Source organism: Vicia villosa, linkage group LG1 (assembly GCF_029867415.1).
Source record: "Vicia villosa cultivar HV-30 ecotype Madison, WI linkage group LG1, Vvil1.0, whole genome shotgun sequence".
In the NCBI taxonomy this organism is placed as follows: Eukaryota; Viridiplantae; Streptophyta; class Magnoliopsida; order Fabales; family Fabaceae; genus Vicia; species Vicia villosa.
Window position 1 is genome coordinate 168,855,144 of NC_081180.1, and position 72,089 is coordinate 168,927,232.

The window sequence follows — 72,089 nt, forward strand, 5'->3', positions numbered from 1 at the left end:
CCAATTGAAAGACTTCCTGTCCTCTTATGGTATGGATAGACCCTTTCGCCTGAAAAGCTAAAAGAACACTTTTTCAAAACTTAGGGTAGTTGCTATTAATTGCTTGCTCTTTTTCAAATTCAAATTTAAATTCAAACTCTTTTCCACCCTAATTTTCAAATTTCTATTCACACTCCACTTTTCAAACAATTCAAACATTTTTGAAAACAAAGTGAGCTAAGCAATTAAGAGCCCATGGATAACCATGGATGCAAAGGGTGCTTTACACCTTCCCTTTGTATAACTTACCCCCCGAACTCAAAATCTTTCAAAGGTCTTTTCCTGTTCTTTTTGCCTTTCTAAAAATTGGATAAAATAAAAGTCGGTGGCGACTCTTGCTATCCGCAACATTTTCAAAAAGTCAGTTCACCGTATTACAGAACTGGAGACTCTGTTTGGGATGCTTTCGATTAAAAAGAGGGGTTACCTTAAAGTTTAGGATTCACTTTAAAGTTGTTTGATTTGTTTGATTTATATTCTAAAGGTTGTTTTGGGTATTCCGCTGTGTGAAAGATCCTACACCCGGATCTAGTGTACCTTAGGTATGTGGCAATAGACCAAGGAGACTGTACGACATGTATTGTTATGGTTGAACTGGTGGCCACCGTTAGTGCGACACTTTGGTTTGTCCTGATGGCCCTTGAACATGATCGAGGAGACGTTTGGCTACCGCGTGGTGTCATAAGCACTAATTCGCCCTTAGAATCTTAGTTGAACTTTACCTTGGCCTATAAGAAGTAGCGAGATGGCTGGCTTTGGATTCCTGACTGAAGTCGGTTGATACTCGATGCTACACTCATTGAGATTGGACTCTAGGGATGCTTTTGGCTGGCCGATCGAGTGCCATGTTGAGAGAATGCTCGCGAGAAAGATCAGGGATATGAGCACCATAGAACCCGATCCTTATCTAGGACAGGTTGAACCAACTAAACGTCAGTGGGGAGGGTACTTACCTACGAACTTCAAACAAGCCTCCAAACCTAAGGACACTTGTGTGACTTGTTTGTGTGTGCTACTAACCCTTTCGTTTCCTTGCAGGTTTTTCTTGTGGGACTCACCCGTCCTTATTACCTTATGTTTTGCTTACTACATTACATCTGCACGACATCATGGCATCATGACATCATAACATTGCATGTTAACTAACCCTTTCAAGGATCTTAGGGATTTAGGGTGCACAATTTCAGGTACTCTTATCAAGGACTAAATTCCTATCAAGGGGCGAGAGGATTTATTTTCCTCTGACCACATACCTTCCAATTCAGAGACTCAGTACCTATCAAGGGGCAAGAGGATTTATTTTCCTCTAGCCACATACCTTCCAATTCAGAAGTATCCCGAATCAGAGGCGATGACCCACTCGATATGGTGAGCTTGATCCTCAAAGAAGGACATTCAAAGACGAAAGTCAGATTCTTCAGACGACGAAGCTGGGACCAATCATTTTCTAAAGTTGCTAACTAAATTCCTAAAGATCCTTGAAAATATTGCATTTGCATTCATAACATCGCATAACAGGTTTCTACCATAGGTCTCTCATCCTTCCTCGCTGTTTGTTTCAGCATTATGGATTTCGAGCAATCAGTCAAGAATCTTTAGGCTCAGAATATCCAGTCCCAAGTTTTGGTTCCGAACTTGGCCAAGGGGCAAGACGAGTTGAAAAAAAAACTTGTTAACCCAGAAGAAAAGGGATCAGCATAAGCGGCAAAGTTTACTCCATTGCACATGCCATTGTTTCAAATTCTCCAACAACTGCTCAATCAGAACTTGATAACTCTATTACCATTTACTACCAATTCCACTCCTGGGTATAAGTACCATGCGAGATGTGCTTATCGTTCGAATAGTCCTGGTCATGATACAGAGGATTGTGGACTATTAAAACATAAGATCCAAGATTTAATCGATGACAAGATCACTGATTTCAATTCACCTGAGGGACCTCATATGACTGATGTTGCGCATAACCAGAAAGGCTTTAATGAACGCAATCAATTCGTGGGGGCAGTTCTGATCGCTACACCAGTTTTACAACAATGACGAAAGCCAAACGTACCTAAGCGTCAACTCACCAAGATCAATATGTCATTGGCTCAAGCATTACAACATCTATTGAAGATCGAATTGATTACTCTGGGGGACCCTCCTAAGAATCCTGACACCTCCGCTCTTGGCTATAAACTCAATACAAAAAGCGCACACCATTCCGACAGTCCTAGACACGATACTAATAACTGTTGGACACTGAAGAATAAGATCCAAGACATGATCAATGCTGGTAAAGTTGAATTCAACCCTCTTGAAACTCATGCGATGATCACCGCTCCTATGCCTAGTCATGACAAGGCTGATTGACGTCTAGACGGACGAACTTTTGGATCATTAGATTTACTTTCATTTGCAAGTTTCTTTTCTGTTTGTTTAAACATTTGGATCATGATAGACATTATCTATTTTAATAATCATCATCAATGCATTGCATATGTTTGTCTTGAACAAATTATTTCGTTATCACTCATTTTAAATTATGTCTTTACTTTGCATATGTTTTGTGTTTACTTAACTCCCGCTAAAGCTGTGAACCTTTTAAGGGAAGATGACGAAAATGATACCGCAACCTCATACAGTATTCTTTTGAACAGACTATGATGACGATGTACAGGCATTGTTTCAATTCCTAAACAGTGAAGATATAAGGATGTTAATCCCTCGTCAACCCCTTTGAGCCTAAGGAGTAGAAGTTTTCTTTCTTGTACAATTTAAAACCCTTAATCATAAGCTGGGGCAGGGTAGTTACTCAGTTAACTCAATCATGCCAGTACGCTTTTACACAAATATTGATGGTTTCTCGTAACCGTTAAGACAGACAGTCAACATCTATCAAAAGAAAAAAGAACTGTTAAATCAAAACCTATGAAGGGGACTTATCTAAATCGAAACATCCCGTTGACTATAATCTCAAAAAAAGAAATTCAGGTAAAAGTTAGGGATAACAAAATCAAAGAAGAGGTCGCTACAAATCCTCGACAAAAGAAAACATTTCAAAAGAGGTCATTACAAATCCTCGACAAAGCAAAACGAATTACAAAGAAGGATGACTGACTGTCCCAATAAACTTCTAGTTCTTCAACCACCATCAAATATCAATATTAATACTTCAAAGCTTTGCTAAGACTTAAACGCAAAGTTAACTGAGCATAGGATCGAAGAATATTACGAAGATTGGGATGGGTACAAATAAACTTTGAGCCGTTATCCTTTGTTTCTAAAACCGTGAACTAAGCCACGTTACAACCCTTGAAAGTCCTAACTGAAGCATGGTTAGTCGAAAGCATATTGTCACCAAAAAGGTATCCAGACTCCTTAAGGTTTACCAAAAATGTTGAGTTGATATTTCATTTTTTACAAACATCACGTTTTTACGAATATCACTCTTTTACATCTCCTGTTTTAATGTTTTTAAAAAAACTCAAGACAGACGTATGCATTGCATCTCACGAATTCATTATTAAACATATTCTGCTACATAATTTCAAATGTTAGCAAAAGAAAGAATTTGCACAGGATATGACTAACGACTCCAAGTTACCCCGACCGACAAAGATTACTCCAAGAAGCAATGTCTCTTACGTATACAAGGGGCATGGCCCATTTTGCCCAATCAATTTGGGGAAATCAGGCCAAGATTCCAAGAATCTCTCAAATGCCAAACAGTCAAAGACATACATCCCAAGTGGGTTTCAAACTATTTCCCAATCAATCTGGAGCAATCAAGTCAAGATTCCAAGAATCTCTCAAGGATGCCAAAATAATCAGGGGCATGCATCCAAGTGGGTCAGAAGCCATCGCTCGATCAATCAGGGGCATCATCCTAAGTTTATGATTACTAGGGGCATGTCGCCCATAGTGCACATCTCATAAAGTCCTCGCAAGGCGAATCTTTCCAAGTTCCTAATAGCATGGGCAAATCGATGCAAGTCTAGTTTGACATCTTGATCAATATTCAGTGGCGTGTCCTAATCAAATCCAGGAATGGTAGTTACTATAATACTGGGGGCAACTTTCAAGACACCCATGTCTCCCCACAGAGTCGGGTTCGCAAGATCATTTCCCCACAGAGTAATCATTAAGAAGATATCTTCAATTGATCTCGTCCCGACAAAGACATGGCTTCCCAACAGAGTTTACATCTTCAACACTACCGGTTCCCCAACACTTTGCTATTCTCCGACATGGTTTACTAATATCTTTTATTCCTAGTCAGGGTACATCAAGTTGCTGATCATCCCCAAGCAGAAATCATAAATCCCTAATCGAGCAGTTCCAAGATAATATCAACAACAAAAAAGATCTATCCTCTCAATCAAGATGTTCCAAGAAACATAAAGCATACATCATAAATCATAAACATATTCATACATCGCATACATTACCGCATATGCACGTCCCTCATTTATTTTGAGGAACACATAGCTCACGCATCATAACATTGCATAAAAAACTGACAACATTTGACAGGTACATTACAAAGATTCGAATCTTATTCAAAGCAAAGCCTGACGCACGGCCTTCCAGACATCTACGGATGCAATTTGGATTAGTCTAACGCATGACTTATCCTTCAGCCTAACGCACGACTTTCCAAACATTTATCAAATGCAAATTGGATCCGGTCTAACGTACGACCCATCCTTCAGCCTAACGCATGGCTTTCCAGACATTTATCAAATGCAAATTGGATCCGGTCTAACGCACGACCCATCCTTCAGCCTAACGCACGACTTTCCAGACATCTACCGATGCAAATTGGATCCGGTCTAACGCACGACCCATCCTTCAGCCTAACGAACGGCTTTCCAGACATCTACTGATGCAATTGGATCCGGTCTAACGCACGACCTATCCTTCAGCCTAACGCACGGCTTTCCAGACATCTACCGATGCAAATTGGATTCAGTCTAACACACGACTCATCCTTCAGCCTAACGCACGGCTTTCCAGACATCTACCGATGCAAATTGGATCTGGTCTAACGCACGACCCATCCTCTAGTCTAACGTACGACTCATCCCAAGTATATCCTTCAGATACGATCTAACGTACGACGTATTCTGACTCTCAAGTCTATCAAGCTGGATGGCATCTTTAAGCCCATCTCCGATTATACTCTGCCTGGATGACGTCTCTAAGCCCTTCTCCGAAAAAGTCCCTTCACCATCAGCAAGGGCAAATTTCTTGGTATTCTAGTGTTCAATCCTCTCCCACCTTCAGATTCCGACAGGCACACAAGCCAATCTACATCCTCAAGTGTAAGAAGATTGAACAGGGGCAGCTGTCATACCCCAAAATTTACCCTCATATAATTACAAATGTCATTTTATCTCGAATAATTGACATAACACAATTGGTAAGGATTTGAGTGCAAAAAGGTACAAGAGCGAGAGGTCCCGGACTCGAAATTTACTGCTAACATTTCTCCTTTTTTATTTGTTTTCTAATATTAGTTCTAACTTTATTTCCATTTATTCAAAAATCATAAAAATAACATTTTTTTTACTATTTTAATTTAATTTTCGCACTAATTAAAAATACATTTTTTAAATAGTCAATTTTCACTTTTTATGCATTTTTTTAGTCAAAATCACCAAAAATCATAAAATATTCAAAAAAATCCAAAAAGGGAAAATTTTAATTCTAATTTTCATTTTAATTTATTTCTTAAATATGATTTTTCATTTGAATCACAATTTTATGCATTTTATAGTTCAAAAATCAAAAAAGGAAAGTTTTAATTTTAATTGGTTATTTCATGTATATTTGTCTTGGTGATAATAAAATAGGAAAAGATTAATTTAATTTGATTAATATAGTAAGAATCTAAAATCAAATTAATTTGATTTAAGGTTTTAATCATGTTGATTGAGGGAGTTAATTTTATTTTATTTTATTCTAACCTAATTTTTTTCTCTTATATAAACTAACAATGCTAACCATTATTCTCACACACTCTCTCTCTCTTCTCACAAACACAAAAATTATCTTCTCCTCCTTCTCTTTAAGATCAAACTTCACTTTCTTTCATGATTACCATAACAACTTCATAGCTTGTTGAAGAATATCAAGAACACTTTCAAAAAGAAACTCAAGAACTTACATCTTCCTCTCACCGTAGAACCGAGTGGTTCAACGCACATCTTTCCTCCACAAACCGCCATCGAAACCCTCAAGTGGTGTTGTTTATTTTTTTATTTTTGTTAGTTTTTTATTCGTTCAATTGATGGCCAATGATTTTATATGAGGCCTCCCTTTACAAAAGTTTTTCTCAATTTTAAATCTTTCAAAAGATTTTGGCCAATGATTTAACATGAGGCCCTTTTTCAAAAGTTTTTTCTAATCTTTTCAAAAACCTTGTTTTGACCAATGATGATACCTGAGGCCTGTTTTTTTTTTTAAAATCATTGCTTTGGTCATTGTTGCTTCATTTTAGTTTAAATTTATGTTTTTACGATCATAATCTTTTTTTAAACCCTTGGAAATTTTTGCCCTTTTAGCCATGATCTAACTTTCTGAACCTTTCTTTATTTTTTGGGAAATTTTAGATTATATGAGGCCAAACACATTTTATAATATTTTTTATTTTATTATTGTAACTATTATTACTAACTTTTTTTTATTATAATTATTATTATTATTACTAATCATTTTTGTTAATTACTTTTATTTTTATTATTATTATTATTATTATTATTATTATATTGTTATTATTACTATTATACTATTATTATTTTTATTACATTATTATTATTACTATTATTATTCTTATTTTTTTTTTGCAGGTACTTCCTTTGACTAAAGAGGAGCGGTGCAGGAACATGGATTTACCATTGTTAGGGCATAAAGCTTTTGCCTCTTCGAAAACCTCATCGGTACACCATGGACCTCCAGCCACACCATATCAGATCAAATCTTGGTACCTTCTTTGGCCAAAGGGGCCAAAGGGGAGCAGGTGTCAATTCTTCCTTACACTTATTTGTTTGCTTCATTGCCCTTGAAAACCTTGGTAAAATCTCTTTTTTTTTTAACCATTAACCCTAAAATATATATAATAGGTAGATGTTGTCCATTTTCATGAATTAGGGTTAGGAGTTTATCACATTATTTATTTTTAGGCTAATAATTATTTTTAGGCTAATTAATTTATTTTTAGGCTAATTAATTTATTTTTAGGCTAGTAATTATTTTTAGGCTAATTAATTTATTTTTAGGCTAATAATTATTTTTAGGCTAATTAATTTAATTTCAGGTTTATTAATTTAATTTTATGTTTATTAATTTTTAACCTCGTTTTCATTTTTAGGTTATAATTTATTTCGCCTTAAACTAATTTTAGGCTAGCCTTTAAGATTTAGGATTTATCACCATGAACACCTCATTTGCCTTCAAACATTGAATTTCTTTGCGATTCTCTTCTCACCTCATACTCCATTGATTGTCGCATGCCTTTAATTTTAATTATCTATTTTATTTAAATTTCATTTTTTATTTAAATTATTTGCCTTTATTTTAATTTATTTTATTTAAATTATCTGCCTTTATTTAATTTTTGCTTTTATTTAATTTCTTCCTTTATTTAATTTTTGCTTTTATTTAATTTCTACTTTAATTTTTGCCTTTATTTTATGCTATTTATTTAATTATTTATTTTTCTGCCATTTAAATTCTAGAAAATGTGTATAGGTTTGCAAAAGGTTTTTTTTTTTGTAATAGTTTGGTTTTATTTTCGCGCTCCATTCTTCCTCTGTAATTGCCTCCAAAGCCTTCTAATAGTTGTAGGTTTATTTTTTGCCTTTAAATTCCCGTATGATATAACTATTATTTAACTGCTTGGTTAGTAACCCTAGGGAGTGATAAATCATGAATTAAACATAGAATCACTAATTTACAAGATAAATGTCATCGAAATTAACCACGTGATTGTGCACCCACACACCTTTAGGGTAATCCCTCTTGCCGCTTGTTGCCTTATTACTTGCTGCCTTGTTGCCTTATTGTTGCCTTGTTGCCTTATTATTTTTGTTGCCTAAAAATAGTCAAGTCCCTCGATTCCGAGGATACCTAAAGCAAATGTTGCCTTCAAAGTTATTGAAACTCCCTCGATGTTGCCTTATAAAAATGATTGTCCCCAATTGCTAAGGTATCCTCGCATGATGCCTAAAAAGATTAATGACTATTTTATCCTTCCCTTAGACTACCTGCCCTCTATATGGTAGGGACAATCTTATGGCGAACGATACTTTTCTCGATGACCCTTCACATCCAATTGAAAGACTTCCTGTCCTCTTATGGTATGGATAGACCCTTTCGCCTGAAAAGCTAAAAGAACACTTTTTCAAAACTTAGGGTAGTTGCTATTAATTGCTTGCTCTTTTTCAAATTCAAATTCAAATTCAAACTCTTTTCCCCCTAATTTTCAAATACTTTTCAAAAAGACTACGCTTATTTACAAGCTAAAGTTCTTATTCAAATTTCTATTCACACTCCACTTTTCAAACAATTCAAACATTTTTGAAAACAAAGTGAGCTAAGCAATTAAGAGCCCATGGATAACCATGGATGCAAAGGGTGCTTTACACCTTCCCTTTGTATAACTTACCTCCGAACTCAAAATCTTTCAAAGGTTTTTTCCTGTTCTTTTTGCCTTTCTATAAATTGGATAAAATAAAAGTCGGTGGCGACTCTTGCTATCCGCAACATTTTCAAAAAGTCAGTTCACCGTATTACACTCGGAAAGCGTGCAAGTGAGGTCAAAGCACGCTGAAGAGGCCCGTGTGGGTTTGTGGGGTCAGTCAATCATTCCGAAAGCAGTCTGGGGCGTTACAAGTGACACCCTATGTGTGTGTTGTGGTTTAAATTCGTACTATTTATGCGTGGGATTCATAGGGTGTTACATCTTATGACACAAAAAGGATGGAGTATCCATCAATTAGATGTCAAATATGCCTTCCTCAACGGTATACTTGAAGAAGAGATCTATGTTGAACAACCACGGGGATTTGTGTCTAAAAGAGAAAAAAGAAAAGTGTTAAGACTAAGAAAAACACTCTATGGTCTGAAGCAAGCACATCGAGCATGGTATAGCATAATCAATTAATATTTCATGGATCGAGGATTCAGGGAGATGAAAAGCGAGCCTACATTATACATCATGTCTCAAGGTCAATACACTTGTATACTCTCTCTATATGTAGATGATTTTATCTACACGGGAAACAATACTAAGTTGGTGATGAAGTTCAAAGAACACATGATGAGACCTTTGAGATGACCGACCTTTGTTTGATGAGTTACTTCCTTGGTATAAAGGTAAGTCAGAGATGACAGGATATTCATCTTGCAAAATAAATACACATAAAGCTTACTTAATAAATTCAAGATGTACGGTTGCAAACCGGTCTCTACTACACTCGAAACAAATGAGAAATTACAGAAGGATGATGGAGCACCAGAAGCTGATGCATCTAAATACATAAGTCTAATTGGAAGCCTCGTATATTTGATAACTACACATCCAGACATAATGTATGCTACAAGTCTTTTTATCAATATCCATGCAAAACCCAAGTCAAATACATTTTGGAGCAGAAAAAAGAATTTTGAGATATCTATAAGGAACAAAAGAGTTCGGTATATGGTATACTACCGAAATTGACTCAAGATTACTTGGCTACACCGACAGTGATTAGGCATGTTTGGTAGATGACATGAAGAGCATCGTTGGCTATGCTTTCTCACTTGGATTAGGAATTTTCTCTTGGGTGTCGGAAAAAAGTTACGGTTGCACAGTCAACTGCAGAAGTAGAGTACCTGGCAATTATTAATGCAACGAGTCAAGTTATAGCTTCGTAGGATACTTGAAGACATGGGAAAAAATAAGATGGGCCTACTATAGTCCACTACGACAACAAATCAGCAATCACAATAGAATAAAACACCAAGCAATCAAGTATCACTTTATCAGAGAAGTTGAAGCAACTAAAGAGATTAAACTCGACTACTGCAGGACAGAAGATCAAATTGCAGACATATCCATAAAGGTGTTGTCGAGACCAAGATTTGAAGAGCTTCGCTTGAAGTCACTAAAATTTGGATCAAGGAGGAAGGCTGGAATTGCTACAAATTTCTAGAATTCTCTTAGTATAATGTGCATGGAAATGCTAGAAGAACCTAACACTATTATGATACTAATCTAGCATGAAACTTCTAGAAATAATTAAAATAATTTAGAAACATTCACCACCATTGAGAAGTTGGTGACTTGAGCTTATAAATAGGAAATTGCTACTTTGTAATTGATTATCCAAAAAAACCAATGTTATTTCTTTTTATAAGATTTTAAACAATTTTCCAAAACTATCTTGTATCAATTATTCAAATACTAATAGTATTTAACGAGATTTGAACATGGAGCCTTGAAAAGAACTCACTCTAAGTAAGAGTGGCCTTGCCCCACACCTACCCCGCCTTAAGCCCGCCAAAAAATGAGCGGGGCGGGCAAGTACGCCAAGTAAAATGGGCACCAAAATCATGCTCACCCCGCTAAGATGGCGGGTTGACGGGCAGCGGACTTACCCGCCTATTTTTTATTTATATATATTTTTTCATTTTTTTAATAGACTAATATTTTTTTTACCTTTTAATTAATTTTTTCATTTATTTTTTAAAACAATTTTTTGTAAAAACATCTTTTTAACAAATTTTGTTTTAAAAAATAATACATATATTTACAAATAAATTATAAAATAAAACCAACAAGAACTGAAATTACTATAATTAACTAAAAAAGAACGGACTGAACGAATGGCAAGACGGGTTTTGGCGGGGCAAACTTTGGCAGGCAGCGGATTTTAGCAGAAAGGACTTTGGTGGACGGGAGCCCAAAATCCTAACTCAACCCGCCAATTTTTTGCTGGCGCACGGGCCGACACGACAGACCACGACCTGTTTTACCACCGCTACTCTCAAGTCTCAAACCTTCACCATTAGACTAGACGATAGTTATGAGTAAATTTCCTACAATGAACTTTGCCACTTTGCACTAGAATATCATTTATATCATAAAATGAGTGTTTTATTAATGCTTTTATAAGATTTGGAATTTTCTATGATTTCTTATTTGGAGTTTTCAAATGAAAACTAGCTTGTAGGGCACATTATTAAAACGAATATTATATATTATATATTTAACTAAATTAAAACCAGTGGTAAGTTAAATGTTGTTGCACATTATTTGACTAATTTTGTATCGTAAATTATCAACTCATGTTTATGTGCATAGACCATAGTATACTTTTTATGTTTAATTTAGTGTGGCTTTCATTGTAAGTTGTTACAAAGTTCAACACTGTATGATACTTAGACTCAATGGAGTGCACCCCATACATCTATCAAACCATAAGCAGTATGATACTTAGACTCAATAAATCACATAACAACTGTTTGAATGAGCAGCAGCACTAACATATGTTTTGAAGGTTCTCTGATCAGCTCACCTATATCCAGCCCGTACAACATTTATCTCAGGTACATTATTTGGCGGTTTGACAGGTCGTCCGATCAACCCGCAATCGTCGAGTATAACATCGAGATCCACAATGGTAATAGTCCTGTTTATAATGATTTATCAGAAAGCCAAATGGTAAACCATCATCATCACCACAAACAATTTCCTTATTGTGAAAAAAACTCACCTCCGGTTTTGAATCACACTCACATAGAAATGAGTAACTTTAATAACCGACCATGTCTGCAACCTTCTGGTTCTAACCAACTCTGTCAAATTCTTTGGCAAGTTTACTGTATTAGCATATAATCCATCAGACAGCAAAAGACTGTTGATACTCATGAACAGAATTTGCAGCACCGGCCTAAACCCTTTATCACAAGAAAATTCGTCAATCAACATTGTCTCTATTGCCCCTTGCGTCAGATTCACCGGTGTCCATGTACTACCTGAGCGAAAATTCGAGCTTAAAACTCGAGGAATGAAAATAAATATAGAATAGGAAGGAAAATAATAAAATAAAACACACTAAATTTTTGAATCGCGTTTATTGACATAGGAATATTAGTCTCGGGTAGTAGGACAGGACTTCCGATCAGATCATATGTGTCTGGTAAAACATCATAGTCGAAGATGATGATAAACCTGTTTATAATAAGAAACATCAATGTTGAAGAATATATGATAATAATTTTAGTAACTAAAATAGACAAAACAAACTCACTTGTGGCCATCAAAATTTTTCAACATATAGTTAGTAAGTTTAACAATGGAGAAACTGTTGAGCCTTAGTGAAAGGACTAACTCTTGTTCCAAACCACTGGAGAGAATTTCAACATTATAGTACCGCAATTCTTCTGCTAAGTTACTGGGTGGCACTGCATAAATAGCATGGTTAGCATCAGAAAGACAGATATAGTTCTCTTTCGCGTCGAGGACTTGCAGCACCGGCTTAAAGTCATTATCACAAGAGAGAATGTTGCTGGCGCCGCTGCTGCAGATTATTTCTATGGCATTTTGCGTCAGATCTTTTCTCTCGTCAGATAATCGAAGGTCGGAGAACTGCAGGTCGGAGACATTAGGTTGGGAACTTGATGCATTTTTGGGTAGTGGGAGAGGTTGTCCTATAAGATCATATTTGTCTGGTGCAACTTCAAGGTCTAAGATGAAAATAATCCTGTTTATACAATCAGAACATGTCTGTTACTGCGAAAATGGCCGTGATAAAACGGTATCAGCATGTGTCGATACCCTAAACCCTAAACCTTGTCGATAATGATAATATTATTCACTGTTTTGTTTTTATGATAAATAAAACAAACTCACCTGTGTAAAGATTTGCTCAACGTGTAATTAGTGAGTTTAACAACTGAACCTTCATGCAACAATGTTGAAAATACCAAATTGAATAATTTACTGACGAGCATTCCGAGATTAGAATTTGTGCCATCAGAAAGCCATACACATCGATTTTTCACCTTAATTACTTGTAGAATCGGTTTAAACTCTCTATCAGGAGAGTAAACAGATTCGTTGCTGCAAATTCTAGCTATGGCTCCATGCGTCAGATTCACAGCCATACTGGATTTTGGAGGTTGGTGGAGACGGAACCCTAACGAGATCGACTTGATGAAGAGAATGAAAATTCAACATACCAAAGTTTATCAAAATTAACGTTACTTATGTTTATTAAATTTAACATTACTTGTTTTTTACGATAATATATATATATATATATATATATATATATATATATATATATATATATATATATATATATATATATATATATATATATATATATATATATATATATTTAAAATTTAACATTACTTAATATCATTAACTTGTTAATGAGATACATAAAAATTAACGTTTTACGAAAGTTTATCAAAACGATTAATTTTAATCAATATCTTTAACATACCAAATGATTTATATAATATTAGTTTTCAATCCAAGGTTGGTTTTGTTATATACGGATATGTGGTAAACACACTATTAAAAAATTCGTTTTTGGTGATTGATTTAGTAACTAAATTTTTTTGGTCATTCTAGGCTCTAGCCACCGAATTAGCTACAGAATCTAATATCCACAAGTAAACTTTTAGATGTCACTAAATAGGTCACAAATTAAAATCAGCCACTGATTTAGCGATTGAAATTTTGTGGCCGAAAATGCAGTCTCCAAAAACTATTTTTACATAAAAGTTATGAAAAAATCAATGACCAAAATTTTGGGATTAAACTTTGCCTTCAATCCAACCAAGAAATCGAAGATATGATCCTTCTCAATGACAATTGGAGGTACCCTTACTGCACACTATCTTATGATATTGATTCAATTTAAGGCAAAGACCACTGAGAACCTTAAAATAGTTATCGACCGATAGATATTTCTCTGCTTGGTGTTGAAGATTTTTTTTCTTTTTAAGCCATAACAAGAAGCCATGTCTTATTTCATAGAATAACTACGACAAAAGTGATCCAAAATCATTCGTGCGGTAGTGAGGAACATGCAATTTTTACTAATTTTTAGAGAGATGGAGCTCTAAAGCCAAGTAATAATAGCATAATCATCTCTATCCCAAAAAGAAAAATTAGTTATCGAAGGAGAATTGTCTTCAAGATGATTATGCATATCACAACCTTTAAGCGTCTGAATTAGGGGTGTTCAAAACTAAATCGGCCCAATAGAAAACTGTAAAATCGAGCCAAATCAAACCAAAACCGCAAAAACCGCATTTGATTCAGATGTGTTTGGGCCGTTTTTAACCAAACCACGCGGTTCGGTTCTGTTTGCGGTTTGTATTTTAAAAACTGAACCAAACCGCGTCATGTTAAAACTCTCAAACTTCAATTAACTTGTATCCATCCCAAACTCAAACCTATTATGTCTTAGCCATACGATTACAAATGATTTTCTTTTCCTCACACCTAAGATTTCAGTTTAAGTCTTCTCAAATCTCTCTTAGCGGTATTGTGCCTTCTTCTCATCTTTTTTTCGAAGTACATATCATCTATTCTTTTCTAGTCTTTCATCTCTTAAGATTTTTCTTTTTCATCTTATTATTCTTATTCTACTGTTCTCTCTTCCAATTACGTTTTTAACGTTCCTCTTCTTATCTAATCTCTCATCTCTTCTGCTCTTTCTTTTTCATCTTCTCTAATATTCCATCTCCTTTTTTTTTCTATTTCATTATAATGTTTTTGATATTATTTTATGCTAGTATTTTATGTTTTTTATTCCACTTTTATCTAATATTATTTTTGTATATTAAATGGAAAGTTGTTATCCAAATATCATAATTTTTGTTGTTATTTGATAACACATAAATGATTAAATACAAAGTTATGTTGTAATCTATATATGTATGTGTTCTGGACTGGGCCAAGGCTAGGCCCAACACCGCTTTCGGCCCAATAAGCCTCAGAGGCCCATGGCCCATGAATAGTTCATTGCCTCCCCGACACGCCTTGCTCGGCACTAACACCCTACCCGGAGCGGACGACCTTGCTCGGCGTTAACTCTCCCCCGGACATCATCCTTGCCGAGGACCCTGCTCCGCGCGGGGCTCCTTCATATCCAACCCTCCGAACAACTCGGATCTCACGTGGCTCCTAAAAGACCGCGTCTTCCCTTGGACTTCGGAGCGGTTAACCAGGACAGAGGGCGTACACGCACCTCCGATATTTCCGCTCAGGAAACCTGGCAGTCTCCTAGTTGGGCTTGGGAATCCAACCCAATAGCGAGATCATGGCCCAGCGCTGGGGGCTATATATACCCTCTTTGACTAGAGGGTCAGGTATTCAATTCTCTTCTAACCTTAGCTAGTACTTGCTCTCCTTTGCTCATCTACTCACTTTGGCATCGGAGTACCTTGCAGGTACACCCCCCCTCTCACTTTACGAAGACCAGCATCCGAGCAGGCCTTGACGATTCTTCTGATCAGGTACGATCAGTGGCGCCGTCTGTGGGAATCAAGCTTCCCCATCTTTAAAGAAACGAAGATCAAAGCTAATCCATCCTTCGATCGTCATGGCCGGTAACAACAACAACACTGTCCTCGTCCCGACCCCCGATCCTTTCCGTCTTACGGACATGATCGAGGAATCCAGCCAGGCTCTGCATCGACGGGGAGGTCGACGACACTCTGCTGAAAGGAATGGGAGGACAGGTCATGAGACCCCCCAATCCGTCAGAAGACCACCACCTCAACACGTCGAGCAGGCTCAGAATGATGAGGCCGAGCAGCTCCAGCCTCAGAACAACGGAGAGGACACAGCTCGGAACGATCGGAACGCCGAGTTGATCCAAACCCAGCCTGAACAACCGCTGACTCGCGTCCAACACGAGACTGACCACAGGGACGGGCAGACTGCCTCCTCCTCCACCCGTTCCCGTGAGAGACCGAGAACTCACCATCGGCAAACTCGGGATGCTACAGATGCCCGTGGGGAAACCGACCCCTCAGCCCTCGTCATCCTCAAAGAGCTGCAGCGGACCAACCGCCTCATCCGACTCCAGGGCGAACGGATTGAGAAACTGGAGAAGAGGCATCGTCACCGCTCTCCCCCACGGAGGCACCGTCGATCGCGTTCCTCCTCTTCGCGCTCCCCGCCTAGGAGGACTCGCCGACGCTCACCGTCCTCCTCTCGATCTCCACCGAAAAGATCCCGCCGCCAGAGGTCCTACTCGCGCTCCCCTCTGCGAAAGAGCAGGAAAAATCGGAGGCCTGAGCCCGCAGACGAGGAGAGCCCTTCTCCCGACAGAGAGGAAAGAAGGCTCGCCAGGAAAGGGAGGAAACCTCGCAAGGAAGAACCCGCCCGGCGCAACACACGCTCGATCTCTCCGAGTGCCAGCGACGAGGAGGAATTCCGCAGCCCCTTGTCCGAAAGCATTAGAAGGGCCCGCCTTCCCCGAGGAATGGAAAAACCCCCGACTTTGGATGCGTACGACGGGACTACAGATCCCGACGATCACATCAGAAACCTGGAGGCCGTCATGGAGTATCACGTCGTCCACGGCTCCATCAAATGCCGGATCTTCCCGACCACGCTCCGGAAGGGGGCAATGACCTGGTACAGGAATCTCCCTCCTAACTCCATCACGTCTTGGGCCGAGCTCAAGGAACTCTTTCTGAGTCACTTCACTGCTTCCCGCCGTCAACCGAAATCAGAGGCAAACCTCGAAGCTGTGGTCCAAGGGACCAACGAGCCTCTCCGAGACTACCTCGACAGATTCAACAAGGAGGCCGTCCAAGTGGAGACGACCGACTACATGAAAAGGTATCTCCTCGAGCGAGGGCTCCTCCCCGGCAGCGAATTCAGGAAAGCGATAAAGATCGAAAAAATGCGATCTATGAACGCCATCTTGAAAAGGGCGCAGGCTTTCATCTCCTTCGAGGAGGGCGAAGCGGCCGCAGTCAAAGCATCAAGGGGAAATGGCGTTACTCGGAGCTCGAGCCAAGACCCGTCCGCCGCGCCCCGAGCAAACGAGAGAAAGAGGGACGACAGGTCCCGCGACACAAAGGAGCGCAGAGGGCCAGCAGGGCGCTTCAACGACTATACCCCCTTGAAAGTTTCACGGGAGAAGATCCTGGCCGAGTGCATAAACGTCGAATTCAGAAACTCCAACATCAGGCCCCCGAAGCCGAATCCCTCCCGGCCGGGGACCGACAAGTCCAAATACTGCAAGTATCACAAGAGCCACGGGCACCTGACGGATGAGTGCATACACCTGAAGGACGCCATCGAGACACTGATCAAAGAGGGTCACCTTTCTAAGTACACAAAGAGAGGAGACCCTCCCAGAAGGAATGACCGTCGGAGCTCCGACGAGGGCAACTCCCCGAATGCCAGGCCGCTGCAGGTGGCGTTATCTGTCACCCGACCAGAAGACTTCATACCCTCGGTCGGAGTGACATCTGCCCTCAGCGTCTGGGAAGGGTTCCCGACAGCAATGCTGATATCCAACGGCGGGGACCCTGGCTCCCTCACAATCGGCTCAGTGAAAAGGAAGTTCGACGAGTTGATCAGCGCCACCACGGACCTGGCCCCAACCCTCAGGAAGTTTAAAGGGAGGTCAGAACCGATCACTTTCTACCTGGAGGAACTGCCCGGCGGAGCCCCGAACGCCACAATCCCGCTGCTCGTGCGAGCAAGGATGGCGAACTTCGACGTCCGTCGGATCTTGGTCGACGAGGGAAGCTCGGTCGACATCATGTATTCCCACCTCTTCCAAACCTTACAGCTGGACGACTCGCATCTCACTCCTTACGTGGGTTCCGACCTCCAAGGATTCAACGGAACGACCACAAAGCCGTGGGGTTACGTCGAACTGCTCGTCTCCTTCGGGGAGGGGGAAGCTTCCAGGCAAGTCAAGACACGGTTCTTGGTGATAAACTGTAAGACCCTCTACAACTGCATCATCGGGCGCCCCACTTTGGCCGAACTCACTGCCGTTCCCTCAACCGTTCATCTGAAAATGAAGTTCTATACGAAGAGGGGACGAGTAGTCACTGTCAATGCCGACATCGAAGCTGCTAGGAGGATATTCGACGCATCGGTAAAGGGACTGGAGCTAATCGCCCCACCCTCCAGCTCCAACAAAAAACCAAGGGCTGAAGATAAATCCCCTCCTGAAGATCGGCAGACGACCACAGACGTCAGCTCAGTCGACCTCGACGCTCGGTTCACAGAAGAAGAGCTAAAGAGCGGCGAAGAGCCACAGCCGAAGACAGCTCACCCTATCCGGCCCATTCCAGACGGGGATTTCGAGCTCATTCCTCTGGGTGACAACCCCGACAAGGCTGTGAAGATCGGCAAGAACATCCCGGATACACCGAGGAAGCAGCTCATAGCTTGCCTGAGGAACAACGCCGACTTGTTCGCCTGGAGCGCAGCAGAGATGCCCGGACTCGACCCTGAGGTCGCCTGCCACACGCTCTCCATCAATCCGACCGCAAAAGCAGTAGTTCAACGTAGGCGTCGGCAGTCTCCCGAAAAAGCGGAGGCTGCCGAGAAAGCTGTAAAAGACCTCCTAGAGGCAAATTTTATTTCCGAGGCCAAGTATTCAACTTGGCTCTCAAACGTTGTACTAGTCAAAAAATCTAATGGAAAATGGAGAATGTGTGTTGATTATACTGATGTTAACCGGGCATGCCCCAAAGATGCGTATCCTTTACCTAATATCGATAGACTGGTCGACAACTCGGCCGGTTACAAATTGTTATCGTTCATGGATGCTTATTCAGGTTACAACCAAATTCCCATGGCGAGATGCGACAAGCAGTGCACGGCATTCATGACCGAGTCAGGCAACTATTACTATAACGTAATGCCGTTCGGACTCAAGAACGCCGGGGCTACGTACCAGCGAATGATGAACAAGGTTTTCCGAGAAGAAATCGGCGACACCCTCGAGGTATACATGGACGACATGATCGTCAAATCTCGAGAAGACGTCGATCACACGGCACACCTGGAACGAGTATTCAAACAAGCTCGATCCTGCAAGATGCGTTTCAACCCTGAGAAATGCACCTTCGGGGTACGGGCGGGCAAGTTCCTCGGTTTCTACCTGACCGAGCGAGGAATAGAAGCCAACCCCGATATGTGCCGAGCATTCTCGGAACTCCCTACCCCCGTCAATAAAAAATCCATCCAAGTACTAAACGGAATGCTAACAGCACTATCCCGCTTCGTCGCAAAATCCGCTCAACATGCTCTCCCGTTCTTTAAGTTACTTCGGAAAGAAGCGACCTTTGAATGGTCCGAGGAATGCGAGCAAGCGCTGTCCCACCTCAAACAAGTGCTCTCCAAGCCACCCGTCCTCTCCCGACCAGATACCAACGAGATTCTGTATCTCTACCTGGCCGTCTCGAACGAAGCGGCCAGCGCGGCCTTGATCCGAGAATCTGAAGACGGGCAGAAACCAGTGTACTTCACGAGCAAAGCCCTACAAGGGCCTGAGGTGCGGTATCAGCAAATAGAGAAAGTCGCCCTGGCCCTAATAACAGCTGCTAGGAGGCTCAGATACTACTTCCTCGCCCACACCATCGTCGTCCGGACCGACCAACCCATCAAGCAACTACTCAGCCGACCAGATATGGCCGGAAGAATGCTGAGATGGTCCCTCGAGCTGTCCGAATTCGACATACAATACGAGGGCAGGAAGGCACTAAAAGCCCAAGCACTCGCTGATTTCGTGGCCGAGATGACCGCTATTTCCAGCTCCCAAACCCCAACTGGAAACAAATGGACCATCTACGTGGACGGCGCTTCGAGCTCCTCAGGAAGTGGAGCCGGCATTATCCTGGAAAATGACGAGGGACTCATCATCGAAGTATCCTTGGTCTTATCCTTTACCACGTCGAACAACCAGGCCGAATACGAAGCTCTCTTAGCAGGCCTACGTCTGGCCGAGGATGTAGGAGCCCGAGAGGTCATGATTTACACCGACTCCCAGCTCGTCGCCTCCCAAGTCAGCGGCGATTACCAAGCAAAAAACGACACACTGGCCGAGTATCTCACTCTCGTCAGAGAGAAGATGAAAAAATTCTCTAAGGTCAACGTCGAGCATATTCCCCGGGAGAACAACTCGCGTGCCGACATACTGTCCAAACTTGCGAGTACGAGAAAGAAGGGCGGAAACAAGTCGGTGATCCAAGAAATCTTGCCCAAACCGAGCATAAGCGAGAATTCCCAAGCCCTACAGGTACTCGCCATCGGGGACGACCATTGCTGGATGACCCCGGTGTACAACTACCTCACCAAGGACGAATTACCGGCCGACGCCAAGGAAGCTTCAATCATCAGAAGACGAGCCTGTTCGTACACAGTCATCGAGAACAAACTGTACCGACGGGGTTTCTCCATCCCTCTCCTTAAATGCGTTGACACATCACAGGCGTCCGAGATACTCCATGAGCTCCACGAGGGGATCAACGGCCATCACCTCGGCGGCCGATCACTAGCAAGGAAAGCCCTCAGAGCTGGCTACTACTGGCCGACCATGCAACAAGATGCCAAAGAACATGTCCGTAAATGCGACAAGTGCCAGCGTCACGCCGACATGCACTTGGCTCCCCCAAACGAGCTCAAGTCCCTATCGTCACCTTGGCCTTTCTCCACCTGGGGAATGGACCTCCTCGGACCATTCCCGGTCGGCTCATACCAAAACAAGTATCTCGTGGTTGCCGTCGATTACTTCACGAAGTGGATTGAAGCCGAGGCACTCGCCAAGATCACGTCTCAAAACGTGCTCCGTTTCTACAAACGAAATATACTCGCCCGGTTCGGGGTCCCTCAGGCCATAATCACCGACAATGGCACCCAGTTCACCGACAGAAAATTCCAAGAGTTTGTAGCCAAGCTCGGCACGAAGCAACACTTCACTTCTGTCGAGCACCCTCAGACTAACGGGCAAGCCGAAGCAGCTAACAGAGTCATTCTCCGAGGGCTAAAGCGAAGACTCGGCGAAGCCAAAAAAGCCTGGGTCGAGGAGCTGCATAGTGTGCTTTGGGCATACAGAACGACCCCCCACTCGAGCACGGGCGAAACTCCATTTAGACTAACCTACGGCACCGAGGCCGTAATTCCAGTAGAAATCCGAGAGCCTTCTCGGCGCACCGAATCCCCCCTCGACGAAGAGCTCAACGACGAAGCAATGAGGGAGGAGCTCGACATGGTCGAGGAGATCCGCACAGGATCTTCCCTCCGAGAAGCAAAACTGAAACAACAAATAGCTCTCCGCTATAACACCAAAGTCATCAAGCGCGAATTCGAAGTCGGCGCCCTAGTGCTCCGCAGGAACATGAAGGATTCACGCGAAGGCAAACTAGCCCCAAACTGGGAAGACCCATACCGAGTTTATGACAAAACCGAGAATGGCGCCTACTACCTCGAGGATCTCCTCGGAGTAAAACTTGCTCGGCCTTGGAACGCTGAAAAGCTCAGACGTTATTACAGTTAGACCCGACCTAACACCCCCGGACATCCGTATCCATCACAGGTGCTAACCGGGCATGGAGCCGCGTCATCGGTACGAACGCGGGAACTCCACGACAGCAACGGTCGGATCCAACCACCAGATGGGAGAACCGACCACACGGAAGAATCTACACCTAGACCATCCGTGGAAGTACCTGCACGGCAGAACCCCAGCTCGCGATGGGATCGTTCACGCCGCGAGAACTTGGCCATGATCATGGTCTCGTACTCGCTAACAGCGCACACCTGCTCTGCGCACCCGGACCGTAGTCAACACGCCCGGACAATCATTCTTAGCCGAGCATAGTTCACAAAAACGAAAATGGCCTAAGTGTGGAGGTAACTCCTCGGAGCATACAAATATATACCAGCAGTTACCTAACACAAAAACCTCCCCGGCATACCCGAGCGTAGCCGGATGCAAACGAAAAATATCCTAAGTATGGAGGAAACACCTCGGCTTCCGAGCACTGCAGAAATGTTATCAAATACGAGCAGGCAACGATAGTACTTTAAGGATGCGAATAAACGAATATAAGCAGACAAAGCTATAAAACATTAAAGATGCCGACCAGATCGGCCGACGATATCCAAAAGTTACAAACAAATGACGGGCACGCAGGCCCCCAAAAGATAATCCGGGCATTACCCAACAAAAGAGAAAGTGGCGCGCAGGCCGAAGAATACAGGCACGCAGACCCGGGATCACCCTATCTACTCGTCACTCTCAGGGGACTCGGGCACCAGCACACCGTCCACAATCTTCGAAGAAAGGCCGATGTTGTCCTCCTTCAGGCCGGGGTTCAGAAGCCTCAACTGATGAACGGCGCGTTCGAACCCAACTTCAGCCATGTCGGCCAAGCTTATCTTCAGGCCGTCCACTTTCTCCACAAACTCAGCCCTGGATTGCAGAGCAGCCACATCCGGCGACTCATCTGCCGAAGAAGCCCACTTAAGCTCAGAGTCGGCAAGCTTTTTCTTCAACTCCGCAATCTCCCCGTCCCTCTGCTTCAGAGCCAAGTCGATCTTCTTCTTCAGCTCCTTGCGGTCCGTCTCCATGACTTTCATCTTCTCCTCGGCAACCTTCTTAGCCGCTTCTGCCTTCTTCACGGCCTCGGCCGAGCCCGAACCACCAGCGGCTAACACCTGAGCCATTCCCAAAACCCTCATCACGGCGGCACTGTCGCACGCCAGCTGCTTCTGAAGTGACGGGGAGTCCATTTCACCAATCCGACGAGCTTCGTCCGGAGCGATGGCTAGGGGGAACTTCTCAAAGTAGCCTCCATCCTTATAGCAGGGAGGCAATACAAAGGCCCGCTCGGGACCCAGATGTGACGGCTCGTGGCGTCCTCTCTTGGGAGACGGCTCATCTACGTTCACCCGAGGAGAACCTGCCGAGGCAGAATGCTCCCCGGCACCAGCACTCCGACCCTTCTTCTTTTGATTCTTCTTCGCATCCAGAGCCATCTTCAGGATCGCCTCATCCTTCTCCGGCATAGCATCTGCGAAGAAAAAGTAAAACAAGTTAGCAAAAACACAGGGCAGAAGAAGAAATGCAGAGCGAAGGGACACGACCTAACAACGCCCGAGTCTCCTCGGGAGTCCGACAAGACAACAAAGCCTTAGTATTAATGGACCGCTGCTCCGCGACCTGCACACCGTTCTCGTCCAATACGGGAGCCCCGGTCTTCGTCACCCACTGGGATATAGTGAAGCTCTCTACATACTTACACAAGACCGAATAAGACTCCGTATCTTGCTCATCCAGGTCCCCGTCCTCCCAAACATAATGTTTAGGAGGAGAAGAGAAATGACCCTTCCACCAGAAAAACGGGAACCTTGTGCAGAATTCCCTCGCCACCTGTCCATCCTCGCCCCTTAGCACCTCCCCGTCTTCATCGCGCATGACCACGAGATCCGATACCTCCGAGTAGGCCAGTCGGCTGATCGGCTGGACGATAAAATACCGATCCTTGAAGCCTTTCACGGAGTCAGTGTACGTCCCGAAGAGTTTTCGCTCGGCGTTTCTGAATGAGACCCAGCTATATCGGCCGTTTGCCGCCTGCCTTTGGACGCGGAAACACCGGCCGAACAATGCGGTCGTAGCACCAATCCCCAAATAGTTACAAACAATCTCGAACGCTCGCATGAAAGCAAAGGCATTCGGATGCAGTTGGGACGGCGCCAAATTTAGAAATGCCATCACCGATTTCTGAAAGTCGGAGAAGGGTAATCGGAAGCCGAGTTCCTTGAACACGTATTCATACATTGCAAAGCCATCCACGTTAAATCGAGAGCATATGCGCTCGTCTTGGGACGGGCGAACCACTCGGTAATTCGGCGCTTCACCCTCCCCCAAGGTCTCAATTTCTCTGAACGCCCCATCCAAAGACTCAGTATACCGAGAAGCGACCGTCAAGGCTTCGTCGGCTATCCAGTCGAGCGCAACCGTACACTCGTAGCTAAACAAAGGCATGGGGGAAACCCCTCCCTCGGCATCCGGACCCGGGGAATCCACATGGTCAGGGTCTGCCGGAGAGGACGCGTTTTGATCCTCGATGATCTCGACCTCGGAGCTAGTGGCCGTCGAATCGTCCGACCCACTCCTCCACGAGTCAGATTCCGAGCCAGATTCCGAACTAGCGCTCGAATCAGATCCACCTGCAGGCAGAAGGGAAAAAGTGAATTCGACAGTCATCAAATCCACCCTTCCACCGCGATACGAGCGAAAGGGTAGAGCAGGAGCAGCGGAGCCCCCGGCTAAACCCCCATCGAGGAACAACGCTCGTCAGCCGAGGACTCACAGATGACACGACAACGGGAAAGCTTATCTAAAGCAGTTTAACGCCAACGTACTCCGGCCTGCCAACCCACGCTAACCCCCGGGCATCGCTTAGATAACCCGGGGAAGATGGTGATGACGAAGACCTCGAAAGCGAAACACACAAATCCTATGAAAAATAGTAAAGCAACGACAGGCTAAACGAACTTACTTGCAGACATAATGATGATGGCCGAGGAGAATCCTTCGCTAGGCGACGACCTTGATATGATGAACGAGCTAGGAAACTATTCCCCGAGGAACCCTTGATCGGAGCCGAGTAGACAAACAGAGAGAGGAAAACTTCCAAATGAGAGAATTCGCCCCCTTTTATAGGGAAAAGGCTCGGAAGGCGAAGCGTCGCCTCTCCTGACAGGCGCCGCCTCCTAGACCCTAGGCCATCATTGCCTATGCCACGTCAGCGCGTGTTTCCCACGCGCGACGTTTCGCCCACCACTGGATTTTCCTCCGAGCGCGTCTGTGTAACGAGGATCGATTCACCGAGCAACCACGAGGATAGGGGTCCGAGCATAGAAGCAAAGTCACAGCTTCTTAACCAGAAAACTCCGACTTGGGGGGCTCCTGTTCTGGACTGGGCCAAGGCTAGGCCCAACACCGCTTTCGGCCCAATAAGCCTCAGAGGCCCATGGCCCATGAATAGTTCATTGCCTCCCCGACACGCCTTGCTCGGCACTAACACCCTACCCGGAGCGGACGACCTTGCTCGGCGTTAACTCTCCCCCGGACGTCATCCTTGCCGAGGACCCTGCTCCGCGCGGGGCTCCTTCATATCCAACCCTCCGAACAACTCGGATCCCACGTGGCTCCTAAAAGACCGCGTCTTCCCTTGGACTTCGGAGCGGTTAACCAGGACAGAGGGCGTACACGCACCTCCGATATTTCCGCTCAGGAAACCTGGCAGTCTCCTAGTTGGGCTTGGGAATCCAACCCAATAGCGAGATCATGGCCCAGCGCTGGGGGCTATATATACCCTCTTTGACTAGAGGGTCAGGTATTCAATTCTCTTCTAACCTTAGCTAGTACTTGCTCTCCTTTGCTCATCTACTCACTTTGGCATCGGAGTACCTTGCAGGTACACCCCCCCTCTCACTTTACGAAGACCAGCATCCGAGCAGGCCTTGACGATTCTTCTGATCAGGTACGATCAGTATGTATGACTCAATAAATTTTTTAAAAAAACCGAACCAATCTAAACCACATTGATTTGATTTGGTTTGGTTTTATTTATAAAAGTCAACCGAACCACACACTTTTTTCTCTTGAAATTTGAATGATTTTTTAAGTCAAAACCGCACCACAAATACCCATCAACAGAGACAATTGGAAATAATTTTTTTCATTGAGCCAATAACCTTTTTGAATGACTAAATACTTAGCATTGAAGGAAACCGGTGAAAATTTTATAGGCGGTTGAGGTGGTAAAGGAGGCAGTGTGGTACCTTCATTAAAAACTTCTGCCATTGCCATTGAATAAACGAGAGCGAAGAATGTGATAAACAATTAATTGATCATCAAATAGTGATGATTTGAAAAAGTTTATAAAAAAAATCAAGAATCCTCAATAAAGGAGGAAAAAAATTGGTGACGGCTGCTGCTAAACGTTCATGCCCCCAAATGATCTCTCATGACATGAAATTTATTCAATAGTGTGGCGTTCTCCAAGTACGGATGTAATTGAAGAGAAATATAAAATACAAGCTTAATTATGTTACTATAGCAAAATTCTCATCAGCAACTCACTTCTTGACTAAATAATTCTGATTTTGTGTATTATGTGTCAATGCACATGATGCGTGTAGTTAGGGGCCAACCGATCCAGGTCCGTGCCGTAAAAATCTGGAAAAAACCAGGAGGAACACAGTTGAAAGCTTAAATCTAAAATTTTAACTCTTTCCACAATAAAATAGAAACAAGACAGAGAAAGGACTCGCAGACACTACATCTCTAAAAAAAAAAAAAACAGAATAGAAATACACATTAGAGAATACATATCTAAAACTTTGACCCGTTCTAAAAAAGTACGGACAAAACAGACATATACTCGAATGACCATGCCCACTTTATCACCCCTAATTGCAGCAGCACTAATAGAAACACTTACCACTAAATTTAGACCAACTACATTGAGTTATTAATTTTCTCTGATTTTTGGGATTGTATTTAAGACATTCTTATCAATAAACATAAGATTAATCAGAATATTAACAAACTACTTCACAATATTTACTTCATTTTCATCTACTTGCTACTACCTTCTAATTTATATACATTAAGTTAGCATTACAAAAGAAATAAAACACATCATTTGCATACATTATATTTCACAATTACTTCTAATAAACTTTATCATATCATTGTTATATGTACATTGACAGAGGTTCATTCACAAGGTGGAAAATCTCATGACAGCAACCATGTATTGATCACTCCCATCCCATCAACATCTTCCAAACTCCCTCCTCAATCTTGTTCCGCGGAACACACAATCCCTCCCCTTCGTCGAGCAAGATTCTATAAACTTCCCACTCTCGGTCTCCGATCACGTGTCTCGCTATCTCAGCCTGTTGAAACAATTCATCAGAATATTAACATTACGTCTGCTGAAAAACTATTTCGGAAATTTAAAGGACTAAACGATTCGACCTTTACAAATTTTGATAACAGATCAGTAATTACCGAAAAGATGCAAATTTCGAGCATTTTGAGAGCGAGAGTAATATCGTAAAAAACTAGAGGCCGTCCTTCGCCAGACAACTCGACAGGGTTTGCAACCAGAAGCTCGGTATCAGGGCCTCGGCTCACAACAGCTACTCTTAGTGGACGATATAGTTCCGTTCTAAGGCGCGACAACAAAGAACTCTGCTTGTTAGGGTCAACTATCTTCTTTCCATCTGCTTGCATGATGAACAAGTCCATCTCACATTTTCGTCGAGGCTTTGTAGTGAAACGCCCGAACGAAATCTGATTAAGCGACAAATAGCATTGGCACATATTCAATTGATAACAGCATAAGATTAGCATAAAACAATATCTATTCATGATGATTTTGAATGAACATACCTTAATGTTGTAGTCTTTGAGAGTTCTCATTATGTCGTAAAGAAGACCTTTGTGGTCTTGGCACGTAATTTGGACAAGGGAATGAGCCGGACTAAGCGTGTTGTCCACCGTGATAGAAGTATAATCTGATCGGAGAGTTCCGGTTTGAACTGAATCAGGCAATTCCAAACTATAATCATTTTCAGTGATGGCAGCTGGAAGGAATGAAGATGCCTGCGAACAAGCAGAAATTTCCGGACCAACCAATTCGATGTCCATAGTAAGTACAGAATCCTCCAAAACACCTTTTATATGTTCCATTGTATCATCCTTTCTTGTCTTTGTATGTAGAAGATCTCTGTCATCAAAGGCGCATTAAGTAAAACGATAAAGAAGTTTTGGTAGAAACGAAGTAGCATTATAGAGTAGCAAATAGAATATGTAAAAACCTGGTATCTATGATAAAAAACAGATCCAAGACTTTTCCATCGGGTGTAGTGGAAACCTTGACTTTGATAATAGAAAGCTCTAGTTCACAAAGAACCGCAGTAACATCTGTCACAGATATAAAAACATTAGGTTAATTGGTTGTGTCTACCGATTTCACACAAAACCGGATTCGCAAAGTAAAAGACGATCTTATAAAAATAAGATATGGCATAACATAACTCCAAATTGGAATGCATTCAAGAATATGACATCAATGGCTTTCATAACAATCGAACCAAACCCTGCAGCCCTTTTACTACTCCGCCGAACTAATGAGAATGAAGGTGGATCGTTGTGACCAAAGATCGATGAATTAAGAGTTGCAAATTATGCAGAAATGAAAACAAAAGTACCAAGGTCTTGGACTAATCCGTAACTAATAGTGTTGAAATTCTATCGACAACAGCAACATAAAATACATGCAGTGTTCGATTATCGTAGAGTCAAATTTGATTCCAGTGGCGTAGAATTGATTACGAGAAGTTGGGATGCTCTTTGAGTAGAATTGATTTTGCATCCAAAAATGATTCCAACTTAAAGCACTTTTAACCAAAATCAACTTTACATAACCAATTCATTCAAAATCAATTTTCGTCGATCCAGAACCAACCACACACACAGGAAGACTTGGATTTCCAAGTAAAGCTTCGAAAATTACCGTGTAATAGTCCTTTCCGATCATGGCAGCAGAATTTCAACAGGAAAACATCAGGAGGCTTAGTTGGCTGCAAATCCGAACAGTAATAAGAGATTCCAGAAGCTGAGGAACAAGAAGGACAAGCTTCAACCATCCTCTTCTTCAACAAACTCCATCTTGTCTTCTGTTTCCCAACCACCCAGAAAACTATATAGCACCACTTTCCATCCGTTGACACATCTACATCACCACACCGAAAACAAAAACAAAAAAAAAAACTGTTATTCTTAATCTCAAATTCAAGAAATCCACTTCAGCATCAAACAAACACAGAAACCAAAGCAAACCCATCTCTGAAATTCAGTAAACTCACATACCCATATCTCAAATTCAAACAAAAATGAAAATTTCATGACAAAAATTTGATTTTTAAACGAATTCCAATCTCAGAAACTATGAAAGTTTTGATTTTTAGTGTTGGTAAAGTTACCTCCTCTAACAATGTTTAGACCAAAGAAGAGTATGATACGACACAAGTCACAACCAAGACCGGTTTTGTCGGGGCAATTCACAGTAACCATAGTTGGGTCACCTTCTTTTTCTGGCGGCTTGATAATCACTACATCATCGTATAGTATTCCCATGGTTTCTTATTATTGTTGCTGGTTTGGTTTTGATTCAAAGGAACAGCTTTTTGAAGTTTGTGTCTTGTTACAATAGTGGTTTGTTCTTTAACTTTACAGGTTGCTGTTGTTGAATCCTTGTCGAGAGAGAGAGAGAGAGAGAGAGAGAGAGAGAGAGAGAGAGAGAGAGAGAGATGAGTAAGTAGTAAGTAGTGAAACTGGTGTTGGTGGTTGTTGTGGGTTGACTATAGTCTAAATTTTATGGGCAGATGTAAAGTTTAAGGTTGAAGGATACTATTATTACTTTATTAGAGTGAATCATTTTAGGTTACAAGTTTTTTCTCTCTCTCCTAAAAATAGATGAGTCAAGAAAGTTATTCTAAGAAAAACATGTTTTTCTTCAAGTTATATAGTGTTACAAAATGACCATTAATATTCCCTATATTCTTAAATAAAAACATTCATTTCAGAAAAGATGTATCTTTAAATATATGTCTCTTTCTAAATATAAAATACTATTGTTTCTTTTTTTTAAAGGAAATGCTAAGCAGTGTCTTTTTTTTAGGTACTCTTTAAGTGATTAAAATGGTAAATTTTTATTAAAATGTGTGTATTCAATGCATTAAAAGTGTATTGGAAATTGAAATGTTAACTTTTATAAAGAATATTTTTTTATTTAGTATGCTTAAAGAGTACTATGAGGGCACTGGTTAACAAGACCCCTTTTTTAAATATGTTTTTAAATAATAGTGCTAACTAAGTATTTTGAAATATAAACAATTAAAATTAATTATTTTTTCGGACGGTCAACAAATGGTTCAATACAATTCGAAGTCAAATTCGAAAATTTGCTTGTTTAAAAAGACAAACAAGTAAATACTCCCCAAGAATATTGTGTTCGTCATAGTTGTTGGATTCAATACAACAATCTACCATACAATGTGTTGTGTTTCCTAAGGCAATTTTAATTGTTGTATGTATATAAACATGATCATGTGTCATAAACTAGTATAATTAATTCAACCTTGCAAGTTACGACTCTCTGACCTCACTGATTTGGACATTTGAGTGCTAACTTTACAAGTAGACCTCTTTCCTCCACCTAATAGAGGCCTTCATTGTCATATTGAAGAGCTTCTACAACAACTTTTATCTGCACACCATCAATCTCATGTTCCATACAAGAATAGTGGCGCTGTTTGTGGAATGTTTTATGATTCTCACATAATTCTACATCAAATTCATTAGGTTTTCGTTGTGCCTCGCAAACGTTTTTGTTAATTGATCTAATTATTTTCTGTTGCATAATTATCGAAAATTGTATCTTCTAAAGAGACTCAACCATTTGTTCACCATGACACAAACACACCAATTTCAACTTCTTTCACTTCGCAACATCCTTTTATCTCCTTAAGTACAGGAGGATTATCCGGACTGAAAGACTCGTTAAAGAAATCCATGAAAAGAAGATCCTCAAGATTGGAGACGAAGGAGTAAAAGGAAAAAATTGAAGGATTAAAGACTCAATCTAGGGTTTTGAGATAGCGAAAAGGTGGATTGTGTCACCAATAAAGTGCTTTTATTGGTGATAACTGAAATTCTGGTGTAACAGACCCAGATGTCTTAAAAGATGTCGTGACATCTGATCTGTCAAGAAACATTAGCATGATATATACACAGATTTATGCCAAACTGAAAGATAAATGACACCAGTAATTGTTGACCCAGTTCGGTGACAAACACACCTACTCTGAGGGCATACCAAGCCAGAAATGAAGTCCACTATCAGCAGTATTAATTCAGAGCTAAACTCCCCGTTTACAACCCTTCACTTAATCCATGCCCAATGACCCTTCTACCTATATGCTCTCTAGATATGGAATATCCTCATCCCACTTCCTATCACCACAGTGATGTTGTACAGTTCTCCAGTCCCAAGAGCTGTAACAACGACCTAATCACCAACATTCTAATTACACAAACAAACAGTTTGGAAGACACATTTCCATGACAATCCCTAGCCAAGAATCTTGACTATGAACACTAACTTGGAGTTACTTAAAAGCTTCCTCCAAGAACAATACACCTCTTACTTACAGGCTTCGAGGTTCACATGGTAACCTTCCCACAATCCGGGAGGTTTACCTCGACAAACCCTAATGATTACATCTTTTCTATTCTCGGTTGTTTTATTTTTATTAGGTTACAATGCTTCTATTTATAGCCTATTCCCAACTGGATTTGGGTCTTTAATCACAACATATTTGCTGTTACAAATCGTAGTAACTTCTGCTACAAACAAGGTCTTCAATCTTTTAGTTTCCGAGAATATCTCTATATTTAGAAACTATATAATCTTCAAATATTCTGATTTGATTCTTCTTATTGATTCCTCAAATCTTCTTATTGATTCTTTATACTTGTTAAGAATATATGCATTTATTTGATTTGCATAATATCCAGGAATATTCTGCACTCTTTTGTAGTAGTTAAATCATAACTGATTTAACTAAAACTCTTCACTTCAGCTTAGGCATGATGTCGTGACATCCCATGTGACATGTTGTTCCAGATGTTAAATAACTTCAACCTAACGTGTTTCATTATCTTTTGTAGCTGTTTTTATACAGATATTCTATACTTCATTCTTGCAGCTAGTATTTATTTTACAAAAATTAATGCCAACTCTAGAAATACAAAACTTACAATCTCCCCTTTGGCATATTTTTGGCTAAAACAAATAAAAAAATTACATTTAAAACCCCAGGGAATATAGTAATAGCCCAACCAAGATGTTGCCGAAACATCTTGTTCGACATCTTGAACAACATTCTCTCAGCTCCATTTGCTCCAGATCTTGAACACCAAGGAACAACAACCTCAAGATTGTTAGACAGAAAGTCCTAAAGTCATTTGGTGTACATGAGGAAAAAGATGTACAACTCTCCCCCGTAATTGTAGAACTACCTGCATGATATGTCATATTGGGTACACAAATGGTGTAACTCAGATCATAAGTCACAACAATTCATAACTCAGAACACAAGTCACAAACCAACACCATACATCCTTATGATAGAACATTGTTTCTGACATGTTTGGATATCAGATGTGAGTAAAAACTCCTGGCTGAGCATATGAGAAATACACCCTTTCTCCTCATTTTTGGCCAAAAATTGACAAATAAGGCCATCACAAAACCAAGCCCGAGTACAACTTACCCATACCCGCATGAACCTTATAATGATCAGCACTTTCAAACTGTGAAACGATGAATAGCATAAGGCTCTATAAATAAGCTGATAGGAGACTTAGGAAATAACGATCCTTGAAAATATGACAAATTGATTAGTCAAGGAAAATATTATTTGAGGAAAAAACCACCACAAACCAATGTGTACCGTCCAATATCTTTGAATGCCTTTAATAATGTTGGACTGTTTCCATTGAGCAGGTAGAACATACATGTGCGTAGTCAAACAAAAAAAATTCCAATTCCAAGATTGCCTTTTGACTACCTTTTCTTGCTGTGGACCAATTCTTCTGGAAGAACCAATTTTCTAAGATAGCGCATGCATAGTCATGGACAAAATTTTCTGACTAAGCTTTGATGTTATCCTCCAAGATGTTTCTTTGCTAGCTTTAAATAAACATATATTTTCACAACATGTCCTGACATCTGGTCAGACATTTCCTCTCATGCCCTAGTAGCACAGAAACACATAACACTTTAGAAAAAAAAGGTCCTTGCTATCTTCTTATTCAGAATCCTCCATTGCTTAAACAGTCATCAGCTCCTTTTCTTCTACTTTTGAGATTACTGCCTTTTCTTCAACCAGCTCCAACTATGACATTATAAATGATATTATACTCAAATACAACCATCACTAGTTGTGATCAAAGATGGAGATAACCATCAGTAGTCATCTTAAGATTTCATAATAATCAACCAGATAATGTCAGAGTTCATTTTTTTCCAGTTTGTGATTAGAGACTCAGATACACCACACTCCCCCTGAAAGCTACCTAATGAATCAACCAACCACAATCCTACACAAGGAAAGAATGTCAGAACATTCTTTAGAACATCCTTGCAAAACAACTGCAAGGACAGACTCAAGACTCTCATGTCAACAATATGTTAACACAAAACTAGACTCAACAGCATTCTTTTCTCCCCCTCTTTAGTCTAAACTTGACAAAAGGTAATAAGAAAAAAACTCAAAAAAACTTAAAATAAGAACAAGCAAACCCTAAGAAACAAAGAGTAAGTCTAAGTTTCTCCCAAAAAGAAAATCACCCCAGGAAACTAAGAGTAAGTCTGGGTTTCCAAAAACAAAAAGAATCTAACAAGAAGAAAACATACCAAAAAAATATATGCATAATTACCTCAACACCAGATACACTTGATTAGGAATTTCTCACATATTCTAGAACAAATGTTCCCAGCTAACTTGCTACACAAGATCCAGACTGCCACTATCTGTAACTTAGAGTAGAAGAACCCCTTCTTCATCAGCCATTTTGCTATTGCATTTACTATGATAACACTCATGTTTTGCCAGCATGTTACTATAACTAAGATCATATACAACTCCATACTATCAAAACTACCACTTCTGACACTATTGCTCAGTGCCAAGATCTTCTTTTACATCCCAGACAACTGATAAACTTCATAGATAGAACTAAACTCTCAGAGATCAGCATGACCATAACAATTTCTGAATCATGATATTCAGATTACATGGACAAATACAAAGTCTCCCGTCAATGTATTCACCATGCATGGATAGACTAACTGTCATACCCCAATTTTTGACCCTAAGATCCTATATCATTCATATCCCAATCACTAATCAAGAGCTTCACTTGGAAGTTTTGTTTATGGTGTTGCACTCACCTCATCAATAAGAGGGACCATCAAGCACCAATGATTGTTTATCTTGTATGCATATTATACTAACCCAAATACCAAAAATATTGCTTTGTTTCTTTGTAGGCTTTTGTTTTGTAGGTACCAAGCCAAGACATGCAATAAACAAGGCATTTTTCAAATTTTTGACTGATGAAATCGATTTCCCTACTGGGTAAATCGATTTCCCTGCAGCAATCTTCAACAAAATCACATTCTGGACAACATGAAATCGATTTCCCTCCTGGGTAAATCGATTTCCCTAGTGTATTTTGCGCCAAATTCTCTTCTGGAACAGAGTGAAATCGATTTCACTCCTGGGGAAATCGATTTCCTTAAGGCGAAATTCAAAAAAAATAGAGAGGGAAGCTTGATTTGATTTTGGCACCTATTTTCTTTGACCATTTTTGTCATTTTACCAATTTTCCACCTCATCAAAATAATTCTCTTCATTAAACCCACTTAAACCCCATTTTACCACTTTTTACCATTTAATTGCCACTTTAATCACCAATTAAACACAAGCTAATTACCAAATGCAAAAAGACCAAACTACCACTACTCTTGCTCTCATCCTATAAATAGAGCCCACTACTCTCTCATTTCTCAAGCTTGGAGAGCCAAAAAATTGCTTGCAAATTCATTTCTCACCCTTTCCAAAACCCTCACCCAAAGTTCATTTTCATAAGATTAGTGAGATTCACATTGAATCTTGCTAATTTTGAACTAAGCCTCCTACATTTCACTCTTTTCTTTGTTTGATCATCTCCAAATTTGAAGGATCTACACACCTTGTGCTTGCTCTTGAAGCTACTCCAAAATCTTTGTTCAAGAAGTGGTAATTTGCTAGATCCATGATGTAGATCTTTATTGCTTGTGTTCAATGCATCTTTGATGCTATATTGATGATATTTGCTGGTTTTGTGATGGAAATTTCGTGCTCAAGTTGATGTGTGATCATAAGGTGTTTGTATATTTGTTCAAATCAAGTTTCATGCCTTTAAATGCTGTTTTTGCTGAAATTTACACTGAGGAAATCGATTTCCTTAAGGCTGAAATCGATTTCCTGCTGAACGTAACTTGTTTTTTTTGAAAACTGCACTATGGAAATCGATTTCCCCTTGCATGAAATCGATTTCCAGCAGGCAGAATGTGGTTTTTTGCCTTTTTTGTGCTTGTTTTGGCTTCCTTCTTCCTACACTTCATTAATATCATTGGATCTAGGGTGTTGATAGGTTTGAAATGACCTAATCCACCAAAATGGATGAATGATATTAATGATAGTGTGAGTTGATTATCTTTTGTGTTTTCATTCTTATTTTCATCTTATTTTTCTTTTGATCGATGAAAGTCTTAATATCTTGAGAATTCTATGGATTCTTGATAAAGACTAGATCAATTTGTTTTCATTCTTATCTTTTCATCTTATTTCCTTTTGATCGATGAAAGTCTTAATATCTTGAGAATTCTATGGATTCTTGATAAAGACTGGATCAATTTGTTTTCATTCTTATCTTTTTTCATCTTATTTTCTCTTGATCGATGAAAGTCTTGATATCTTGAGAATTCTATGGATTCTTGATAAAGGCTAGATCATTTCTTCTTCTCCTTCTTATTTCTTTGATTGATGATCTTGATACATGGAGAGTTCTCCTACATTTGTCCCGACTCGATAAAAGATCAAATATGGAAGAGAATTGTATGCGGTTGATTTATGACTTATGGAAATTTATCGTGTAGTCGCTATGATTTTATCAAGTTTCTGATAAGTTTCCATTGACCTTAAATCCGAGTACATCATTCACTCACCATCGATCTTCATTACTAACTTTGATAACATACTTGACAAGTTTCAAGATGGTTATCTTTAACATCTAACAACTAACTTTAATTTCCGCCATTTACTATACCGCTCTTTATATTTCTCGCTTTATCGCTTTATTTTATCATTTCATCATATTTACATTCCGCCATTTTCTCTTTGTCCATTTGGACGTTTATAATTCCGCTATTTTCTCTTTGTCCACTTGGACATATGTTTATGCTTCCGTTATTTTCCTTTTGTCCACTTGGACCATACTTTACTTTTATGCTAAAACACTAATAAACAACCAAAATCTAAAAAACACATAAGGCTCTCTTTGGACTATTGGTTACTATCCCTAGCATTTTGGAGATTCGGACTTATGGACCTAGTGCCTCTGGACTCTTATTCTGTTATTACTCTGCTGTTATTCTGTCTGTCTGGCATTGGATTGTTGTCTGTTTGTGTGTGCAGGTATTTCCTTGAAAGCCCTTGATGGTTAATTCCAAGGCATTGAGATAAGGATTTTACCCGAAAACAGCCGTTACTCTGCCCGATTTTCGTCAGAATTTTAATGTGCTTAATGTAAAATGGTGCTAAGATAATAAGTTCATCTGGATCCCCAAGTGATAATTTTGGTTTAGTATTGATATTCCAAAGGAAGGGAAATCTACCTTGACTCACAATGTCAAGTGTTGGCTTCTTATTTCGGTTAGACCGTTTCTTTTCCTTAGCTTTTATTTTACGCAATAGGATAGCCTCTTCATCTCCTCCCCTTCTTAAATTTTCAAAATCTTCTCCCTTTTTCAAAAACCTTCTTATGTTTGCAATCATTTTCAAAACCTCTTTCTTTAAAAAATCTTTTGCCCTTATTGGCCTTTTTCTTCAAAGTTTAGACACCGTTAATTGTCGAAACGAGTGGTTATACCCCACGATTTTGAAATTGATTGATATAATGAGATCTTTTCCGCGTGAGAGAGCTAGTGGCATACTCGTCGATTTTATCCGAGTTGGAGCCCTTCTTTCATTAGCGATGCAAAGAACTCGTTTGTTCTCATGCTCAAGATCAATGGCTGAGTATTTCTCTCCGACGACGATAAAGTGTTTATTCGTTTTTAAAAATGTTTTTCCCAAAAAAGCGGAACTACATTAGCTCTGACTTCTCCATTGCACCGAGGAGGTATGTAGGCCCGAAGCTTAACGCTTTGCCGAGCTTATTTTAAAAATAAAACAAACCCTTTTTTTAGCACACACACAACACAGATTTTCAAAAAGGTTCCCGTGGAATACCACGGATATGAGGGGTGCTTTAAACCTTCCCCTCATATAATCAACACCCGTACCTGAGATCTCTTTCTTGTTTTAAAAACAAAACTTTGGGTTTTACGTTCTTTTCCCTTTTCCTTTGAAAAAATAAAGCGCGGTGGCGATTTCAAACGAAATATTGATTCGAGTCAATTTCATGGCTTCGATATCAGATTTTCCCCGCTACAGAAAAAATGGCGACTTCACTGGGGATCCAGTTTTAAGTGTGTTAAGCCTATTTTTGTTTGTCTGTGTGTTTTTATTTGTATATATTGTTGTGTGCTTTGTTTGTTTATTTTCTTTTTTTTCTTTTTGGTGCTCGATGGTTCCTCTGTGATGAGATAAAGTTCTAACCCGAACTTTGGTGAGTAACTTGAGATAGGAGGTGGTAAGACCAATAGTCGCATGTCAGGAGCAATCCTTACCATGAGCGTCATATGGTGGAACCCCAATCAGTGGAGGCCTCATGGAAGGTAGTAGAGGTTGTTACGAACCATCGTGATAACGCTATTACTTTCAATAGTGAGTGTCCGTAGAAGCTGAATGGCCTAGAACCTTTTTAACCAATCTAAGCCTTTTTAGGATGTAGTGCAGAAACAAGATCAAGTACCAATTTGAGCTTGTTGTCATGCGATACTACGCTCAGACGAGGTCTTTTTAGGCATATTATTGGCGCCCATGAGCAATTGTGCGTGCCGGTAATATCCGATAGAAGATTGAAAACTCTGGGAACCTTTGTAGAACCCGATTGGCAGGTACAAAATTCCCTAGAACACACCTTGTGGGATGGGTAGACCCATGGCTCCATGCTCGTGACGTCGAACCTAAGAACCTGGACTGTGTGATTTTGTGTGATTTGATGTGATCTTGTGTGCTCTTGATTGTGGTTGATGCATAAACCATGCATTCATGCATTCATAAAAATAACATTCACAAATGGTTTTCAAGGAACTTAGAGACATTTTTTGTAAACATCACAGGTACCATGGATCAAAAGAGAAGCATCAAGAAGTACACTTTCCGGAATTCAAGTGCAAAGGAATTGAAAGAGCTAGCAACTTTGGTTCCTAATCTTGACAACTTCAAAAACCGTTATGGGAAATTGATCTCTATCTTGAAGACCAAAGTGGAAAAAGGGATTCTTGAGACTCTTGTGCAGTTTTATGACCCGGTTTATCATTGTTTCACCTTTCCTGATTATCAGCTTATGCCCACTTTGGAGGAGTATTCTTATTGGATTGGTTTGCCAGTTACGAATGATATACCGTTTAGTGGTCTGGAGAAAGAGCCTCAGGTTGATGAGATAGCAGAGCTTCTTCATTTGAAAATATCAGATGTGAAAGCAAACATGACTAAAAAAGGAGGAATTTGGGGGTTGACTTCCAAGTTCTTGATTGGAAAGGCTTCTATGTTGGCTAGTAAAGGAAGTATGATTGCTTTTGAGACATTTCTGGCCTTGCTCATCTATGGTTTGATACTCTTTCCCAACATTGACAACTTTGTCGATGTTAATGCTATTCGGATTTTCATGATTGGGAATCCTGTGCCTACTTTGCTTGGGGATACTTATCATTCCATTCACCATAGGAATGATAAGAAAGGTGGACTTATCAACTGTTGCACTCCGTTGCTCTATAAGTGGTTTATTTCGCACTTACCTCAAGCTAAGAGTTTCTTGAACAATCCTGATGGTCTCTCATGGTCTCAGAAGATCATGCCTCTTACTAATGGGAATATCCATTGGTACAATCCTGCTTATGACATTGGTGAGATTATTGATAGTTGTGGAGAATTCCCTAATGTACCTCTTCTTGGTATACAAGGAGGAATTACCTACAACCCCATTCTTGCAAGGCGTCAATTTTGCTATCCCATGAAGGAGAGACCCGCTAATATTCTTGTGTCAGGAATCTTTTATCTTAATCAAGATGGAAATTCGGATATGAGAAATCGGTTTGTGCGTGCTTGGCACCATGTTGATAGGAAGAGACATTTGGGAACGAAACAATGTGTTGCTCTCAAAGACTACACTGATTGGGTTCAAGCTAGAGCTCATACTTTTCAGATGCCTTATTTACTCGAGGAGCCTTCTCTACTCGTTACTCCACCATTGTCTTCCACTACTCCTGTTGAAAGTAGTGAAGAACATCTAGAGCTCGTGGCTAAGTTGAGAGCGGAAAGAGATGCTTTGGAGTTTGAGAACAAAGAGTTGAAGATACACTTGAAAGAAAAGGATGAAATGCTTGATATCCAAGATGGTTGGTTGATGGAAAAGGATGATCAGATTCGTCATCAAGAAGAGTTACTTCAACAACATGGTGAAAAGCGAAAGAGACAACAAGAAGATTCAGTGGCATGGAAAGAGGTTGCTGATAAGCTGATAGTCGAGAATGCTCATTTGAAGGCCTTTTATGAAGATGAATTGGAGAAGCTCCGTAGGAAGCTGCAGAGAGGAGATGGATCTTCGTCAGAAGTGTTCCCTTCTAGTTTTTAGCTTTTCCTTTGTTTTGTAATTTTGGATCTTTGAATCCTTTTGTATGCTTTTCCATTACTAATGAAAGAATATTGTTATGTTTTATGATGTTTTTTTGCTAATGTTTACAATTAATGTCTTAAAAGTTCCTTGAAAACCAAAAATAAAAATCATTTGCATTGCATTTCATGCATCATTCTGCATTTTGGTCTTGCTTCCGAGAGTATTCCCGAGGTCTTATTCAGTGTTCTTCATACAGAATCAAGCTGTCTCACCGGTATAACACTCGAGCTAACTGCAAGAAGAAGATGGAAGGTCTTGAACAAGAGAATCGTGAGCTACGTGAAGAGGTTGTTACTTTGAGATCTGGTGTGGATCGTCTCACTGCTCTGGTTGAGACATTGATGGCTGCTCAGTCAGAATCAAAATCAGAATCAAGTTCCTCCTCCCAATGCCCAAGCTCAGGGTCAGACCACTGTGATTTCTGAAATTGCTGCTACAACAATTCCTGCTGTTCCTGCTGGTGCTACTCAGCAACGTATGCCTAATGGATATCCCTGGGGCATGCCTGAAGGTTATTTGTCTGTTCCTGAGATGACTCGTCCGTTGACTCCTGTTATGGTCAACACATCTCCTATTGTTCATACTGGTCCTTTTGTCCCAGAGCCCATTTATGATGCTGCTCCAAGTGAAATTCATGACAGAATGGATGGTTTCCAAGATCAGTTTGAAGAATTGCAGAAAGAGATGAAAGCCTTGCGTGGGAAAGAACTGTTTGGAAAGAATGTGCATGATCTTTGCCTTGTTCCCAATGTGAAAGTACCTGCTAAGTTCAAACTGCCTGAATTTGAGAAGTATAAGGGAAATTCCTGTCCTCAGGCACACCTGGTGATGTATGTGAGAAAGATGTCTACTCACACTGATGATCAACGTCTGTTGATTCACTATTTCCAAGACAGTTTGACTGGAGCTGCTTCTAAGTGGTATATGGGCCTTGATAGCACCCATATTCGCACTTTCAATGACTTAGCTGAGGCGTTCGTGAAACAATACAAGTATAATGTGGACATGGCTCCTGATAGGGATCAATTGCGAGCTATGATGCAGAAAGAGAAAGAATCCTTCAAGGAGTATGCTCAGAGATGGCGTGAGGTTGCCGCCCAAGTGATTCCTCCGATGGAAGAAAAAGAGATGACTAAGATTTTTCTGAAGACTCTTGGTCCGTTTTACTATGAAAAGATGATTGCAAGTGCTCCTGTAGACTTCACCGAAATGGTGGGTATGGGTGTCAGATTGGAAGAAGCTGTGCGAGAAGGTCGTTTGGTTCGAAATGACAATTCATCTGGTGGTGCGAAGAAGTATGGTTCTTCACTCCAGAAGAAGAAAGAATCAGATGCTAATGCTGTTTCTCATGGGAGGAATAGTCGATTCAGAAATCAATCTCAACAAGTGGCGTCAGTAACTCCTGTCGTGAATTCAGTGCCTGTAGCTCCTGTTAATCAACAACCAGCAAGGCGAAATCCGTATCCTCGGGTTAATATTGATCCTATCCCTATGACGTACACTGAACTGTATCCTGCTCTAATTCATAAGAAGTTGGTTCAACCAAGGTCACCACCTCCTGTGCCAGAGAAACTCCCTTGGTGGTATAAGGCTGATGCCACTTGTGCTTATCATCAGAATGCTTCTGGGCATGATTTGGAAAACTGTTGGGCCCTGAAGAATGAAGTCCAGAGATTGGTTCGTTCTGGTATGCTTTCTTTCCGTGATATTGGTCCAAATGTGCAGAACAACCCACTGCCGACTCATGAAGCGTCTGCTGTGAATATGGTGCATGGATGCCCTGGGAAGTATAAGATTTATCGTGTGGAACACATCAGAGGATCGTTGGTAGAGATGCATGCCACTCTGTGTGAGTACAGTCATTATGAGCATAATCATGCTGCTTGTAGGATTTGTTCAGTCAATCCTCGAGGATGTTACATTGTGAGAAGAGATTTACAAGAGATGATAGATCAAAGGCTCATTGAGATTCTGAGGGACAGAGATGAAGATGATGTCAATGTGATTGAACCATGCTTTGAAATCCCGGAATGTGTAGAGATTGGTTATTATGGCAAAGCTGCTGTGGAACCTCTTGTGATATGTTTGCCTGGATCTGTACCTTATAACTCTGATAAAGCTGTACCTTACAGATACAATGCCACCATGATGGAAGCTGGAAAAGAAGTCGAGATTAAGCCTCTGTCTTCTGTTGGGAATATAGCAGATGTTAGTAGAGTGACTAGAAGCGGACGAGTTTTTACTCAGCCCCAAACAGTTGTGGATGTCCAGAGGAATCCAACTCAAGTGCCTGTGAACAATAATGATGCGACAAAAGTGAATGCTGAGTCATCTTCAGGAAAGGAAATGGATGAGATTTTGAAGCTTATTAAGATGAGTGATTATAAGATTGTGGATCAGTTGCATCGTACTCCGTACAAGATCTCTATAATGGAGCTGCTGACGAGTTCTCCTGCTCATAGGGATTCTTTGATGAAAATACTCGATCAAGCCTTTGTGGATCATGATGTGACGCTGGATCAGTTTAATGGGGTTGTGAGTAATATCACTGCATGTAACAATCTGAGCTTCAGTGATGAAGATTTGCCTGAGGAAGGAAGGAATCATAATTTGGCTTTGCACATCTCTGTCAGTTGCAAAGAGGACTCAATGTCCAATGTGTTGATCGATACTGGATCATCTCTGAATGTCATGCCAAAATCCACTCTTGCTAAGCTGTCTTATGGTGGCACACCAATGAGATTTAGCAATGTGATCGTCAAGGCTTTTGATGGATCGAAGAAATCAGTGGTCGGAGAGGTTGATTTGCCTATTGGTATTGGACCATTTGTCTTCAAGATTACTTTTCAAGTGATGGACATTTTCCCTGCATACAGTTGCTTATTGGGACGCCCATGGATCCATGAGGCTGGGGCAGTTACGTCAACTCTTCACCAAAAGTTGAAATTTGTGAAAGATGGAAAGATGGTTGTTGTGAATGGAGAACAAGCTTTGCTGATTAGTCATCTCTCTTCGTTCCGTACCATAGAAGCTGATGAGGTAGTCATTGGAACTGCATTCCAAGCCCTGTCTGTTAATGATGAAATCAAAAAGGATGAAGCTTCCATTGCCTCCTTCAAAGACGCTCAGCTGGTGGTTCAGAATGGACATTCAGGAGTCTGGGGACAAGTGGTGAGTCTACAAGAGAACAAGAATAGAGCTGGTCTGGGATTTTCTGCCTCAGACAAGTCTGTGATGAAGTCTGAATCTGCTTTTCGTCCCTATCAAGAAATGTTTCATAGTGCTGGGTTTCTACATCCGACTCTTCCAGAGGTGGACGCTATTGTTGAAGGTGAATCAGAGCCAGAAGTGCCAAACTTTGTGACCAATGGAAAGATGATTAAGAACTGGATCACCATTGACATTCCTGAGTGTACTCATGTCTCAAAGTAATTTGCTTTTATGTTTTTCAAAATCCTTTCATTCTGCCCAAGATGAAAGTGAAGTTGTTGGGGCTGTTTTCTGTTCGTTTTAAACATTAAAATCATCAATAAAAGTCATTTTGTTTCTGCATATACATGCTTTTTATCTTTTTGCTTTTTCTGGAAAGTGGTAACACAAAAAACCTTAAAAAATGTTTTCATTTTTTCCATAATCTGCACGATTACATGTTTGCATATATCTTTCCTTTTCCTGAAATAATAATCATTTGTGCAGATTAATCAATAAAACCGTTGAAAGTAATGACCCTGCGCCCTCTCCTAACTTCGAGTGTCCTGTGTATGAGGCGGAAGAAGAGAGTGATGAATGTATTCCTGATGAGATTTCCCGACTGCTTGAGCACGAGGAAGACACCATTCAGCCATATAAAGAGCCGTTAGAAGTCATCAACTTGGGTTCTGAAGAAGATAAAAAAGAAGTCAAGATTGGGGCACTGCTTGGTCAAGATGTTAAGAAGAGGATGGTAGAGCTTCTTAAAGAGTATGTTGACATTTTTGCGTGGTCCTACCAAGATATGCCTGGGTTGGACACAGATATTGTGGAGCACCGTTTGCCGTTGAAACCAGAATGTCCTCCTGTCAAGCAAAAGTTAAGAAGGAGTCATCCTGATATGGCAGAAAAGATTAAGAATGAGGTCTTGAAGCAGATTGACGCAGGTTTCCTTGTCACTTCTGTATATCCTCAATGGATTGCCAATATTGTGCCTGTTCCGAAGAAAGACGGAAAAGTTCGCATGTGTGTGGATTATAGAGATTTGAACAAAGCCAGTCCGAAAGATGATTTTCCTCTACCTCACATTGATATGTTGGTAGATAGCACGGCCAAGTTTGAGGTTTTCTCCTTTATGGATGGTTTTTCAGGATACAACCAGATTAAGATGGCACCTGAAGACATGGAAAAGACAACCTTTATCACACCCTGGGGGACATTCTGTTACAAAGTGATGCCATTTGGGTTAAAGAATGCTGGTGCGACATATCAGAGGGCCATGACTACTCTTTTCCATGATATGATGCACAAAGAAATTGAGGTTTATGTGGATGATATGATTGCCAAGTCCCAGTCAGAGGAAGGGCACATGGAGGATCTTTTAAAGTTGTTTCAGCGTTTGAGAAAGTATCGTCTCCGCTTAAATCCAAACAAATGCACTTTTGGTGTCCGTTCCGGAAAATTATTGGGTTTCGTTGTCAGTCAGAGAGGAATTGAAGTGGATCCTGATAAAGTTAAAGCAATTCAGGAAATGCCAGCACCTAAGACTGAGAAACAAGTGAGAGGTTTCCTCGGACGTTTGAATTATATCTCCAGGTTCATTTCCAATATGACTGCTACCTGTGAGCCAATCTTCAAGTTGTTAAAGAAAAATCAGGGATGTGTGTGGAATGAAGATTGTCAGAAAGCTTTTGACAACATCAAAGAATATCTGCTTGAACCTCCCATTTTGCTCCCTCCGGCTGAGGGAAGGCCTTTGATTATGTACCTCACAGTACTTGAAAATTCAATGGGATGTGTGTTGGGTCAGCATGACGAGTCTGGTCGAAAAGAGTATGCAATATACTACCTTAGCAAAAAGTTTACCGAGTGCGAAACAAGATACTCGCTGCTTGAGAAAACTTGTTGTGCTTTGGTGTGGGCTGCTCGCCGACTGAGACAGTATATGTTGAACCACACCACCCTATTGATTTCCAAAATGGATCCAATTAAGTATGTATTTGAGAAACCTGCATTAACCGGAAGGATTGCTCGCTGGCAAATGTTATTATCAGAATATGATATTGAATATCGAGCTCAGAAAGCTGTGAAAGGAAGTGTGTTGGCAGAGTACCTCGCTCACCAACCAATTGACGATCATCAATCTATCAGAATGGACTTCCCAGATGAAGATATAATGTATTTGAGATCTCAAGATTGGGATGAACCATTGCCAGAAGAAGGGCCAGATCCTGAATCCAAGTGGGGTTTAATTTTTGATGGAGCTTCTAATGTTCATGGCCATGGAATTGGCGCCATTATCATCACTCCACATGGATCACATGTACCTTTCACTGCAAGGATATGTTTTGACTGCACAAACAATATTGCTGAGTATGAAGCTTGCATCATGGGACTTGAAGAGGCCATTAATCTGAGAATTAAGATTCTTGATGTTTATGGAGATTCTGCGCTTGTGATTAATCAGATTAAAGGAGAATGGGAAACTCGTCATCCTGGTTTAATTCCTTATAAAGATTACGCCAGAAGACTATTGACATTCTTCAACAAAGTTGAATTCCACCACATCCCTCGAGATGAGAATCATATGGCTGATGCTTTAGCCACATTGTCTTCCATGTACAAAGTGAATTTCCATAATGAGGAACCTCAGATAACAATCAGGCGTCTTGATAGACCTGCTCATGTATTTGCAGTTGAGGAAGCAACAGATGAAAAGCCTTGGTATTTCGATATTAAGCACTTCCTTCAGACCCAAGAGTACCCACTTGGGGCATCAAATAAAGATAAGAAAACTTTGAGGAGATTGGCTGGCAGTTTCTTCATCAATGCTGATGTTTTGTATAAAAGGAATTATGACATGGTTTTGCTCAGATGCGTGGATAGACACGAAGCAGACATGTTGATGCATGAAATCCATGAAGGTTCTTTTGGTACCCATTCCAATGGACATTCGATGGCTAAAAAGATGCTTAGAGCAGGTTACTATTGGCTGACAATGGAATCTGATTGCTACAAATTTGTAAAGAAGTGTCACAAGTGTCAGGTGTATGCTGACAAGATTCATGTGCCTCCGACACTTCTCAATGTTATTTCTTCCCCATGGCCTTTCTCTATGTGGGGTATTGATATGATTGGCATGATTGAACCCAAGGCTTCGAACGGACATCGATTCATCCTGGTAGCAATCGATTACTTTACCAAGTGGGTAGAAGCTGCTTCATATGCTAATGTGACAAAGCAAGTTGTGGTTAGATTTATCAAGAACAACATCATTTGCAGATATGGTGTACCGAGCAAGATCATCACTGATAATGGCTCGAACCTGAATAACAGCATGATGAGAGAACTGTGTGAAAGCTTCAAGATTGAACATCACAACTCTTCGCCTTATAGGCCAAAGATGAATGGAGCTGTTGAAGCAGCAAATAAGAATATTAAGAAGATTGTGCAAAAGATGGTTGTTACGTACAAGGACTGGCATGAGATGCTCCCATTTGCTTTGCATGGGTACCGTACATCTGTTCGTACTTCAACAGGGGCAACTCCCTTTTCTTTGGTTTATGGTATGGAAGCAGTGCTCCCTATTGAGGTTGAGATTCCATCATTGAGAGTTTTAATGGAAACCAAGTTATCTGAGGCTGAGTGGTGTCAAAGCAGGTTTGATCAATTGAATTTGATAGAAGAAAAGAGGATGACGGCTTTATGCCATGGTCAGTTGTACCAGAAAAGAATGAAGAAAGCGTTCGATAAGAAGGTTCGACCTCGTGTATTCAGAGAAGGCGACCTCGTGCTCAAAAGAATCTTGTCTTTTACCTCCGATTCAAGGGGCAAATGGACTCCTAATTTTGAAGGACCATATGTTGTTAAGAAAGCCTTCTCTGGCGGTGCATTAATTCTTACAACTATGGATGGAGAGGAGCTCCCCCGTCCCGTGAATGCTGATGTAGTCAAGAAATACTTTGCCTAAAAATAATAAAAGAACAGCTCGCTAAGTTGAAAACCCGAAAGGGCGGCTTAGGCAAAAAAGAGCGTCTCGGTGGATTGAAAACCCGAAAGGGCGGTCCAGGCAAAAATTAGAGACATAAACAGAATAAAATACCCGGTGGACTGAAAACCCGAAAGGGCGGTCCAGGCAAAAGTTAGGGATTCATGGCAAGTAACTACATCAGACAAGACTTGATCATCAGCAGTCATCTGTTTATCATGAAGAAGTTCAACACATTTCAACGGAAGCCTTTGCTCAGGAATTCCAAGTTGAGAGAGAGGATGGGGTCATTACATTTCAATGTACCTTTTCCACAAAATTACCACTTTCCAAATTTTGTAATAATCCATGGGGTCTTGCCTTTTGCAGGCTACCATTCTATTAAAAAAGTTTGAGCATTTACCCTTTATTGGCAATCTCATTTCTTCCATATCTCTCAAAATGTCATTTATTGTTGATAGTAATTTTTGAAACAAAAAGAAAATTGATTTCAACAAAATCCTTTTGAAAATTATAAAAGAAGTTTTACTTTGATTCATGAGTGCATTACAAGGAATGGATATGTTGATGTATTCATAATGCAAAAGAAGAAGAATGTGTTCCACTCAATGCACCTTTGGCCTGGTTCAAATATGGTGTAGAACTCAACTACTGTGTTCTCTTAGCTCTGATATTCCCTAATGTTGGGCAGCATTTATTCTAAAGTCATCAAAAGATTGTTATAGCAGTTTTTGCTCTGATGTTCAGCTTGAGACATGCTTGATTATGTTATCTTCGCACTCCATCGCTTGAGTTAATTCTTGTGCTAAGTTTTGGCAGCATATGCATCATTAACATACATCAAAAACAGTAATACATTTCACATTTGCTATCATGAAGTTTACTGTCAAACAGATTGCTCTTTCATTTAGAGCGTCTTAAGCAGAAAAAAACTCACTTTCCTTGAAAATCCCCACTGAATTTGTTTCTAGGTGGATAATATGTTTCAGTTTTTCTGTTCAGATGACTACGAACAGAAGACCAGTGAGTTTCTCCCTCACATGGTCCAGTCTTTTTGGCAGCTTCTTTCCATTTTGGTCATGGATGGAATTTTTGTCACTGGATGATGAATATTGAGACTAGGCATTTATGTATGCATCCTCAAATCATTGAAAAAGTATTATTGATTGCTCTTCACCATCATTGGTAAAAAGGGGCGGCTCTTCATGCCTTCAGTGGAACGTTGGTATGCGTTATCGTCAGTGGTACGGCGGTACATCTCTTTCATCGTCAGTGGTACGTCGATGATTTATCCCTTTATATCATTAGTGGTACGGTGGTATATCTCTTTCATACCTTCAGTGGAACGTTGGTATGTGTTATCGTCAGTGGTACGGCGGTACATCTCTTTCATCGTCAGTGGTACGTCGATGATTTATCCCTTTATATCATCAGTGGTACAGTGATATACCTCTTCACGCCTTCAGTGGAACGTTGGTATGTGTTATCGTCAGTGGTACGGCGGTACATCTCTTTCACCGTCAGTGGTACGTCGATGATTTATCCTTTTATATCATCAGTGGTACGGTGGTATACCTCTTCATGCCTTCAGTGGAACGTTGGTATGTGTTATCGTCAGTGGTACGGCGGTACATCTCTTTCATCGTCAGTGGTACGTCGATGAATCATCTCTTATTATATCATCAGTGGTACGGTGATATACCTCTTCATGCCTTCAGTGGAACGTTGGTATGTGTTATCGTCAGTGGTACGGCGGTACACCTCTTTCATCATCAGTGGTACGTCGATGAATCATCTCTTATTATATCATCAGTGGTACGGTGATATACCTCTTCATGCCTTCAGTGGAACGTTGGTATGTGTTATCGTCAGTGGTACGGCGGTACATCTCTTTCATCGTCAGTGGTACGGCGGTACATCTCCTTTTATATCATCAGTGGTACGGTGGTATACCTCTTCATGCCTTCAGTGGAACGTTGGTATGTGTTATCGTCAGTGGTACGGCGGTACATCTCTTTCATCGTCAGTGGTACGGCGATGAATCATCTCTTTTTATATCATCAGTGGTACGGTGGTATACCTCTTCATGCCTTCAGTGGAACGTTGGTATGTGTTATCGTCAGTGGTACGGCAGTACATCTCTTTCATCGTCAGTGGTACGTCGATGATTTATCCCTTTTATATCATCAGTGGTACGGTGGTATATCTCTTTCATGCCTTCAGTAGAACGTTGGTATGTGTTATCGTCAGTGGTACGGCGGTACATCTCTTTCATCGTCAGTGGTACATTGATGAATTATCTCTTTTCATATCATCAGTGGTACGATGATGTGATTTCTGATAACGGAAGATTGGCATTCTGATTCAGGATGCATACTTTCTCATCCCCAGTGAAAGAGGATGTTCCCCTTTTCTCATCCCCAGTGAAAGAGGATTCTATAACCTCTCTGACGCGAAGTGTTTTCCCCAGAGAAATTTCTTTCCCTACCAAAGTTTCATCTCTCCAACAAAGTCTTGCCTTCCCCAGCGGAGATTTGCCAGCAAGACATTTATTTTCCCCAGTGGAGTACCTTTTACTCCCCAGTGTTGTCATGCTTTATTATCATCATATGCATTCATTAAACATTGCATTGCATCTTAGGATCAAAAATTGTGTTTTATATATTTAAGTCTCTTCGATTTTGTCAAAACGAAGATTTCCAATCATCGTATCTCCAAATCGAAGAAACTTAAATAGGGGCATCTGTCATACCCCAATTTTTGACCCTAAGATCCTATATCATTCATATCCCAATCACTAATCAAGAGCTTCACTTGGAAGTTTTGTTTATGGTGTTGCACTCACCTCATCAATAAGAGGGACCATCAAGCACCAATGATTGTTTATCTTGTATGCATATTATACTAACCCAAATACCAAAAATATTGATTTGTTTCTTTGTAGGCTTTTGTTTTGTAGGTACCAAGCCAAGACATGCAATAAACAAGACATTTTTCAAATTTTTGACTGATGAAATCGATTTCCCTACTGGGTAAATCGATTTCCCTGCAGCAATCTTCAACAAAATCACATTCTGGACAGCATGAAATTGATTTCCCTCCTGGGTAAATCGATTTCCCTAGTGTATTTTGCGCCAAATTCTCTTCTGGAACAGAGTGAAATCGATTTCACTCCTGGGGAAATCGATTTCCTTAAGGCGAAATTCAAAAAAAATAGAGAGGGAAGCTTGATTTGATTTTGGCACCTATTTTCTTTGACCATTTTTGTCATTTTACCAATTTTCCACCTCATCAAAATAATTCTCTTCATTAAACCCACTTAAACCCCATTTTACCACTTTTTACCATTTAATTGCCACTTTAATCACCAATTAAACACAAGCTAATTACCAAATGCAAAAAGACCAAACTACCACTACTCTTGCTCTCATCCTATAAATAGAGCCCACTACTCTCTCATTTCTCAAGCTTGGAGAGCCAAAAAATTGCTTGCAAATTCATTTCTCACCCTTTCCAAAACCCTCACCCAAAGTTCATTTTCATAAGATTAGTGAGATTCACATTGAATCTTGCTAATTTTGAACTAAGCCTCCTACATTTCACTCTTTTCTTTGTTTGATCATCTCCAAATTTGAAGGATCTACACACCTTGTGCTTGCTCTTGAAGCTACTCCAAAATCTTTGTTCAAGAAGTGGTAATTTGCTAGATCCATGATGTAGATCTTTATTGCTTGTGTTCAATGCATCTTTGATGCTATATTGATGATATTTGCTGGTTTTGTGATGGAAATTTCGTGCTCAAGTTGATGTGTGATCATAAGGTGTTTGTATATTTGTTCAAATCAAGTTTCATGCCTTTAAATGCTGTTTTTGCTGAAATTTACACTGAGGAAATCGATTTCCTTAAGGCTGAAATCGATTTCCTGCTGAACGTAACTTGTTTTTTTTGAAAACTGCACTATGGAAATCGATTTCCCCCTGCATGAAATCGATTTCCAGCAGGCAGAATGTGGTTTTTTGCCTTTTTTGTGCTTGTTTTGGCTTCCTTCTTCCTACACTTCATTAATATCATTGGATCTAGGGTGTTGATAGGTTTGAAATGACCTAATCCACCAAAATGGATGAATGATATTAATGATAGTGTGAGTTGATTATCTTTTGTGTTTTCATTCTTATTTTCATCTTATTTTTCTTTTGATTGATGAAAGTCTTAATATCTTGAGAATTCTATGGATTCTTGATAAAGACTAGATCAATTTGTTTTCATTCTTATCTTTTCATCTTATTTCCTTTTGATCGATGAAAGTCTTAATATCTTGAGAATTCTATGGATTCTTGATAAAGACTAGATCAATTTGTTTTCATTCTTATCTTTTTTCATCTTATTTTCTCTTGATCGATGAAAGTCTTGATATCTTGAGAATTCTATGGATTCTTGATAAAGGCTAGATCATTTCTTCTTCTCCTTCTTATTTCTTTGATTGATGATCTTGATACATGGAGAGTTCTCCTACATTTGTCCCGACTCGATAAAAGATCAAATATGGAAGAGAATTGTATGCGGTTGATTTATGACTTATGGAAATTTATGGTGTAGTCGCTATGATTTTATCAAGCTTCTGATAAGTTTCCATTGACCTTAAATCCGAGTACATCATTCACTCACCATCGATCTTCATTACTAACTTTGATAACATACTTGACAAGTTTCAAGATGGTTATCTTTAACATCTAACAACTAACTTTAATTTCCGCCATTTACTATACCGCTCTTTATATTTCTCGCTTTATCGCTTTATTTTATCATTTCATCATATTTACATTCCGCCATTTTCTCTTTGTCCATTTGGACGTTTATAATTCCGCTATTTTCTCTTTGTCCACTTGGACATATGTTTATGCTTCCGTTATTTTCCTTTTGTCCACTTGGACCATACTTTACTTTTATGCTAAAACACTAATAAACAACCAAAATCTAAAAAACACATAAGGCTCTCTTTGGACTATTGGTTACTATCCCTAGCATTTTGGAGATTCGGACTTATGGACCTAGTGCCTCTGGACTCTTATTCTGTTATTACTCTGCTGTTATTCTGTCTGTCTGGCATTGGATTGTTGTCTGTTTGTGTGTGCAGGTATTTCCTTGAAAGCCCTTGATGGTTAATTCCAAGGCATTGAGATAAGGATTTTACCCGAAAACAGCCGTTACTCTGTCCGATTTTCGTCAGAATTTTAATGTGCTTAATGCAAAATGGTGCTAAGATAATAAGTTCATCTGGATCCCCAAGTGATAATTTTGGTTTAGTATTGATATTCCAAAGGAAGGGAAATCTACCTTGACTCACAATGTCAAGTGTTGGCTTCTTATTTCGGTTAGACCGTTTCTTTTCCTTAGCTTTTATTTTACGCAATAGGATAGCCTCTTCATCTCCTCCCCTTCTTAAATTTTCAAAATCTTCTCCCTTTTTCAAAAACCTTCTTATGTTTGCAATCATTTTCAAAACCTCTTTCTTTAAAAAATCTTTTGCCCTTAATGGCCTTTTTCTTCAAAGTTTAGACACCGTTAATTGTCGAAACGAGTGGTTATACCCCACGATTTTGAAATTGATTGATATAATGAGATCTTTTCCGCGTGAGAGAGCTAGTGGCATACTCGTCGATTTTATCCGAGTTGGAGCCCTTCTTTCATTAGCGATGCAAAGAACTCGTTTGTTCTCATGCTCAAGATCAATGGCTGAGTATTTCTCTCCGACGATGATAAAGTGTTTATTCGTTTTTAAAAATGTTTTTCCCAAAAAAGCGGAACTACATTAGCTCTGACTTCTCCATTGCACCGAGGAGGTATGTAGGCCCGAAGCTTAACGCTTTGCCGAGCTTATTTTAAAAATAAAACAAACCCTTTTTTTAGCACACACACAACACAGATTTTCAAAAAGGTTCCCGTGGAGTACCACGGATATGAGGGGTGCTTTAAACCTTCCCCTCATATAATCAACACCCGTACCTGAGATCTCTTTCTTGTTTTAAAAACAAAACTTTGGGTTTTACGTTCTTTTCCCTTTTCCTTTGAAAAAATAAAGCGTGGTGGCGATTTCAAACGAAATATTGATTCGAGTCAATTTCATGGCTTCGATATCAGATTTTCCCCGCTACACTAACCTTTTCTTACAGGGTAAGACAATTCTCCTTCACACTTATGACAATTGCCGAGCCTTCTTGGTTTCAAACTTCTCTATGAGTTATATACACTTCCTTGGCTGAAAATACACATTTGAGATGATTCTTCAACATCATATCTGTCAATAATCCCAAACCCTTGTGCATGACATATACTATGGCTTTGGAGGAACATCCATAGTAGTTCACGCCCAACTCCTTGCAGGGGATACAGGAGCTCACACTTCAGCAGTTGACCAATCATGTATAAAAATCACCAACTGTCACCATACACCAAATAGCTTCTTTATAAGCAAGTTTCATACCACCTGTCTGACTTTGAGATGTAAGGTGTTATCCTTCTGCATCAAAAAGTAGATTCTCTCTTCGGTCAGAACACACAAACTATGGTATTTAGTGATCATCATACCATGACCAGGCTGTCTAGATAAGTCTGCTTCTCTCATTCTTCAGCCTTAAACAATTCATCCCAACTAGCTTGGAAGATACCAATATACCACTGGCTGAATGACTGTAAGTTAATTTTCCAAAATATTAACTTAACTTTGGTTGATGCATCTCCATTGCATACAACCCCTTGAATGTCTCTCCTAATTTATTAGAACAAGAGTATCATGTTCTCATAGACTTGACACGTGATATCAAGTTTGAGTAAACAACCTCCATCCTGTTTGAGAGAAGCACAAGTCGTACATATTGAGAAAAATAAATTCTCAACACAGAGATATCAAGATATTATATCTCATAGCAGCACAACATGTGGTTAGTGCACAGCCATACAAAGCTCTCTAAACAGAATCTGTTCCATGGACACTTACAAGATAAATCTGGCTCCTTTGATCAGAAGGATCTCCCAGATATTAAAGAGAATGTCCTTGACATATGAACTTGACCTTCATATTTGAGAACCTGGTTGAGATAAAAACTTTCTTTGGAACACTGAAGCTCAACCTCTGCACTTCCTACTTACTTGAATAAAAAATAAACTGAACCAAGACATAGACAATTTGGTTGACCTCATTTAACCAGCCAATCTAGGACATGTTTTATGGAAAAACACCCAAGATACACAACCCAGATGCCTCCTCTTCCAAATCATGAGTAGGTTCCAAACATATGTGATCACCACACATTTGTTTAGCACCCAGAGCATCTGTAGCAGGAATTTGCATACTTACCGACATAATGTCTCAACATCTTGTAGGACATTAGTTCCCTTATTTTTACAAAAAAAAGCTTGGTTGTGAAGAAAAATACTTCCCTTAAAGCATATATCCAAGCTTCAACAATAGCAGGACTTAGAGTCACATTCATAGATAGGTCAGGTATTAGGAAGACTCAATTAGAGACTAAAGTAAATGGCCCTAATCATGTATCAACAAACTCATCAGAGATTCCTTTATGAGTGGACTCAAGAGCTAATCCTCAAGTATCTTTGGAAGTTTTACTGAGTTAGTTGAGATTGTCTTGCACAACCACCTGCTTAGGAGACAAAACAGACCTTACTGCTCTTCCAAAATGTATGGCACAAGGAACACCCAAGCTTATATCAGATACCATGCAGCAGAAAGAAACATACCAGCATCTCCTCAATAACCTCCAGGCCTTACACATGCACGATACTTCAAGAATATCAAGTTAGGTTTGAAAATAAATCAAACACTAATAGAACCATACAAGCCTCCAATCCGCCTGACACAACATAGTCCATCCTCCTCTTCAAGGGACCATGTACATAACATTATACCTTGATCAAAAGACTAAATAGTATGGCCCAAGGATCTCATCCAGAATAGAACAAGATGCTTGCTCTGATACCAATTGAAATTCTGGTGTAACAAACCCAGATGTCTTGAAAGATGTCGAGACATCTGATCTGTCAAGAAACATTAGCAAGGTATATACACATATTTATGCCAAACTGAAAGATAAATGACACTAGTAATTGTTAACCCAGTTCGGTGACAAACACACCTACTCTAGGGGCATACCAAGCCAGGAATAAAGTCCACTATCAGTAGTATTAATTCAGAGCTAAACTCCCCCGTTTACAACCCTTCACTTAATCCCTACTTAATGACCCTTCTACCTAGATCCTCTATAGATATGGAATATCCCCATCCCACTTTCGAAGTGGCAGTGATGTTGTACAGTTCTCCAGTCCCATGAGCTATAACAACGACCTAATCACCAATGTTCTGATGACACAAACAAACAGTTTGGAAGATACACTTCCATGACAATCCCTAGCCAAGAATCTTGACTATGAACACTAACTTGGAGTTACTTCAAAGCTTCCTCCAAGAATAATACACCTCTTCTTACCTACAGGCTTCGAGGTTCACATGGTAACCTTCCCACAACCCGGGAGGTTTACCTCGACAAACCCTAATGATTACATCTTTTCTATTCTCGGCTGTTTTATTTTTCTTAGATTACAATGCTTCTATTTATAACCTATTCCCAACTAGATTTTGGCCTTAATCACAACATATTTGCTGTTACAAATCGCAGTAACTTCTGCTACAAACAAGTTCTTCAATCTTTTAGTTTCCGAGAATATCTCTATATTTAGAAACTATATAATCTTCAAATATTCTTATTTTATTTTTCTAATTGATTCCTCAAATCTTCTTATTGATTTTTCAGACCTGTTAAGAATATATGCCTTTATTTGATATGCACAATATCCAGGAATATTCTGCACTCTTCTGTAGTAGTTAAATCGTAACTGATTTAACTAAAACTCTTCACTTCAGCTCAGGCATGATATCGTGACATCCCATGTGACATGTTGTTCCAGATGTTGAATAACTTCAACCTAACTTGTTTCAACCTAACATTGTCACTTCTACCGTCTACCTAAAGATGAAGTACCACAACATTTATGGAAATCAATTGCCATCCATGATCACTTAGCAAGAACCCGTCTAATACATGAAATATTGCTAAAAGATGTGAGTATAAAAGTCCTCTAGCAAGAGAGGAAAGTGAAAGAGGCCAATATCTTCAGTGAGAGTCAAGTGGATGTCAACATCAAAGAGTTTGATGCATGATTGGGGGAAGTCATGATGGACAATGATTTTGACCTCCCAAATAGGGTAATGATGAAAATTTTGAGACCAATTCTAGATGGGGAATTCATAATCATCCAGCTCGAAGAAAACCCACCAAAATGGTAAAGATAAGAGATGAGCTTTCCTCGTGAAAAATACGTCATAAAGTTCCTTAAAGCCAATGTTGATATCTTTTCCATTTCCATGGATGAGTTTCCTGTCATTGATCCTAGTGTTGCCTATCATCAATTGAACATCGACTTCTCTTTACAACATGTAGCCCGTAGGAGGAAAAGCACTCCCTTAAAAATGAAGAGGTTGTACTGCACTAAAGTGGGTCCCCCACTCCCCACCTAAAAAACGGAGGATATAAGGGTCCAATCGCTTTTGGGAACGTGTTAAATTGTAAAATTTAATCTATCCTATGAAGGAATGGGAAAAATCTAAATAAACCCAACTGACATGTGAGTGCAGAGCACCAAAGAGATCAGGGATCGGAATGTTGGTTATACAGAGGGAAGGTATTAGCACCCTAAGTATCTGTAGTACTCTACGGGAGTCTTTTATTTATGTTTGTGCTATGAGTCGTACTGCTCGTTTGTTATTGGGAAAGTTTCTGCTCTGTGTAAGGAAGAGAGTGAGGATTGTTAAAAAAGGTGAGGGACCTAAATAGGTTTTTGTTTAGTGTGCTCGCAAAGATTCTCGCAAATATAATGCCTACATATCCCTAGAGGAAGTCAGAGCATCTGTAATTTAGGCTATATGTTGGTGTTTTTTTTAGTCATGTTCAAAGCCCAAGATTGAAGATAAAATTTATTTGTGATAAGAGAAAGAGACAAATTGTCATTTTAACGGGGAGGTATCTCACCTATTTCACCACAAACATTTTTTAGAGTAAAAAGAAATGTTCTTTGCATAATAAGAGAGGGACCTTAACTTGAGCGTACAAGTGTGCCGCTTACATCACTTAAATGAAAGAATTATTTTTGAACCATAATAAGAGAGGGACTCTGGCTTAGATTTGGAATCAATAAGTGTGCCACTTACATCACTTAAATGGGAAATGTTTGAAAATGTTTGATTTGAATATGGTGTAATAGAAGAGACATCTCTTCCATAGAGATGACTTATGTCTCATCTCTGGGGAATAATATAAATTTTGAATGTCTTGTACATAGCCCAAAATTGAGGCTAAAGAGATAGTTGAAAACAGACTCTATTGAGGATTACTCCATCGGGGTTTATTTGACTGGGGAATTTTATCTGTTTTGTATTAAGCTAAAAATTGAGACTGACTCTAAGGGGATTATTCTAAGTGTGAGTTACATGGGATTGATTTTTGTATGGAGCATAGAATTTGAGGCTCAACCTGCTGAGGAGTTATATTTCTGTCTCATACAAAGCCCGAGATTGAGACTGACTTAGCTGAAGATAAATTTGGTATGAGTATTAAGGTTTTCCATATCTTTTATTTCAGGGGAATTTGACTCAATGCTAGAGATTAGGAAGGAGTCCTAAGTACTTGAATGATTGTGATTGTGTATTCTAAGGGTTTTGATTCTCACAGGGACTGGATAATGGTGATCAAGACTTATCCTATGCTTTTAGGAAGCATGTGGGTCCTTGTACTAAGTCCAAGAGGGGGCTGGGAAACTTCTAAGAAGCTTGTGGGTCCTTGCATTCTAAGCTCAATAGAAGGCTGATCGAGAAGACTTATCCTATAACAAGTATAAAGTAAACTCTTGTGAACAAATATTTAATTAAGGATGAGTAAGAGAAGGGGCTTACAACTCAAGGAGAGGTCCAAGATTTATTTACAAAAAGGGTTGGGACTTACAACTCAAGGAGAGGTCCAAGATTTATTTATAAAAAGGGTTGAGACTTACAACTCAAGGAGAGGCCCAAGATTTATTTACAAAAAAAAAGGGTTCGAGACTTACAACTCAATGAGAGACCCAAGATTTAATAAAAAAAGGTTTTGAAAAGTTTGATTGAAAGAAAACTGTAATTGTTTGATTAGTCCATGGTATTTTGAAAATCATTTTAATCAAGGTGTAAAAAAAAAAGTCAAGGTGAACATAATATATACATTTAATCAAGACTTAAGACATGGTATTTTATTTACATGAATGTTTAAAATTTATTAGGTTGAGAAAAAATCAAGAAGATAGTCATTTTAAAAGTATTAAAATACTTAAAATAGTAACATCTTTTAACCTAATAAAAATATATCAAATAAATATTATTTTTGTGATTTTTGTGTATATTCATGAAATATATATATTAAATGAGAAATGTGCAAAAAATGATTAATTTTTTTAGATGAAATAATTGTGTGAAGTTTATAAAAAAAATGAAGAAAACAAGGGTTAAAAAATTTTTTTTGGCCTCCAAAGGACTTAAACCCACGCTCACATACTCACCACTCAATAGTTCAACCACTGGGCCAATGCGGTGGCTTGATATAAAGTGGTTTCAGCTAAATATATTTGAAAACTAGTCATGAATGTGTTGGAAAAAAAAAGGGTCTGGGGCGAGGGGGATTTGAACCCCAGACCTTAGGCATAGCAAGAGACTTAAGGTGCACTTTTAGTAACACTCTTCTAAAACCCCATGATTTTCAAGAATATTCTTAATAAATAAATAAACTTAAAACAAAAGCAAGGATGTCACATCTTCATAAAACTTCATATAATAATTAATCCTGCTCCGTAACACGGTTGTAAAACATTTAAACTTAATTAGCATATTTAGTGCCATTAATCAAATTACTTCAAACTTCGCTGCTGAATAAATATCTCTTAGAAACTTCTTCATAAATTAATCATTACCATGAAAGGTAGTTCAAACATCGACACAATCATCATACTTAGTGTTTATAACTTCATGATTATAAAAGTAATACAAAATCTTTAAAATAACAAAATTCTCAAGGTTCACAATCAATCGATCCCAATCCCGATGTTACATATCAGAGCAAGACCCACTATGTAACACCCTTCTAAACCCCGCGACAATTAAATAAAATTTTTAGAGTAAACATGAAAACAAGGGTGCCACAATTCAATAAAACAATTTATTATAACTCACTTGTCATGCTTCACTAATGAACAATCATCAATTTAATAAAATCATGTTTCTACACGGCAGAATATTCATCATACGAATAAGCATAACATCATCCATGCAATATCCCACAAAATTAATACAATAACAACAGAATAGAGTATCATCATAGACTCTAAACTAGCGTTCCCCAGTGTTACAATATCAGAGCATGACACCGACGCTATACTTAAACAAACTGGCCTATGAGCTATCCTCACCAAAGCCAAAAGCCGCTACTCGCCAATCTAAAAATGTCAACGGTAAGGGTGAGTCTCATTCAAATTAATAAATGTTATTGAATCATAAATAACAATACCTCATAAGTACATCATTCACCCAATTGAAAACATATTCAGAATTCAGACAAGTTTCATCCTCATCAAAACCAACACATCATAACAAAATCATAACACTGGAAAACATTCAATCATGTTATAAAATTATGCATATGTAATGACTGATACTATGCATGTGGTACCAAACATCATCAATGGGAATAACCCACCGACCGATCCAACATCATCAAGATACGTCCCTGCCAGCACAAATTCCATACAATGGGAATTATGCCCTTCACTGAATCCCCACATCATCAGAATTCAGCCCTCAACAAATGATTATGAATGAATGCAACATATATAACATACTTATACCATCATCATCATCATCATCATCATCATCAAGTATGTTCATATATATATTAGCATCATTCAATTACAATTCAACATCATCATATACACAAACAATCAACACATCATCACATTTTAAAATACAACATGTATTGTTATAATTCATCATATACGTTCACAATACATCAATCCTCAAATAAGAAAATTTATGATTTAAATAAAATCAAATTACTGTTCACTTCATCACTCTAAACATCAAGAGTATCTCACGTGCTTCATCCTGCTCGAAACGGCATTGAAAACAGACTAACGGTATGAAAGTTATGGTTAAAACAAACATTTTTCAAAAAGACTGACAAAGGTAACCGGTTACTCAAAACCATGTAACCGGTTACATGCCCCGTAACAAGTCAAGTTTTCAACATCCGTCAGTGGTAACCGGTTACCCAAAACCATGTAACCGGTTACTACTCCCCAAACCATAATTTCACGCAAAGCACACAGAGGTAACCGGTTACTCCAACCATGTAACTAGTTACTTCAACACGAAAATCAAATCTTCACTACTATAACCTCAGGTAATGGGTTACCACCCTCAGGTAACCGGTTACCACGTACCTGCAACAAAAAATTCAGCATTTTGATAGCATCTATTCATTCCAAATGGCGGAGCTATAGCCCAGCGAGCCCGGGCACGCGCCCGGGCTCAACCCCTCATTTCGTTGTATACTCCCTATTTAATAGTTGATTTTTTAGACAACATTAGGGGCAAAATTAATAATTTTTTAGACAAAATTAAGGGCAAAATTAGAAAAAACAGGGTGTAAAATTTTTGGACAAAATTAAGGGCAAAATTTTTAGATAAAATTAAGGGTAAAATTAGTAGAAAAAGATGTAAAATTAGTAAAAACAAGGTATAAGTTTTTTTGCCCGGGCTCCCTAAATTTTTTGGCTCCGCCACTAATTCCAATCGATCCAAAATCAAGCCAATGCATTCATAGACACACAACAGCATTATTCCACACATTATAACACACATCTGTCATGGTTTAGTGAATAATTTAACATCATACATCACATCATTTCATCAATTATAACAATTCATACAAAAACCCCAAAACTCCAAAAACCTAACATGTGAACAATTGATCTAAACAACCTACTCAATCCATATCATCACATATAACCCAATAATAGAGGTTAATTGGAAGAGTCCCCCCTTACCTTAGCCAAGAATCTGGACTTTTCCCATTCTTCTCCATCAAACCCGTAAGCCCTCTTTCCTTAAATTCGGCAAGAATCTCCAATCTTCAAACTCGCTTATCTCACTCATCAAGAACTTCCCTGACACAAATTAATATATCAAATCGAAAGAAATTTCGTGTAGAATCTGAATCTTCAAGAATTACCTGATTTGGAGCTACAATCAGAAAGTTATGACTCGTTTTGTGAAGGCTGCACCATGAATACAAAAATGGATCTTTGTCCATGAGCTCTCTCCTTCTTCCTCTTAGGTTTTCCTCTTTTATTTTCCAATTTCCTTATTTTTCTTATTTTATGAAAATAGATTATACTTTTAGGGGTTAATGAACTTTTTGGTCCCTCTAAATATTGCAGATTTTATTTTTAGTCCCTCCAAAATTTTTCTTTAAGGAATCGTCCCTTCAAAATTTTTCGTCTAAACTATTGGTCCCTAACGTCAAATTTGCTAGAGATTAGCTACGACTTTAGCCACTGATTAGCTACGAAATTTGACGTTAGGGACCAATAGTTCGGAAGAAAAATTTTGAAGGGACGATTTCTTGAAGGAAAATTTTGGAGGGACTAAAAACGAAATTTGAAATATTTAAAGGGACGAAAAAGTTCATTAACCCTACTTTTAGAAAAGGGCTTACTAACATATCACACCCTCTTTACTAACACCACACTTGGCCCAATAGCCCATCTCATAATTCTCCAAATCATTCAACAAAATACCAAATAATTCTAAATAATAATTTAATTTCCGATTAAATTAAAATTAGAAAATATGGGGTGTTACACACTAGACTCAACAAAACTAAATAACACACTCCAAAGCTACCTCTTATGCTTCCTGCACTAAACTTGATCACCTGCACATTATCCACGTGGAGGTAACATTCAAACAGGCAGAGTGAGTAAATCACAATCATCACAAAAAGCATAAGTAATGAAGGTGTTTTCATGTTGGCTGCATTTGTGGTAAAACATACCTGGTGTATATTGTGTTATGCAGGCTGCATATGTGTTAAGCTAATACAAGTTCTGTAGTGAATGTCATGACCGATGTCATGACATCCGTGTGTGACAGCAGGAGCTGTTAGTGTTTATTAAATGTGTTTCCTGATTTCTCTCAATTATCAGTTTAGGAAACCTTTTATTGTGTGCTGGATATTTCGTCCAGAAGATCATGCTGACAGCACATTTTGTAAGCAACCAGATGGCGTGTAAATTAGACTAACTTGGTTAACCCTAATTTGTTTCTAAAAAAGCGCAAGGCCCAAGAGCTGCATATAAAAAGACTGCAATCCTAATTTGGAACGCAGACAGAAGATTTTGTGTATTGTGAAGAACCGTAGTTCTGTAGCTGTCTCTTGTGATCCAAGCAATTGTCCTAGATGATTGCGTTGGAACAGGTTGTGTGTTTTTATTGTCACTCTAGGCTTTTAAGCACGATTGTGTGTCTCTTGATTGAAGCTTTTAAGCATATCAAGGTTTGTTTTTGAAGAGTCTCTTATCTCTGTAATTGTTATATGTTTATTTGTAATCTTTGCTGTGATTGAGGGGGAGTGAGTGGAGATACTCAGGTCTAGGAATAGATTGGAATTACATTGGGTAGGTTTTAAGTGAGGAGTTGTAAACGGGGGAGTTTAACTCCGAATTAATTCTACTTATATTGGATTCCCTCCCTGGCTTGGGAGCCCCCAGAGTAGGTTGTTTGAACCGAACTGGGTAAACAATTCTGTATGTTCTTTATTGTTTTTATGCTGTTCTGTTATAATTATCTTTGTTGTGTAATTGTGGATGTTATAACATCCAGTAAGACATCCAGCGTGTGTTACTAGAATTTTCAAGTAATAGATATAGTATTCATGGCATAGGAATAACAATAATATGGCATCAATTACGACATCTATAATACAACGTCAATTTGACAATTCTTCTTACCAAACATCACAAATTGAAACATCCAACAAACACTTCAATTAATTCAAGTATTTAATACATCATAATTATTATAAAAGACATAAGGAATAAATATAGCAGTCATATCAAGGAAACAATAATCATATAACATCATTTAATAAATTACATCATATAACAACAATTACCAATTCTTCATGTCATAACATCATCAATCCAAGTATAAATCAAATACCTCACTTAAAATATACCAAACATTATCTTCCAAGAATAAATTAAAGACATCACATATTCCAAGTATTGTGCAATACCACAAACAATGAAATGCAACTTCATAACACTCATGCATGTGGTACCAAAACATCACTGATGACTTAATCATTGTTATTCTTCAAAGATCCCCAACAATAGGATCGATTCCTGCTTGGAGCTGGAGCACCTCACAAGTTGCTCTCAATCTACGCTATGGGATTGAGGCCATCGTTGGATCAAAACGTCCTAACATCACTGGATCAATTAAATATCTTGCAAACTTCACTGGATAAAAGTCTTACAAATGCTATCAATGCATGATGCGTAATACCACATAAAATACGACCACGACTAGTCAAAACGCATCATCATTCATCATATTTATCATACATCATCACATGCTTCATTTTACACACATCATCATAACATCATCGATTCATCATATTCATCATATTTAATCACATACTTCATATTACCCACATCATCATAACATCATCGATTCATCATATAACATACGTCAAGTTACCACAAGACATACTTAAATTAATTCACAATAGAAAGCATTACATATTGGTATATAACCACACGAGCTCATCATCTCTTCATAGGGAAAACACACATCATCATCACAATAACATCATGTCATCATAAAGAAAACACTCATTAAGTTATACCAAAACAGTTACATTAACTCATAACTAATGGCATACTTCTTATGTTAACACTACATAGTTCATCACTTAATCCCAATTCAATAACTATAAGACTACATCCTATGATTAGATTTATTCCACCATCCTATAGTTCATTGTTTTAGCTTTCAAACGCTTCAAACGGTGCATCAATCGAAGTCCAAAAACTCAAGTTATGGCCTTTACAAGAATTTGTCAAAAATTGGTCTACCTCGGGTCCGCTCGCGCCAACCTATACCCATGCCATGCGTCTACCGCTCGCTCAAAATAAAAAATTATCCCTACCTTGGGTCCGCTTGCACTAAGCCATGCGTCGATCGCTTGCCTGCATTTGCGTCGACCGCACCTCTGTTTGCATCGACCACACATTGTTCGTGTGCTGAATTTTTCTGCACTTTCAGACCAGTTCCTTTGGGATTTTTACACATCTTAAGCCCTAAAAACACCCTATAACCACCATATTTCATAGTTCATATATATATATATATATATATATATATATTTATGCATTCTAACCCATGGGTATCATCTATTTCATTTTAACACATTCAAATCATTAAAATTCATCACATCATCATCAAACCCTCATAACCCAAAGTTTCCCAAAACCAAATCATACAATTATCAATCACTTAAACCATTCATGATAATCTAGATAAAATCCCCATACCTTATATTGTAGTTAGCTTTGATTCTCTTCGCGTTGTCTCTATGAATTCCTTCATGTTCTTCGTGCCCCAACTCTCTTTCCCTTTGCCTCTTCTCTAAACTTTGATCGTACATAATGAATCCCTCTTTTCTCTTTTCTCTTTTTAACCCTAGGACCCCTAATATGATCTTCCCATCTTGTCCTCATTTACTCTTTACAAATGACCACTCTTGCCCTTAATATCTCTAACACTATTATTATTATATTTTACTAATTAAAATAATTCCACTTATTATTCTAATTATTCTAATTATTCTAATTATTCTAAAACACTACAAAATCCCTCAATACACATAAGCATTACACAAATCACCACATCATCACATGAATAATCAAAACATCACATAAGTCATAATAATCTCAAACATCACAGATCATCACAAACCATCATAAGGACTCAACATATTATCACATTTTCAAATACTTCACAAAAATCATTAAAACATCATATATATCAAATTCTTCACGATAACTCACATAACCATCATATTCATCAAAACATCATGAATCACCATAAGGTTTCACATAAAAACACCAAAACATCATATATATCGAATACTTCACGATGACTCATATATTCATGCCAAATTAATTAAATAAATAATTAATCTAGAATTTGGGGTGTCACAGTTTTGAACCACTAGGTGTAGCGGTGAAATTTGTGAGACTAAAGTCATTGATTGACTTAGCTCATATGTTTTAAACAGAGTTGCCACCACGCTTTATTATTTCCAAAGGAAATGGCGGAAAGAGCGAATAAAACCCATAAAAGTTTTTAAAATCAAAACTAATAAACTTATCAGAGATTTGGGTGTGGGGAGTTTGTTATGCAAGGGGAAGGTTTTAAGCACCCCTAACATCTATGGTACTACATAGGAACTTCTTTGAAAATATTATTATTATTGTTTGTTGTTATTAAAACTTTTTGTGTTTATGTTATTTTTTTAAATAGAGTGGGAGGATGAGAGAAGAAGGTTTTAAAAGTGAGCTCGGTAAGACATTGCGTCTCAGGCCTACATACCCCTTAAGTGCAGTAGGGAATTCAGAGCTTTTGTAGTTCCTCTTTGTTAGGGAAAATAAAAGAGCCAAGTGACATAATATTTTTGGGTGTTGAGCTTTAACAATACTTAACGGGTTTTTAAAATATCAAGCTTTAGTAATACTTAACAAGTTTTAATAAAAGAGCCAAGCTTTAACAATACAAGGCTAGGGTTTAAAAGAAGTTGGTTGAGTTTTAACAATGCAAAACCAAGGGTTGATTTAAAAAAGGTTGAGATTTAACAATACAAAACCATTTTCAAAACAAGTGGGGTGCAAAGTTTTAACAATATTAAGCATCAAGATAAAGAGATTGGAAGAGAGATTGAGTACCTTGACAATTTTAGTCAACACCATTCCCATTCCTTTGAATATTTCAATAACTTAAGCAATCAATCATAAATACCTCAAGGGTGTGTGATAACATGTGTCACCATAAGTCAACAAATGAGTATAAAAAAGAGATCAATGTAAACTCAAATGATAATAAGTAAACGGATGTTTATATCTTTGAATCATTTCATGTATGAACGAATATGATGGATGATGGATGGATATCTCATGCATATGGGTTAGTAAACAATGTATATATACAACGATAATACCATAAATAAAGTACAAGTATACAAGGATAAAAATCAACAAGCACATGTACAAACAAAACGAAAGAGATCAAAGCAACAAGTTATATCAACACGGTGAAGCTAAAGATCAAAGATTCAAATTAGGGTTTTTAAAGATTAGGGTTTTAGAACCACACCTAAACCTAATTTATTTCAAAAGTTGATTTAAAGACCAAACCCTAAAAGAAAGTTGACTTAAGGGAACATGGTATCGTCAAGGTGACTTTAACCTAACCCTAGATAAATTCACACAAAAATGTGAGGAGTTCACTTGGTGAAAAATATCAAAAGAAATGATTTTTTAAAGGTTTAAAAACATATAAAAAGAATTTTTTTGTTTTAATTTTAAAATGATTAAATAATAAATATTTTTGTATTTTTAAAATATATTCATAAATGAACAAGTTAAATGAGAAGCATGCAAAAAATCACTTAAAAATAAGTTAATTTTCTATTTTAAATAATTTGTTAAAGTTATAAAAAAAATAAACAAGTGGTAAAAAAATTAAGTTTTGTCCTAGGGGGGTTTGAACCCACGCCCTAATGGTTACTAATACAAAACTTTACCACTAAACCAACGCGTCATAACTGTTTTTAAAACGCATGCATAAATATATAATATAAAATGAGTTTTGAGTTTAGGTTGAACTTCATCTTCAACCTCTGACTCGTGAATTTCAGAAAATCAATCATGGTCAAAGCTTAATCATTTAACAAATTGTAAACATGAAAATCAGCCCTTTTTTCACCACGATTCCAGACATGTATCAATCAAACATTTATTATAACTACAACTTTTGAATTTCTGGAAAAAATTTATGAACCCTAGAATTTCAAAATAAAATTAAATGACTAATATGCACAATCAATCCCTAAAACCTTAGGGATTTTACTCCTAAATGATTCTAAACAAGATAGAATCGAGCTTTGTTCAAAATGATGCACAAATAAGAGTGTTCAAGTTTGAGTTTGTTACCTCTAAAACTGGGAATCGAAACTTGCAATGGAGGTGTTACAAAGTTCTTTTAATGATCTGGATAGCTTCCTGGTACCTCAGTGAAGCTGTTTGAATGCTTACTTGAGCTTGAGCAAGCCTGGAAGTATGAACCCGATATCACCTGCAAAACAGAAAAGTTAAGAATGGAAAACTTGGTTCCAGGTGTTACAGATGTGATTCAATTGTTTGGATAGTTTCTAAATGATATATAGAAAGTATCTGAGGTGATAGTTTGGATAATGTTTGGACCAGGGATGAGTTTGGTGTTTTAGGCTCAAGAACACTTAAAAATGGAGGTTTAATGGTGATTTTGAGTTTGGGATGTTTTTGAAGGTGGTGATTATGATGAACAACTTCTAAATGATGTTTAGAAGTTGTTTGAAAGATTGTTTGACACTCAGAACTCTTAGAACTTGAAATGGCTATTGAAATGCAAATGACCAATTTTTGAAGTTTCAAGTGAGGGGGAGAATTGGAGAATTCGGCTGTGTTTGATGTATGAGGCAATAGTCTCTATTTATAGGCAATAAATATGGTTTGTGGAGGGAAAAATCATATCAATAGTAGATCACATGTTCAAGTTAGGTCACTTTGCTTCTTGGTGAAGAAATGAGAAAATTTTGGTTTCTAATGTACTTGCCAACTTTAATCAAGACATTAGGGAGGCTCCTCTGCATAATAGGAGGTTGCTTGTTGGTTTTGATTCACTTTTGGTGTAGAACAAACAATGTAGTGGCTCAAGGAATGGAGTTTATGCATAAAGCTTACTTTTCAAGAATGGAAGTGTAACCTTTAGCTTTAAAATGGAATGATCACTTGGATAATGCATAAGACACTTGGATTATAGCTCAAAAGAGAGTGCAATCTTTTGATTATGGTGTCTCAAATAAGCAAGAGGACATGTACATGATAGATTCTTCAGATTTGGATTGGTTTGAAGCATAACTTCTCATGTTCATGGCTTGGCATTTCAAGTGTTATGGTGCTCTATTCTCAAATTCATATCTCATGGCTCAAGTGTTGAAATTTCATGCTAATGGTCTCTTTGGAAATCCTTTGCTACATACTTCAACATTGGTCTTTGGTTCTCCTTTAAATTCATCTTAGATCTTGGTGAAAAGAATCCATAAAGTTGAGAAAAAACTAGGTTAAAACACTTAGAATTTTTCTAAGTCTTTTGTTGGAAACTTCATGATCCAATAACTCTCAAATGATTCACTTTTTGAGAAAAAGTTATATCTGACGAAGTTGTTCATTGGATCAAGATCTACAACTTTCATGTCGGAAGATGTTTTAGTTGCATACTTGAAATTGGAAGTTACTTGCCCATGAAGTTATGACTAAAACACTTGAAAATACTTATATTTTTTCTAAGTCTTTGAATTTTCCAACTTTGACTTTTTTTGACTTTTTGATATTTGATTGATTTTCTTGATTTTTCTTGATCAAATGACTTTAATAATCATATGTTGGTGATTTTTATCTTCAAAAGTCCAAGTCAAAGGTTGACTTGCACAATTAACTTTTTCCAAATGAACTGCATTCTTGTGGATTCCATTTGAATCAAACTCTCATATTCAAATAAATGACATAAGTGGATTATAATGTTGTATTGGAGATCCGTGAGTCATAATTTGAGCCATGGGGCCATGTTTGATTAAAATTCAACTTCCTAGATGAATTAGGTTAAAAACCCTAATTTGAGCACCAGATGAAATTGAAAGTTGTTAAATTTGAATTGAGCCACTCTTGGACTTTGATTTTGATGAGGATAATCATTTGGGAATATGATAATGCTTGAACTCCTTTATGGTTCTCAAAATCTTAATCTTTCCTGAGCCTCTTGGTCAACCACCTACCTTGGGAAACAAGCAACAAACAAAATACAGTCCTCTATTTTTTTGTGTATTTTTGTTAGCAAATGAAATATGAATAATAATGATGATGATAATGATGATGATCACACTATTCACAAAATGATGTGGGATCTCAGGGTCAAAAATTGGGGTACAACACTAGGGTAACAATGTATTCATTTATTTTTCGCTTCCAATTAATTAAATATAAAAACACGTCCCCAGAATTTAAAACCTTCGCGCCACCACCATGTTCATCATCATCTTCATCATTAAAATTTTTGAATTTCTAGCTTCCTTGTTTCTCAACCATTTGAGATGATGTAAACATGAAAATTGCTCAATTTTTGACAAGTAATTGAATGGTGTCATTGATTTATTTTTTTCCAGTGTGGATAAAGATTGATCGCATGAACAGATGAACCCTAGTTTTGGAAATTCAACATGAAATTCTGGACATACATGATATGATTCAATTGATTGAGGGAAAAAATCTATATATATGCAGAAACATGTTGATAACTCATTTATACATTTATGATGTATGAATTATAGAGTTCAGAGATGAGGTACTTACCTTCAAAGTGAGAATCTGAATTCTGAGCTAGAGGTGTTACATATGGAATATGATTATCAAGATAGCTTCCTTGGACCTCAAATGATGTGTTTATATGCTTGGAATGGATTGGAACCTTCAGGATCACTTGGCTCGACCTCAACTACCACTAGCTCAAGTTGAATATGAAGATGATGATTATGAGGTTACAAAAGTGAAATGATGGATTGGATCACTTCTACATGATGTATGTGAAGTGTGAGGATGATTGGTTTGAGTGGAATTGCTCATATTTGGAAATTCGAATTCTCACTCATGAACTTTGAAATTTTGAGAAAAAGAGAGATTTGTGAGAAAACAAGTATTGAAGTTCTTTTTGGTGTGTTTTTGAATGAGTAAATGATATCTATTTATATGCCATGATCAGAGTTCGGTTTGAGAGCAAATGAAATTTGGAAGCCAAGTAACTTAGTGAGCAAGTCACGAGAATATTCCATTTAATGCAAAGATGCTTTCTTAGCTTAACTATGGTTCAATCCTCTAGCCCTTCATCATTTAAATTGCAAGTTGATTTAAGATTGGAATGATTCATCAACTTGACATTTGGAGATATTTCTTGATGATTCACTAATTTCACATAAAACAAAACTTAAGTTCTTATTTGTAATGATGACTTTTTCACATGCATATGGGTTGAACATGCGCCAATTTTGAAGAGGAAATTGTGTAAAGTGGTGAAATGCAACAGAAGTTATGTTTGAGAACTAGTTGCATGATGTCTTGTTCATAAATTCATAACTCAAGCTCAAATAAGATAAATGAATGTTCTTGGACATTTTGGAAAGCTTAGATGGAAAAATTCAACTTTCATGTTCATGGTTTACATTGATTCAACTTGGATCATCATGAAAAATGGCCTTGAAGTTGGTAAGAAACTAGGTCAAAATCACTTTGAAAATTTCTATAAGTGTTGAAAAAATGTTCATGGGTCCATATATCTCAAATGGATCATTTTTAGGGAATGAGTTGTCAATGATAAAGTTGAAGTTTGGATCAAGACCTATAACTTTAATGTTGGGAGTTTTTCCTAATTCAGCTTGGATCTTCGTGAAATGTGTGCATGAAGTTTGAAGATTTTTAAGCATAAAACACTTGAAATTTTCCAAGTGTTTAGAATTTCTTCAACTTTGACTTTTGTTGACTTTCTTGATTTTCTTAATTTTATTGATTCTTCTTGATAAAAAGACTACAATAATCATATAATCATGATTTTAATCTTCAAAAGCGCATGGCTGACCAAAATCCTCAAAAGTCAAAGATAATATTGAACAATTGACTTTTCCATATGAATTGCATTCTTCTAAGTATTGATTGAATCATGCTCTTCCAACCAAATGAATGATGTGAGTGGATTATAATGAGGCATTGGACATCCTTGAATCATGATGTGAGGTTTTGGATCCTTCTCAGATGAAAATTTAAACTATAAACCTTGATGAACCAAAACCCTAATTTGGTGTTCCTGATGAACTTGAGGCTTGATTATCTTGAAACTTGAGATTGTACATGGATGGATGAGACTTCTTGATCTTCATGATACATTGAGGATCATTTCAATCATTGATTGATCCTTTTTCTGAATTTCTTAAGGCCTGAAACCCTAATTTGAAAACTTGGTGATCAAGTAACATGTTCTGGGTATTTGCTTTGAGTTGATGCTATATACATGTATATGAGATGCTATATGATGTGAAATCTTAAGGGGGGTAAAAATTTGGGTATGACTAAGGCTATTAGGATTAATGCGCGAGGACTCATTTAGACTAATTTTCTTTCTGAACTGAAGTACACTTAATGGTTGTTTAATTTTGTTCTAGTAATAAAGTATCAGATACATGAAGGATGTGTGTTTACTACACAAACCTCAACAAAAGCATGTTCTAAGGATACATGTTCTGTATGATGTTCTGACATTTGCTCATACATTGTTGGCCTTCTTCAAATAGTTTTCCATACTCCTATTATGGAATTTGACATACAGTTCTTTAGAGAGACTTGTGAACTCTTAGACTTAATAATTCGGCTCTACCAGGCCTAAGACTTCATCCAGCCGCTTAATGTTTTAATAGGATATTCATTATTACTTCCTCATAAAGAAAATTCTCAAGCTTTAAGCAAAACTATATCATTTCCCTAGCTATCTGTAGCGATGAAATTGGTGAGACTAAATTCATGGGAAAGACTTAGCTCATTTTGTTTCAAACAGAGTCGC

At 38.8% G+C, this 72,089-nt stretch overlaps 2 protein-coding genes across 2 annotated transcripts; both read right to left on the reverse strand.

The window, feature by feature from the left end:
* Positions 1-22,306: 22,306 nt before the first annotated feature.
* On the reverse strand, positions 22,307-22,813 carry LOC131659233 (uncharacterized). Its single transcript, XM_058928449.1, has one exon. It carries the CDS (start codon positions 22,811-22,813, stop codon positions 22,307-22,309), a length of 507 nt encoding a protein of 168 aa, XP_058784432.1.
* Positions 22,814-26,714: 3,901 nt separating this feature from the next.
* LOC131620152 (ACT domain-containing protein ACR10-like) lies at positions 26,715-29,558 on the reverse strand. Its single transcript, XM_058891167.1, has 6 exons — positions 29,090-29,558; positions 28,621-28,839; positions 27,923-28,028; positions 27,495-27,831; positions 27,111-27,395; positions 26,715-26,995 (listed from the first exon to the last, which is right to left on the reverse strand). The coding sequence occupies exons 1-6, from the start codon at positions 29,241-29,243 to the stop codon at positions 26,858-26,860; spliced, it is 1,239 nt and encodes a 412-aa protein (XP_058747150.1). The 5' UTR covers positions 29,244-29,558; the 3' UTR covers positions 26,715-26,857.
* Between the last annotated feature and the right edge of the window lie 42,531 nt (positions 29,559-72,089).

Coding starts and splice junctions, on each gene's coding strand:
- LOC131659233 (XM_058928449.1), bottom strand. CDS start 22,813: ATGGACTCCCCGTCACTTCAGAAGCAGCTGGCGTGCGACAGTGCCGCC.
- LOC131620152 (XM_058891167.1), bottom strand. CDS start 29,243: ATGGGAATACTATACGATGATGTAGTGATTATCAAGCCGCCAGAAAAA. Junction 27,832..27,922: donor TTTTTTATCATAGATACCAG/GTTTTTACATAT, acceptor CTTTGATGACAG/AGATCTTCTACATACAAAGA. Junction 26,996..27,110: donor TCGAAATTTGCATCTTTTCG/GTAATTACTGAT, acceptor TTGTTTCAACAG/GCTGAGATAGCGAGACACGT.